Below are 72,089 nucleotides of genomic sequence, written 5' to 3'. Positions count from 1 at the left end.
GGATTCACCTACACCCATACCTTTGAGCTTATTCAGTCCATTGAGATACTGAAACAAATTCTGCCAGGCATTGCTGAAATAAATTGATGAAGTTTTTGAATTCTGCATTTTATCAGACACAGATGCAATATTTTATATACCGCTTGTCAAGAGAGAACGCTTAAAGCAGACCATTATTTAATTACAATGAAAACTGAAGTAAACAACATGAGTGATTTCTGAAGATCTAACCACTGAATACCACACCCTTGGCAACTCTCCTAAGACCCACAGGAAGACAATAGGGTAGATTGTGTTAAGAGTTCTGTGCCAAGACATAGCAAAAGATAGAATCTTGATGAAAACTAATGAATAAAACTGCCTAAACTTATGTAAGGGACACTTCTTTGTTTATTTTTTCACTTTTTGGTGTGTCTTAACCAACATTCTCCTGTGTTATATGATTACCATGTGAAAGGTACAGTTCTAAACAGAAAAGAGCTTTTGATTAAGTCCATGAAATATTTGTTAAAAGCATAAACTTGAAGTCAAATAAATGTGAATTTGAATCCCACCTGCTAGTTATTACTATCATTACTAGTTATTACTGTTATCTATGAGAATGAAGCAGACTACTTATACTTTTTAATAACAGGAGATAAAGGACTACTGTCAGGATTAAACAAGACGTCATATTCATCTATCCATTGCTTCATTCAGAAACTACTTAGCACCAGGCACTGTACAAAGCACTCAAGATACAGTGGTGAACAAAACACAAAGTCTAGTAGGCCTGAAATAAGAAAGTACGTACCATAATGCATGAAACATAATTGGTACATAAGAAACACTGACTTTCTTTTTCAGTTCCTTACATCACACTACCAAAATCCTTGGTTCTTTGTTAACAGTAATTGCATGGATTAAACCAGCAATACTTAAACAGTACTGGCAGTAGTAACTCTGAAAATAGAATATTTTAATAGAATATTAAAAATAATAGTGGACAAAGTGTGTTTAAGATAAGTCCTACTCAGCCAAGTAACTGCTTGTTCCTTATATTTGCTGAATGGAAAACAAGAAAGCAAAACAAAACAAATAAGAAAAAGCCCTGGATATATGTATATGTATAACTCGTTCACTTTGCTTTACACTTGAAGCTAACATAACATTGTAAATCAACTATATGCTGTGTGTGCTAAGTGACTTCCGTCGTGTCCGACTCTGTGCAACCCTATGGACCGTAGCCCTCCAGGCTCCTCTGTCCATGGGATTCTCCAGGCAAGAATACTGGAGTGTGTTGCCATGCCCTTCTCCAGGGAATCTTCCCAACCCAGGGATCGAACCCATGTCTCTTATGTCTCCTGCACTGGCAGGTCGGTTCTTTACCCCTACTGCCACCTGGGAAACCTAAATCAACTATACATCAAAAGAAATTTTTAAAACATTAAGAAATTTCCCATCGAATGACTAGATCAATCACCCAGGTGTGAGCAGCCTGGTCATCTACATGAACTAAGGGACCACACTTGAAGAGAATAAAGGTTAGTCCATAACTGTCATAATTTCATCCATTTACACTTTTATATGAATATGAATCAGGCTATTTCCAGGAGTCAGTTACCCAACGTACTTATCCACATGTTGCTGAGGGAAGGAAAGAAAAACAAAAGAGAAGTCACTATAGATGTTATAGAGAAGGAAGAGTCAGATCTGGCAGCTACCTGAAGACATAAAAAAAAAGACAAAGGAAAAATCACATAAAATTCGAGAATCTTGTCTTTTATCTATGGATGGGTTTATTTTTATGCTCTTACAGGGAAATTCAGAGGCAAGGAAAAGGACTCTGGTAACCTGAGTATTGAGTGAGTGGCCGCATCGAGTGTCACTGAAAAAGGACAAGGATATCTACAAGTCCCACTGCAAAAATGTGAAAACAAAAGGAAAATGTCTGCCATTAACAGAAAGCCAGCAATCAAAGCATGGGGAACAAAATCCGTGGTGAGTGGGTTACTACCATTGCCCAAATTAAAGTGCGATGGGCCCAGGAGTCCTCTTAAAGAATGATTTCAATCGTTGCAAATGAATTGATACACACTGAGTTATTAAACATTTGAAATATCTCCAAACTTACATCAATATTATTTTGGCTGATTTGATTGTATACTCCTGATGTAAACCCAGAAAGTAAGTAAAAGGAAGATGTGGGATTAAGGAAATAGTATAGGATAAGGAAAGAGGCTATTAGAATATGCAGGATGATGGGGAAACATCCCAGGATGGAAGTTTGGTAGCAAAGAATACCATTCATGTGTTTTGAGCTGGAAGATAGAGGCTCCAAGAGAGATGTATCTAAGAAGAATGCATTGTTAAAATACCTGATCTGTTTATTAGTTTGAATGAGCTGGGGAGGGCATGTAGCAAGAGATACAGGGAAAGTAAACAATCTGAAGTGAAATAATGATTAAATCCACAGAAAATAAAAGTTTAAACAATATGAAAATATATTTTTAAAATTTAAAATCAGAAATAAAAGACAAAAGCACTTTAAAGACTTTATCACTATCGCTGTAGAGCTTATCAGGATAAAGTTAAAAATGTGAATCTAACATAACCTGGTGAGTGCAGCATTTAAAAATGAGGTGATAAAAACATCGTTGTTCGAAGTGTTCTCACACTTTCCTGAGATGCTTCTCTACCGAATTTTAAGCAATGCTATTAGATCATGAAAGTCTACAATGTAAGTCGACTGTCTAGCCCTAAAATAGTGCACAGTGATAAGCACACATGTCATTTTGTGATGCACGTTCTTACTTTAGGATAAATACTGAGAAAGAAAAGAAACAGCATGAGGAAAAGTTTACTGTACTGGAACTAACAAAGAGATTGAGTATCTGCATTCTGCCTTTCACTTAAGTTGTCCACTATCCCCAGACTATAAATGAGTCTAATCCATAAGCCGTGTTGTTCTCTCACTCCCCCAAGCCTGGAAAAGCACCAGACCTACCCCACCAGATATTCCTACAAATTTGTACATTCACACACAAATTTGCCCAAAAGAAGAACTTCTGTTATGTACAAATGTAGATGATCTTCCTGAGATGAGACGGAGAGACATGAAAACGGGTAGATATTCATTGTACCAGTATCTGCTTATGAACTATGTGCTTATCTTTGACATCAACAGACACTAAAAACTGACTAGTAACAACAGGATTGAATGATTATTCTGCATAACTATATGTAAAAAGAAGTAACTTTAAAAACCAATAAAACCTTCTGTTACTATAGTCTGTGGTGATAATCAGTAATGTTAACAACTCAGATGATTTTTTTTATAATGAGAGAAAACCACACTCTAATTTGTATTCAGAGTGGTAATAATACCCCTAAAACATTTTATTCTGCAAGCATATATATTTATTTTCAATTATCTCTACCATTTCATTGCACAGATCTATAAATTTACATAAGCATGTAAAGTCTAAAAAAAAGTTATAAACTTGGAAAGTTTTAACTGGTTTTACAGCAATTTGGTACTTTTAAAAATCAATGAGGCCAAATGTCTTATTCTTTGAAATTCAATTTTTAGTTTCTCACTTTTTAGATAGCTGTGATAGTTTTTATTCTTAACTGAGATTGTGTTTTTCATGGAAAGATTACAATCACAGAAACTGAAGTGGCACAAAGATCATTTCTCAACTTCCATATTTATTAAGGTTACATATGAAGGAAAGTGTTTATATCTGAGGTAACATTTTTAAAATAATTTAATAATGTATCTATTCATCCATCTCCCCAACTAATAAAATGATGATGAGAATGCTCCTCTCAAATGGCATTCAAAGAAAAAGTCTGATAATACAATGAAATTCTCTAGATTTAGCCTTCATAAAAGTGAAAAATATTCATTCATTCTTGGTTTCTTTGTCAAAAGTACTTATTGTCTTTCTTCTCAGCTTACAAAACACAGTGAGTATTTTGAAATTAGTTTCTGACCTCCAGATCAATGGAACTGTCCCCTCTCCTATCTTTGGAGACCTGGTTGTTCAACCTTTCTTAATAAAAAAAGAAAAATTATTTGGCTGTGCCTAGTCTTAGTCATGGCACTAGGGATCTTTGACTGTGGCCCATGGAATCTTTAGCTGTGGCATGTGGGATCTTGTTCCCTGATTAAGAATTGAACCTGGGCCCCCTGTACTGGGGTGTGAAGTCTGAGTCACTGAACCACTAGGGAAGTCCCTCAGTCTTTCTTATCTTCTCTCCCTCCCCTCTCCCCTGACTTCCTCTCTCCCTCTCAGTCCCACATTTTCTCTTTCTCTTTCTCTGCCTAAATTCTACAAGTCAGTAGCATTTTTATAATCCAAGAACCCTGCTTTGTGCTCCAGGATTCTACTTACAACATTTCATGAATGTTTTCTTATTCAATGTGATAGTTTATTGAGCATAGTCTTAAAAATCATTTTAATGCGCATAGGAAATGTCCCTGTGTTGACAGAGTGCAAATATTCAAATATTTTCTAAATGTTGACTTTTTATTGTTTTGTTTACTGTTTCTGTTTTGCTCCTTTAGATTATATGACACTAAAGAGAAGACTTATTTTTATAACTTCTTCTCTTTGATGACCCCTATGCAGGGACTAATCTTTCATCCTTATAACTTCCATCTTTTTTTTTTTCCTTTTTTTAAATTTTATTTTATTTTTAAACTTTACATAATTGTATTAGTTTTGCCAAATATCAAAATGAATCCGCCACAGGTATACATGTGTTCCCCATCCTGAACCCTCCTCCCTCCTCCCTCCCCATACCATCCCTCTGGGTCATCCCAGTGCTCTAGCCCCAAGCATCCAGTATCGTGCATCGAACCTGGACTGGCATCTCGTTTCATACATGATATTTTACATGTTTCAATGCCATTCTCCCAAATCTTCCCACCCTCTCCCTCTCCCACAGAGTCCATAAGACTGTTCTATACATCAGTGTCTCTTTTGCTGTCTCATACACAGGGTTATTGTTACCATCTTTCTAAATTCCATATATATGCATTAGTATACTGTATTGGTGTTTTTCCTTCTGGCTTACTTCACTCTGTATAATAGGCTCCAGTTTCATCCACCTCATTAGAACTGATTCAAATGTATTCTTTTTAATGGCTGAGTAATACTCCATTGTGTATATGTACCACAGCTTTCTTATCCATTCATCTGCTGATGGACATCTAGCTTGCTTCCATGTCCTGGCTATTATAAACAGTGCTGCGATGAACACTTTCTAACACCATACACCAAAATAAACTCAAAATGGATTAAAGATCTCAACATAAGACCAGAAACTATAAAACTCCTAGAGGAGAACATAGGCAAAACACTCTCTGACATACATCACAGCAGGATCCTCTATGACCCACCTCCCAGAATATTGGAAATAAAAGCAAAAATAAACAAATGGGACCTAATTAACCTTAAAAGCTTCTGCACATCAAAGGAAACTATTAGCAAAGTGAAAAGACAGCCTTCAGAATGGGAGAAAATAATAGCAAATGAAGTAACTGACAAACAACTAATCTCAAAAATATACAAGCAACTCCTACAGCTCAACTCCAGAAAAATAAATGGCCCAATCAAAAAAATGGGCCAAAGAACTAAATAGACATTTCTCCAAAGAAGACATACAGATGGCTAACTAACTTCCATCTTTATAGTGTCCAGCTCAGCCTCTCTGATTACCACCTGACCTTGAACAATTTCCCCTTAAAGTTTTGAGATTTAAAGCTTTTGTCCTGCTTCCAGATGCCCTTGTATCAATGTGGCTACTTCCAGCACAGTTAGCTTCTTAAGGAATAATACAGTGGGACAGGAGTTAGGGCACAGTGGGTTGTATGTGGGGAGGCCTGGAAGCGGAACAGGAATAAGCCAGTAAGCAAAAGATAACCAGCACTAGCACATTTCTTTCTTCAGGGAAAGAAATGCAAAATAGTGAGAGAAAGTTGACCAAAAAACAGTTTGAGAAAAATAATGGTAAGGATAAGGAATCTACTGATGGCATCTCTCTGTATGAGAGACATTTTATTTCTTCCAAATCAAATTTGGATCATATCAACGTGCAAAAACACGAATAGGTTACAACATGGCCAGCATTTATTTTTAGTTAGTTAAGTATTAGTTCATTTCTCTGAATGTCTATTTGGCTGTGATGATTTGGATCAATCAGAGAGACGGTTAATCTTTAAGCAATATTACAGTTCAGTTCAGCCACCACATAAAGACATAATCCTCATCTTTCATGTTTTAGCTCCTTTCATTTAAACCACTATAAATTTTTCTGCAAATTTTCAAAGACAAGTTTCTAAAGGAAATATGCCTTTGGAGATCAATCAATGGCAAAATATAACTTGCTTCAGTAGATTCTCTTTACTGTAGCTACTGCTATATTATCTGTAGATATTTAAAAAGACAAACAGAGTGACTTTTAAATTAAGCTACTTTAATCATATATGGGAAAACAGGGAAGATTGGTTGAATGTGGCTTAAGGTTCATACTCTTTCACATAATTAAGATTTATTCAGATAGTATGGAAAGATACTTTATTATAAATTACTGATAAGAGTCTTCACTCTTAGGAGAAACGAGGTCTATAGGGAAAGCATCCATGGATAATGAAATGTACCTGAAGCTACCTTCCTGTCATAAGATCAGAGTTGGTCTTTCTGAAACTACTCATTAAACTGCTGACTCCCTTCCCACAGTCCCACAATTCTATTCATCTTTGCTTTTAGATTGCCTGAGGGTTGGACACGACTCGGCGACTTCACTTTCACTTTTCGCTTTCATGCATTGGAGAAGGAAATGGCAACCCACTCCAGTGTTCTTGCCTGGAGAATCCCAGGGATGGGGGAGCCTGGTGGGCTGCCGTCTATGGGGTCGCACAGAGTCGGACACGACTAAAGTGACTTAGCAGCAGCAGCAGCAGCAGCAACAAATCTACTTTCTTGGGCAAATCTACTTTTATGGGAAATAACATAATACAGTAAAGCATATATGTAAGACCTGGCTCTAAAATCTATAGGTACCTACACAATCTTGTAAATTGCTTCAACTCTCTGAACATCAGTTCATTCATCTATGAAATGCAGCACTAACGTCTATCAATTAGGGTTGTTATTAGGACTAGATGAAATAAATTAGCAAATAAGTATTTTATAAATAATAATTCTCTTCCTGTCTCCCTAAGAAAATAAAGTTTGTTTAAGCCAACAAGAAAGGTCAGACAAAATTCTAAAACATGGATGGCTAACTTTATACACAAAGACTCAGATAGTCAGTATTGGACCACAGAGTACTACAACTACTTACTTCTGCAGTTATAGTATGAAAGTGGACATTACCAATATGTAAACCAATGAGTGTTGCTGTGTTCCAATAAAACTATTTATGGAGGCTGAAATGTCAGGTTTATACAAATGTCACAAACATGAACCATTATTATTCTCCACTCTTGAGACCTACAAAAATATGTGGCATGCTTCATATGCCTGTACAGCATATATGGGCTTCCCAGTGGTAAAGAATGCACCTGCCAATGTCAGAGACACAGAAACGTGGGTTTGATCCCTGGGTCGGGAAGATCCCCTGGAGGAGGAAATGGCAACCCACTCCAGTATTCTTGTCTGGAAAAATCCCACAGAAAGAGGAGCCTGGTGGGCTACAGTCCACAGGATCGCAGAGAGGTGGACACGAGTGAGTGACTGACCAACCAACAACCGTGCTTCATATGGTCTGTGGATCACAGTTTGTCAATATCTGTTCTAGGGAATCAACAAGTGAATGAGAAAATTGTTCAGAGTCAAAAAAGATACAGTTAAAGTAGGACTGGTTAGGCCTGTGGCAAAACAGCATTGCTTAGCATCTCCTCTGTGCTTCCATGCTTGGTTTGGATACATCTGTTCCTTTTTTTTTTTAATATAAATTCATTTATTTTAATTCGAGGCTAATTACTTTACAATATTGTATTGGTTTTGCCATACATGGACATGAATCCGCCCCAGATGTACATGTGTTCCCCATCCTGAACCGCCCCCCCCACCCACCTCCCTCCCCATACCATCCCTCTGGGTCATCCCAGTGCACAAGCCCCGAGCCTCCTGTATCATGCATTAAACCTGGACTGGCAATTCGTTTCACATATGATAATATACATGTTTCAATGCCATTCTCCCAAATCATCCCACCCTTTCCCTCTCCCACAGAGTTCAAAAGACTGTTCTATACATCTGTGTCTCTTTTGCTGTCTCGCATACAGGGTTATTGTTACCATCTTTCTAAATTCCATATATATGCATTAGTATACTGTATTGGTGTTTTTCTTTCTGGCTTACTTCACTCTGTATAATAGGCTCCTGACTTCCCATAGAACTTATGTTCTCTGTTTTCACACTAAGGGGATATTTGTTTGCATGATAACAAAGCCCAATATTCCCATGTATGAGGAGAGATATCCCAGATAAAAAGAACTTAGTTAAGATGGGCCCATTTATTTTTATCCTAAACTCTTCTCTAGCTATACTCAGGAGGTTTTTATATTTAGTTTTAATATAGAAATGGGAAGCTGTTTTAATACTACCTATATCCCTACATTCTGTCTTTTTTTGTTTGTTTGTTCTATTGCTGCTTTACTTTCAAACCTCTTAGCTTCTCATGAAGATGACAAGGACATTAAAAAAAGGAGCCATGCCATGAAATTATTTTGGAAATTTTACCATGAAATTGTATCAAAGAATTTAGAAATACTTACGAAATTGTTGGACACATTTAAACAAGTTTGTGTTTTATCAAAATTTCCCAGTAAAATAATTTGTGCAATCAGAAGGTACTAACTTTTATGTGACCTTAGAAATACATGTTTCACATTGTTTTTCCTAAACTTGTAGGATTGCAACGATCATCCAAATTTATCTCTTTTTTTAATGACCAATAGCACATATTATGATTCAGCTGGCTGGAACACAGAACTATAAAACCGAGTATGTTGTAGCATTTTATTTTTGATTTTTTATCTAGTTTTTGTGTGAAACATGTTGGCTAACAGAGAAATCAAATGCAATGATGTAATGTGGACTTGATAACAACACAGCCTAAACCACTGGTCTCACAAGGTGTGGTGAATACTTACATCAGAGGCTGCCAAAATGACTGACGGAGAGGGAAAAGAATTACAAAGTCTATTTATACTTACTTTAAACTGAAACAATTAAGAAGAAGTCAAGGTTAACTAATATTTAATAAACGCTTGAACTAGTGTCATCACTTGCTATCTTTGTCATGTTGTATAACTGGATATCAAGACCACAGGCAAGGGATCCTGTGAAAGAATGGAAGGAAATTCTGATACAGGGCCCCTCATTCACTCGTTAGCTTCAAGTTTATGACTGTTAAGTAGGCTCATTGAATTAGTCACAAATTAAATTATTTAGACTGAATTATGCAATAGATTGGTTCCAAATAGGAAAAGGAGTACGTCAAGGCTGTATGTTGTCACCCTGCTTATTTAACTTCTATGCAGAGTACATCATGAGAAACGCTGGGCTGGATGAAGCACAAGCTGGAATCAAGATTGCTGGGAGAAATATCAGTAACCTCAGATATGCAGATGACACCACCCTTATGGCAGAAAGTGAAGAAGAACTAAAGAGCCTCTTGATGAAAGTGAAAGAGGAGAGTGAAAAAGTTGGCTTAAAGCTCAACATTCAGAAAACGAAGATCATGGCATCTGGTCCCATCACTTCATGGGAAATAGATGGGGAAACAGTGGAAACAGTGGCTGACTTTATTTTGGGGGGCTCCAAAATCACTGTAGATGGTGACTGCAGCCATGAAATTAAAAGACGCTTACTCCTTGGAAGGAAAGTTATGACCAATCTATATAGCATATTCAAAAGCAGAGACATTACTTTGTCAACAAAGGTCCATCTAATCAAGACTATGGTTTTTCCAGTGGTCATGTATGGATGTGAGTTGGACTGTGAAGAAAGCTGAATGCCAAAGAATTGATGCTTTTGAACTGTGGTGTTGGAGAAGACTCTTGAGAGTCCCTTGGACTGCAAGGAGATCCAACCAGTCCATTCTGAAGGACATCAGTCCTGGGTGTTCATCGGAAGGAATGATGCTAAAGCTGAAACTCCAATACTTTGGCCACCTCATGTGAAGAGTTGACTCATTGGCAAAGACCCTGATGCTGGGAGGGATTGGGGGCAGGAGGAGAAGGGGACAACAGAGGATGAGATGGCTGGATGGCATCACTGACTCGATGGACGTCAGTTTGGGTGGACTCCAGGAGTTGGTGATGGACAGGGAGGCCTGGCGTGCTGCGATTCATGGGGTCGCAAAGAGTCGGACACGACTGAGCGACTGAACTGAACTGATACCTAACTTTACAAAAGGACAAGTGGTGTAAAAAGACTCCAGTGAACAGATTACAAGTTGAGGATATGATACAAATACAAGCACAGCAAACCAAAGAAAATAAGAGTCGATGCATCTCATACTCCTAGAACAGGTTGTTCATCATTTATAATATAATATTAAAGACAAGGACACCCTAATCCCATCTGTTAGCCAAATAAGTTAGCCAAAGAAATTCAAATAACCAAGATAATTTAAACAGTGGATTTATATCCACTATCGTTAATGAAGAAACTTGTTCTACACGAATTTCATGCTTTAAAAAACTAGCTAATGATAACATAAAGCCATCACTTCTAATAATACATTTTAAAACGTGGTTCACTCTTTATTTTGACCTTTTCAAATGTCTGTGCTTTATTTGTATAATAAATTAGTGAGAAATTTTCTGTATATAATTTATAAATAAACTTTCCAAGATACATATATAAGGATGTGTGCAAAAGATTTTACTAATAGAAGGGGATACACAATCAAAAAGTTTATAAAAAGGTTTTTGACATAAGGGTGGTATGTTTATTAGATAACCATAAAGCAGTCAGGCTTATATATGATATTCAAATGTATCATGGTACTGGAAACTTGCAAACTATTTGGCTTTTGATAAATATAAGAATAACCCATTATCAACAGATATTTGGGGAGCATTTTTTAATGCCTGTGTGCTCAGTTGCTCAGTCATGTCTGACTCATTGTGATCCCATGGACTGTAGCCTGCCAGGCTCCTCTGGGAGTGGCAACATAATCAGTTACTAGGGAAATGCACATTAAAATTACAGAAAGATACCACCACATACCTGTAAGAATGGCTAATACTAAAAAAAAACCTGACCACACGAAGGGTTGGTGACAATGTAGGGAAACTGGAATTCTCACTGTTGGGAATATAAAATGGTACAACTACTTTACAGAACAATTTGTTGTCGCTGTTCCCTCACTGAGTCATGTCTGACTCTGCAACTGCAACCCTCCAGGCTTCCCTGTCTCTCCTTCCTCACTCTCTCCTTCACTGTCTTCACTTGCTCAAACTCATGTCCACTGAGTCAGCGATGCCATCCAGTCATCTCATCCTCTGTCGCCCCCTTCTCCTCTTGCCCTCAATCTTTCCTAGCATCAGGGTCCTTTCCAGTGAATCTCCTCTTCGCATCAGGTGGCCAAACTATTGGAGCTTCGGTTTCAGTTTTGGAAGATGGAAAAGTTCAGGAGATTGGTTGCACAACAATGTATGTTTAACATTACTGAATTATACACTTAAAATAGTTAAGGCAGTAAATTTTATGTTGTGTGTGTTTTACTACAATTATATACATTATAATTATACTAAAACATTATTTATTATACATATATTTGTATACATACATACATTATATATTACATGTACATCTATCATTAAAAAAAACAATGGAGTGGATTGCCATTTCCTACTCCAGGGAATCCTCCCGACCCAGGGGTTGAACCCACATCTCTTGCAACTCCTGCATTGGCAGGCAGATTCTTTACCACTGCACCACATGGCAAGCCATGTCACCATTAATCATTTTATTGCTTTTCTAGATATGAAGAGATGCAAGAATTGGGCTTATAAAATCTCCTGAAAATATCTAACTATCTGAAGACCTATTCTGTCAGTTTCTCCCAGAGCATAAAGTGCTCAATTCCTGCCCCCCATCCTTAACTCCTTTCACAGGGTGCTGAAGGTCAGCAGCTGCAGCAGCTCATGATTTAATCCTTGTAGAGGGAGAAGGCAAGTGCCAATTTTTAGTTGGCACAGACAGCATACGTACTTGCTGGTTGTGGGTTTGAAACCTCAGGAGCTCACTAAGTGAAATGTGAAATTGGCCCCTGTACAAGGAGGACGAGGAGAGACCAAAGAAACAGGCAGACCCCTCCAGATAGGTAGGTGGCAGGTTTAATAAACAAGGGAACTTACATGTGAGGCTTATCTTGGGCACCATAAGATGAAAAGCTCTCTGCACCCACCTGCCAGAATCCTAAAAGCTTACATAGAGGCTTTGATTTCAGTCACTAATACCATAAAGAAAGTTCAACAGCACATTGCTTTCTCAACACTGTGCCATTAAAAACAGCTCTCACTGTGGACAAAATGTACATTCCAAGGACAGGGGAAGGCGTGGGGAGCCTCCAATTACCTGGGCACAGCTTGTGAGTCAACCCTCCATCTTGTCTTCTTGATGACTTCCTGCAACATTAGTTTTCTCATTTGTTATCTGCTTCTCTCTATAGACTATAATTTCCACAAGGAGATGAACCATATCCTTTTTTATTAACTGTGTATCCAAGGCATATTGTACTTTTTCTGGCTCAAGGAAGGCATTCAGTAAACACAACTTGAATAGATAAATGCATGAATGAGTAAATGAGTAGTCATTTCCATTCCATTGCCTCTTGCACATCCAGTTTTCTTAACTAAATCCATAATCAATAAGGCTTTAATTTCCTTATTCTTGAACTCAATCCATTATAAAATAAATAAAATTCAAATGTCTTCTGGGAATCATTGGCCTCAGATTTAGACAGAATCTCTTGAAAACAATTCATTGGCCTCAGATTTAGACAGACTCTCTTGAAAACAATTCATAGGCAAAACAATACACAGTTCAGACCTGTTCTAAGGTCTGTTGGAGGTTTAGAAGTCTAAAAGGTAGATAGACATTTGCTTTCATAGGGCCTGAATTCCAGCCACAGAGTCCTAGCTGGTTTTACATTGAATGTGCACATTTCTGCCTTGTATGAGCGATACTTCTCAGTGGAAATCAAGCATAGCCTGCTCTAACCCATGTCACGAGTAAGAAGTGGTAGCACAGCTGGAATAGCAGAACAACCTATGAATTGACTTATAATTGAAGCATTAAACCTGTAATTTAAGGGGTAAAGAGGCAGAAATGTTTAGGATCCCATTGTGTCCCCAACACCACTGGAGAAATGGTGAGCATGGGTGTGGGGTTCCACAGCAAATAGTGTGTAATTCATACATTCCATATGAATTCCAAAGGCTTCCTCAACTGATTATTGTGTGTGTATGTGTGCTTAGTTGTGCCCAACTCTTTGCAACCCCATGGATGATAGCCTGCCAGACTCCTCTGTACATGATATTTTCCAGGCAAGAATATTGGAGCTGGTTGCCATTTCCTACTCCAGGGGATCTTCCTGACCCAGGAATCAAACCCACATCTCTGGTGTCTCCTGCACTGGCAGGCAGATTCTTTACCACTGCACCATCTGGGAAGCCCCTCAGCTATTTCTTGGATTACACTAAGAGCAAGAGTAGGTGGTAAAGCAGGAGCCTGTTCTGTGGACAAAACCAGTGGGGGGGCGGGGGTTGTAAAAAGAAATGAGAATTGTGACTCCGACCCATGTGGATAGGTAGAATCGGGGGAGGCCAGAAATTCTAACCTTGTCTTATTTAGATTTTGGAAGGGTGAATCTTTTTTTTTAATTCTTTTTCTTTTATTAAGACTTTATTTTTTAGAACAGTTTTGGTTTGCCACACATGCATAGCCTCTCCCATTATCAACATCCCCCACCAGAAAGGTGTATTTGTTACATTTAATGAATTTACATTGACACATCATCATTACCCAAAGTCCACAGTTTATGGTTCAGGCTTAGTGTTGTACATTCTATGGGTTTGGACAACTGTATACTGGTATGTGGGCTTCCCAGGTAGCACGAGTGCTAAAGAACCCACCTGCCAACGCAGGAGACATGGGTCCAATTCCTGAGTTGGGAAGACTCCTTGGAGGAGGGCAGGGCAACCCACTCCAGTAGTCTTGACTGGAGAGTCCACGGACACAGGAGGCTGGCAGGTTACAATCCATAGGGTCACAAAGAGTCTGACATGACTGTAGCAATAGGACACACACGTGTAATGGCATGTATCCATCATCATGTGTTGTACAGATTATTTTCACTGTCCTAAAAAAGCCTCTGTGCTCTGCCTATCCATTCCTCCCCTTCTGCACACCTCATAACCACTGATCTTTTTACTGTCTCCACAGTTTTGTCTTTTTCAAACTGTTTTATAGTTGGAATCATACAGTATGGAGACTTTTCAGATTGGCATCTTTGTAAGTTATTTTTCAAATCTCAAAGGCCAGCAAGAAAAGAGTAGTAAGTGGTAGAGTTATGTTTTCTGGAGAGTCAAAGTTGGCCCGGGAAAAGGGATGAAGAAAAGAATCATTGGACCCAGCTATGAGGAGTCAGGAAAAGCAGAGAACAATTACATAGGGGCTGGGCTGGTGTAGGGACACACGACAGTCACGTTTACCATGCTCAGGAAAAGATAGGCTTTGAGAGCAGGCGGTGGAACCAGTGGTGGGGAAGGGAGAGGGAAAAAAGAAAGGGAAGCTGTAATAGTTCTCAGCGTGCTGGATATTAAATAGAACCTTAGATTTCAACATAGACAAGCTTACTAATGATGAGCTATTTTCTCCTCTTCCAAGTTCCTTCCTGTCTCACATTTCAATTATAACTGAAAATGGCTCCAGAATAGATAGTTGGTTTCAGGTGTGATTATTACATTTTAAGGAAGTCAGCTTTTATGATCTTAAGGAGGGCAGCTTTCTTAGCTTTTTACTACAGTGGTCTATTAAAGTTGATTACCTTTGAGTAATAGGAAAAGCAGCCTAGGTCACTCTAATTTAAGCTCTTATTAGATTTTGTTGCTTTCAGAGAACTAACTGGTCGATTGAAATCTCCTACTTTAAGATGAACTGGCCTCAATCTACTAAGTACATAAACTGAAACTTCTATCAAAGCACTGGACATCTGGTTAAGGATTAGCTATTTTTAAAAGTGAAATATTCAGTGGAGCTACCAATAACAAAGCACAACTAGGGTAGCATGTTTAAAATATGTGACTCTAAAACGGGAACAGCATCTAGTCCCATCACTTCATGACAAATAGATGAGGAAACAATGGAAACAGTGAGAGACTTTATTTTCTTGGGCTCCAAAATCACTGCAGATGGTGACTGCAGCCATGAAATTTAAAGATGCTTGCTCCTTGGAAGAAAAGCTATGACAACCTAGACAGCATATTAAAAAGCAGGGACATTACTTTGCCAACAAAGGCCCATCTAGTCAAAGCTACGGTTTTTCCAGTAGTCATGTATGGATGTGAGAGCTGGACAACACAGAAGGCAGAGTGCTGAAGAAATGATGCTTTTGAACTGTGGTGCTGGAGAAGACTCTTGAGAGTCCCTTGGACTGCAAGGAGATCAAACCAGTCAATCCTAAAGGAAATCAGTCCTGAATATTCACTGGAAGGACTGATGCTGAAGCTGAGGGTCCATTACTTTAGCCATCTAATGCGAAGAGCCAACTCATTAGAAAAGACCCTGATGCTGGGAAGGATTGAATGTGGGAGGATTGAATGCGGGAGGAGAAGGGGATGATAGAGGATGAGATAGTTGGATGGCATCAACGACTCAATGGACATGAGTTTGAGCAAGTTCCAGGAGATGGTGAAGGACAGGGAAGCCCAGCATGCTACAGTCCACAGGATCACAAAGAGTCAGACATGACTGAGGGACTAAACAACAATGATACAGGATTTAGAAAAATTTGTGGGAGCCAAGGAATATTGGAAGACTGAGACAAGCCTTTTGGAGTAGAGCAGGAACAGACTGTGAAATAGATATAACTTGAGAAAAAGAGATCATTCTTGACTTTAAAACTGTAATCAAGGCAAAATGCAAACTACCAAATAAAATGAACATATATAAAACATTTACTCACAAGCACATATCCCAGGTATGATATTTTTCTTTTACATAAATATAACTAAGTAGGCAACTGTCTGGTCAGTGATTGTTTCATTACTTGGCCCAAAACTCTACAGTACCATGTTGCATAACAATGTCATCAGCTGTTTGTAAGAGCTGTTTTGTTTTGGTTACATTTATTCAGTTTGGCTTGGTTGGTCTGGATTGAATTTAAAACTGCTGAGCTCTGGAAAGATGTACTTTTGTCAACGTAAGTCAATCCATCTGGCACTAGATAGATGCTAAATGTCACAAGACTGGAAGCAACATCTGAGATTTTCTCTACAAATGTGATTAGCACTATCAATACTACCTTGAATGTAGGTCTGCTCTGGACCTGAACATATTCCAGTTATCTTGAATGTAGCTGGATGAATATGGTCTTTATAGTATCACTTACAGGTTAGTGGGTTAAGATAACTCAATTGCTTTCCAGAGTAAGTGAGATACAGCATTTCATCTTTTATCTGCTCTATGCCTCTGGGTGGAAGTATAGTAACACTTCAGTAGACTTAAACTACTGGGTCATTTCACTCTTGGGCCTATTAGAAATAATAGGAAGTATCTGAGCTTTGTAGATTTGTGTTCAAGTCCTAAGCCCACCACTAACTATGTGCCCCATGGGTAAGATATGTGACTTTTCTGGGATCCAGGTTTCATCTCTGTAAAAAATAATGTATTATCTACTTACAGGGTTTTGTGTGAGCTAAATTAACTAACACAGATAAAGCAATAATTTGGGCTTTATAAAACAGTAAGTTCACCAAAAAAATTAAAAAGAGAGAATTCTCTTACCATGTTAAAAGAGAATCCTATGTGATTTCATTCCAACTAGCTAGGGCCATCATCTACTTTATTTCTGTTTGTTTCTACTTCTCATCTATAAGAAGGAATAGAGACAAGTTTTAGTAACTGCATTCACATTTTGAAGGGATGGAATTCTGGCATGGCCTAGCATAGATTTGGGCATGCATATTCCCTCTGACACTCACTGGTTCCATGAATGCAGGGTCTTTTTGGTTCTCTTGCCTGGAAAATCCCATGGACAGAGGAGCCTGGTAGGCTGTAGTCCATGGGGTCACAAGGAGTCGGACACAACTGAGTGACTTCACTTTCATGCATTGGAGAGGGAAATGGCAAACCATTCCAGTGTTCTTGCCTGGAGAATCCCGGGGACAGAGGAGCCTGGTGGGCTGCCGTCTGTGGGATTGCACAGAGTCGGACACAACTGAAGTGACTTAGCAGCAGCAGCAGCAGGGTCTCCTTACATACAGATTGCATGACTTGTGCCGCATTTTGATTTGGGGACTGTGGCTGTTAGCTTTTCTCAAATTCTTGAATAATGTTAGCTTCCACCATCTCCCTCTCCACATAAGCATGTTCTTCCCTTTGATTTCAGTGGTCCTAACTTCACGTTGTCTACTGCAATCTAGCTTGGGACTGATAAAGGCCATGGTACACTGGAACACTTACCAAATGGTAATTTTCTGATAGCAATTTTTCCTGTTTTTAAATATATCAGCATATAAAAACAAGATTACATAGATACAGAGGCTTAATTATTCCTCAAAGTAACTTATTTCAAGGTAATATAAGCCCATAATAAAATTTCAGTTAAAAAAAAATGAATATATTTTAAAAGCACCCATAGTTCCCCATCTATTAATACAGTGACTATGAACATTTTGGCCTATCTAACTTTATTTTTTTCTTTAAACCATGACATTTTTCTCCTTTAACACAATTACAGTCACAAGACACGTGCTAATTCACACTCTTCCTTTTCACTTTATATTACATTATTTTTTAATTTTATTTTATTTTTAAACTTTACATAATTGTATTAGTTTTGCCAAATATCAAAATGAATCTGCCACTGGTATACATGTGTTCCCTATCCTGAACCGTCCTCCCTCCTCCCTCCCCGTACCATCCCTCTGGGTCGTCCCAGTGCAATGTATATTACATTATTTTTTAAATATAAATTTATTTATTTTAATTGGAGGCTAATTATTTTACAATATTGTATTGGTTTTGCCATACATCAACATGAATCTGCCACGGGTGCACACGTGCTCCCCATCCTGAGCCCCCCTCCTACCTCCCTCCCCGTACCATCCCTCTGGGTCATCCCAGTACACCAGCCCTGAGCATCCTGTATCCTGCATCGAACCTGGACTGGTGATTCATTTCATATATGATATTATACATGTTTCAATGCCATTCTCCCAAATCATCCCACCCTCTCCCTCTCCCACAGAGTCCATAAGACTGTTCTATACATCTGTGTCTCTTTTGCTGTCTCGTATACAGGGTTATTGTTACCATCTTTCTAAATTCCATATATATGCATTAGTATACTGTATTGGTGTTTTTCTTTCTGACTTACTTCACTCTGTATAATAGGCTCCAGTTTCATCCACCTCATTAGAACTGATTCAAATGTATTTTTTTAATGGCTGAGTAATACTCCATTGTGTATATGTACCACAGCTTTCTTATCCATTCATCTGCTGATGGACATCTAGGTTGCTTCTATGTCCTGGCTATTATAAACAGTGCTGTGATGAACACTGGGGTACACGTGTCATTTTCCTTTCTGGTTTCCTCAGTGTGTATGCCCAGCAGTGGGATTGCTGGATCATAAGGCAGTTCTATTTCCAGTTTTTTAAGGAATCTCCACACTGTTCTCCATAGTGGCTGTACTAGTTTGCATTCCCACCAACAGTGTAAGAGGGCTCCCTTTTCTCCACACCCTCTCCAGCACTTATTGCTTGTAGATGTTTGGATAGTAGCCATTCTGACTGGCATGAAATGGTACCTCATTGCGGTTTTGATTTGCATTTCTCTGATAATGAGTGATGTTGAGCATTAATTTTTGCAGTGATTAACAATCATATTTTAATATCTGAATTATAGTCCTAATAAGTAGATTTAATTTTATTCATCTAGCTTTTCCTTTTGGATGAAAAATTTCAGTTGTTGCCAAGTTTTGATTATATAAACAATATTGTGATAGACATTTAACTCATAAGATTTATTTTTGCATGTTTACATTATTTTTTAGGATTCTCAGAAGTGAAATAACTGAATCAGAATGGGCAGTTTTATGGCTCACGGTGTACTTTCCAAATGGATTTAAAATTAATGCTAGGAGACCAATTCTGCCTATATCTCAGCTATAAGTAGGATCAAGCTCCACACAGAAGTTGGCATTAAAGGACTTTTAAGTAGCTTTTGCTACCTCCTGTGTTTGCTTGGAAGTGTTAGGTAGTTAGAATAGGAAATAGGAGTCCAGAATGGCAGTGACTAAAAGACAAGGAAGGGAAAAGCCCGTGAAAATAAACAAGAAAGGTTCAAGAACCAGAGTAAGGAGCTTAGGTAGAACAAACAGCATTCCTGGCTAGCCCAATTTACACAGGGCAGGCCCAGGGGGAGGAAAAAAACATAAAAAGAGGAGCCAAAGGGCTGGGGCTCTATTCTCTTTGCATCTGTTGGATAGGCATGCCCTCATGCCTCGAGGATGTATTTTCCTTTTTTTTTCTAAATAAAACTGAGCTGTAAATAATACGGAGCTGTAACACCAATCGGTCCAAGAGCTATCACATGGTCTGTCCGAGAGCCAAGAGAACCAAGACACATGGTCTGTCTGAGAGCTGTGACATGCGGAGGGCTTTAATGTCCATCACCTCAAATTTTTGTTGAGATGAGACAGAACTGAGGAAATTACCCACTGCCCTGACAGAAGGAAATTTGATGTATATTCCACTCAGCTTTTTCAGGTCTGTTCTGAGTCACTGTTACAGATACACTTATTCACCCTGCAATACTTTCAGGAATAAGATAGGGTACAAATAAATACATAATACTTTCACCAACCATGCACAGGCAGGTGTCTGAAACATTTTTAAGGTTTTGGGGAACACAGTCTTCTAGTTCTGTGCTGCTGCTGCTAAGTCACTTCAGTCATGTCCGACTCTGTGCGACCCCATGGACCGCAGCCCACCAGGCTCCCCCATCCCTGGGATTCTCCAGGCAAGAACACTGGAGTGGGTTGCCATTTCCTTCTCCAGTGCATGAAAGTGAAAAGTGAAAGTGAAGTTGCTCAATCATGTCTGACTCTTAGCGACCCCATGGACTGCAGCCTACCAGGGTCCTCCGTCCATGGGATTTTCCAGGCAAAAGTACTGGAGTGGGGTGCCATTGCCTTCTCCACTAGTTCTGTGCATTATACTCTAAATTCCAGTTGGTGCCTAACCTCTGATAAGATGAATTTTTTCTATAACTCTTTCTTAAGAATTACTATTTTACTGTTAAAGCATCAACTTTACATATACTGCTGCTTGCTCAGTCGCTCAGTCATGTCCAAGTCTTTGTGAGGCCATGGACTGCAGCCCACCAGGCACCTCTGTCCATGGGATTTTTCAGGCAAGAGTACTGCAGTGGGTTGCTATTTCCTTCTCCAGGGGATATTCCCAACCCAGGATCAAACCCAAGTTTCTTGAATCTCCTGCATTGGCAGATAGATTCTTTACCACTGTAGCACCTGTGAAGCCCATTATATACAGCTGATGCCCAGTTAACACAACATCCTACAATCATTTTGAAAACATACAGAAATATATCATCAAGGGAAAAAAATAACTAGTATTTTGGGCCATATAACTCTGCTCTTAAAAACTAATTTTAGAGAAAATGCTTATTGAAGCTAAAGTAGTCTTAACTTTCACCTGTAGAGAATGGCTGTGTAAAGCACAGAGCATTAGCAGAACAATAGTGCCTACGTGCCAAGTCGCTCAATCATGTTCGACTCTTTGCAGTCCTATAGACTATAGCCTGCCAGGATCCTCTGTCCAAAGGATTCTCTAGGTAAGAATACTTGAGTGGGTTGCCATGTCCTCTTCCAGGGGATCTTCCTGACCCAGGGATCAAACCTGCATCTCTCATGTTTCCTACATTGACAAGTGGGTTCTTTACTACTAATGCCATCTAGAAAGCCCTGTGATAAAATTGTTATATATTGTTAAATATACAGTTAGGAAGAAAGATTTCTGATGAATATATTTTGACAAAGGAAAAATGTAGGAATTAAACCTGCAAACCAAAGTAGCCTATCATCCTTTTTGTGTCCTGATTCAACAGAAGTTCAGGCCAATATCAAAGAACATTAGAGCTGTATAAAAACTGAGTTAGAACAGAAACTTAAAAATTACTTAGCTAGAGACTAATACCATATGCAATGTTGAAAAATACAGTCTTATTTTCTTTTATATTATGTAGGTAAATTCAATATTCTTTTAACACTCAGAACATAACATATAACATACATGGATAACATAAAATAAGTTAAAATGAATATATATTTCATTATCACAGTGGGAAAATAAATAGTCATATGCCATGGTGATAAAAATTTTTTAAAAAATGACATATTTTCAATTACATACATTAAATATATTATGTTCTCAATTATTTATATTTAGTAACATCTTATTTTTTACTCTGATTTTCTGAAGGGCTTCATGCAGCAACATCTCTTCACTTTCTCATTCACAACATGTTTACCATCTACTATGTGTAGGTATGGAGAAGGCAATGGCACCCCACTCCAGTACTCTTGCCTGGAAAATCCCATGGACCGAGGAGCCTAGTAGGCTGCAGTCCATGGGGTCGCTAAGAGTCGGACACGACTGAGCGACTTCACTTTCACGCATTGGAGAAGGAAATGGCAACCCACTCCAGTGTTCTTGCCTGGAGAATCCCAGGGATGGGGGAGCCTGGTGGGCTGCCGTCCATGGGGTCGCACAGAGTCGGACACAACTGAAGCGACTTAGCAGCAGCAGCAGCAGCAGCATGTGTAGGTATTATTCTAGAATAATATTCATGTCTATTTCCCAACTATGTATTCTTTAGAAAGGAAATTGTGGTGGCTCAGATGGTAAATAATTTAACATTAGCCTAATAAAAAATACAATTGGAAAGGTAAGACTACAACAAGAAAATCATATAGATCACTATCAAATGTAAAGTTTAGAATTTAGATATTCATTTAAATTTGACATGTTAGCATGACTGTATACTACCAATGTCTGTACCAGCTTCTGAAATTTAATTTCTATAAGGAGGGTTCAAAGACAAAGGAAAAATATAAAGAAAATGAAAGAAAACTAAAAATTCAAGAAACACTATAACCTAGGACTACATACCTTAGGAAAAGAAACTGCTCCAAAGAAATAAAATACAACTATGATAGAAAATAAAAATGAGATCTTATTTGACATCATAAACAACAGATTATTGGCCTAAAAGTTATTCTTTGGAAAATATTTGCAAAAAATCCAATGGTATGACTATGTTGAATCCATCTAAACATTCATTTTTAATAGACAACTTCTAATTTCTCATAGATAAGATATTTGTTTTTCCAGTAGTCCACGGGGTCACAAAGAGTCAGATGTGATTTAGCAGCTGAACAACAACAACAAAAGACATTTGTGGAAATCATTTTCTTTGATTTTCCTAGGTCCTATGTTTACCCCAAAGGCAAAACACTTTTAATGAAATATTACCCTCTTGAAAGAAAAGGTTTTTGAATCCCACAGGGAAGGTAAACAACTCATTAGGAAAGAATAAAACCCTGACTTGTAATACAATGTTATAGGGAAGGGGAGCCACTCCCAGCCCTCCAAAAGCCTTAGCCATGCTTGCCAACATAATCTCCCAGTTTAGCCTCCAAAGCTGCTCTTATTTTGGCAGTGTTTCTCCAAGCAGCTGTGGGCTTTGCTCTTAGTGCTTGTAGCCTCCATCATCTTCATTATTGACGGTGAATCTTTGACAAAGTGCCTCAAAACTATAGCAAAATGCTCTGCAGACATACTTAAGAGAAGGGGTCAACACATTTCTAGAAGCATAAAAGCTGATTACCTTTGTATCTGAGCACAGGGCAGATAATCAGTGGGAGAGATGGGCCAGAGTGCACAGGAACAGTAGCCTGTGGTTTAGTTCTGTTCACTCCAGCATAAAGGAGAAGAGAGATAAGAAGCTCCTTTATGTGATTAGGGGAAAGAAAAATCTATACTTTCCATATGGGAATTTCTCATGTGTTTTCTTAATGAACACAGAGAAGTTGAGAGAGACTTTTAAGCTGTTAAAACTTTTAACATATTCTCTTTGGGACTGGGAGAGTATGAATTTCCTAATTTCATCAGAACCATTAATGACTTCAGTTCCTTCCTATTTCAACAAAGGAAGTAGAGGGATTTTTTTTTTTTTTACTGCATTATGATTTTGAAAAGCATTTGACAGCAGGAGAAATGATTTGTAATCATGCTGTGGAAAGAAAAATATATTTTTTTTCTTCTTTAGAAATGATTCTCATTGAAAATCTTAAAGCTTTTTAAAGGCTAGATAATTTATTATAATGGAACATACTTATGAGTTAGCATTTCGTAATAACTGGGAGGTTATCTTGGAGAAGGCAATGGCAACCCACTCCAGTACTCTTGCCTGGAAAATCCCACAGATGGAGGAGCCTGGTAGGCTGCAGTCCATGGGGTCGCTAAGGGTCGGACACGACTGAGTGACTTCACTTTCACTTTTCACTTTCATGCATTGGAGAAGGAAATGGCAACCCACTCCAGTGTTCTTGCCTGGAGAATCCCAGGGACGGGGGAGCCTGGTGGGCTGCCGTGTATGGGGTCGCACAGAGTTGGACACGACTGAAGTGACTTAGCAGGGAGGTTATCTTTTCTCCCAGGTTTATATCTTTAAATGATGTTTTAGCCTCCAGTGAAGATTGTATGTTTCTGTTCCAACTATAAACTCAAGAAAAAACTAAGGAAACATCAAGAGGGACACATCACCTCTTATGTTCATTGTTTTCCACGATTTTTTAAAGAGGGTCTTTTCCTCACCCAAATGACTGAGGTGAAGAGAAAAAAGAGGGCAAATGCCAGATATACAGACCAGAACCAGAAAATTATTCTTGAAAGTAGTAGAAAAAAGAACATTGTCCAATGACCAGGTAACTTGATGTGCTGTAAAAGGGAGGAATGTACAAGCAGGAAGAGAAGCACAAGGTCCTGAATCCAGAAAAGGGACAGAACTACACCCTTGGACTCAAAATGTAGGCCTGCAAATACGTTATAGAGTAGGAGGGGCTGAGCAGAAGGAAGCTGCAGCTATAGTGGTAGTGATACTGAGCTCGCTATTGTGCCTGGCTAAAGTCAGACAGAGATTCACTTAAACAGCTAAATTAAGTGATATATGTACTAGGAATTTTTTTTAAGAGTTTAGTATATTTTATTTGATAGAATTAAGTTAAAAGAAAGCATTTGTTTAATTCAGACCAGTTTCTGCAATACATAGGTCCACACTCACCAATTTAATAACTTTGTTGAAATGTTACAAATTTATTGAAAGACACAAAATCTCAACACACAAAAACAAAAACACACAAAAGAAGTAAATGGTACAAATAAACTTACATCTATTAAAAGTATTAAATTAATAATTAATAACATTCCAAAAAAGAAAGCAAGGCCCGGATGGCTTTCCTGGTAAATTCTACCCAACATTTAAGAAAGAAGTTATACCAATTCTCTATAATCTTTCCCACAAAATATGAGCAGATGGAATATTTCCAAACTTATTCTATATACCAGAATTATCCTAATACCAAAGCCAGTTAAAGATATTACAATAAAAGAAAATTATAGGCCAAAAGCTCTCATAAACTTCGATGTAAATATCCTCAACAAGACATTAGCAAATAGAAACCAACAATATATTAAGAGAAAATCCAACATGACAAAATGGGGTTTATTCCACATATACAAGGCAGGTTTGACATTCAAAAATCAATTAATGAACATTTCAAAAATACATGTAAGTCAAACCATTATGCTATATAAAACTTATATGGTTTTCTATCGCTTTCATGCTATATAAAACCTTTATGCTATATGAAAATTATATCTCAGTAAATATGGAGAAAGAATCAACTAATATGATCTATCACTTCAATGAGCTACTGAGGAAAAGACAAAAGATTAGGTCATTAGATGTAGAAAAACTTTTGGCAAAATCCAACAACCATTCATTTTCTCAACTTAATAAAGAATTTCTATAAGAAATCAACAGCTAACGCCATTCTCAGTTTTAAGAAACTTGCAGTTTTTCCACTAATATCAGGTAGATGCAAGGATGTCCCCTCTCACTACTCCTTTTCAACACCATACTTGAAGCTCTAACAATAAAAAGGATTGCTGGTTGGGAAAGAAAAAACAAAACTGTCTTCATTTGCAGATGATATGATTGACTAGGTAGAAAATCCAAAAGAATCAACAAGGAAACTCCTGGTATTGCTACCCAACTGTAACAAGACTGTAGGATACAAGCTGAATGATAGAGTCAATTCTATTCCTATTCATCAGCAAGGAAAGTAGAATTGAAATTTAAAATATATCACAAATCACATTAGCACACCCAAAATTGAAAACTCAGGTATAAATCTAACAAAATACATATAAAATCTATATGAGAAAAACTATAGAACACTGATGAAAGAAATCAAAGATCTAAATAAATGGGGAGATATTTCACATTCATGGATGCTGCTGCTAAGTCACTTCAGTCGTGTCCGACTCTGTGAGACCCCATAGACGGCAGCACCAGGCTCCCTTGTCCCTGGGATTCTCCAGGCAAGAACACTGGAGTGGGTTGCCATTTTCTTCTCCAATGCATGAAAGTTAAAAGTGAAAGTGAAGTCACGTAGTCATATCCGACTCTTAGCGACCACATGAAATGCTGCCTACCAGGCTCCTCTGTCCGTGGGATTTTCCAGGCAAGAGTACTGGAATGGGGTGCCATTGCCTTCTCCGCACATTCATGGATAGGAAGACTCATATTAAGATGCCTGTTCTTCCCAACTTGACCTATAGACCAAGGCAATCTCAATCAAAATCTCAGGAAGTTATTTCATGTATACCAAAACCTTATATGAAAGTTTATATAGAGAGACAAAATAACCAACACAATATTGAAAAAAAAGACCAAAATCAAGAATCTGACATTCTTTGACTTCAAGACTTATACACTTAAAGTAATCAAGACAATGTGATATTAACCAAAGAATAGACAAATGAATCAATGGACAGGAATATAGACCAGAAAGACATCCACATAAATTCATCTCACATGCTAGTAAAGTAATGCTCAAAATTCTCCAAGCCAGGCTTCAGCAGTACATGAACTGTGAACTTCCTGATGTTCAAGCTGGTTTTAGAAAAGGCAGAGGAACCAGAGATCAAATTGCCAACATCTGCTGGATCATCGAAAAAGCAATAGAGTTCCAGAAAAACATCTATTTCTGCTTTATTGACTATGCCAAAGCCTTTGACTGTGTGGATTACAACAAACTGTGGAAAATTCTGAAAGAGATGGGAATACCAGACCACCTGACCTGCCTCTTGAGAAACCTGTATGCAGGTCAGGAAGCAACAGTTAGAACTGGACATGGAACAACAGATGGGTTCCATATTGGAAAAGGAGTACATCAAGGCTGTATATTGTCACCCTGCTTTTTTAACTTATATGCAGAGTACATCATGAGAAACGCTGGACTGGAAGAAACACAAGCTGGAATCAAGATTGCCGGGAGAAATATCAATAACCTCAGATATGCAGATGACACCACCCTTATGGCAGAAAGTGAAGAGGAACTAAACAGCCTCCTGGTGAAAGTGAAAGTGGAGAGTGAAAAAGTTGGCTTAAAGCTCAACATTCAGAAAATGAAAATCATGGCATCCAGTCCCATCACTTCATGGGAAATAGATGGGGAAACAGTGGAAACGGTGGCTGACTTTATTTTTTTAGGCTCCAAAATCACTGCAAATGGTGACTGCAGGCATCAAATTAAAAGACGCTTACTCCTTGGAAGGAAAGTTATGACCAACCTAGACAGCATATTCAAAAGCAGAGACATTACTTTGCCAACAAAGGTCCATCTAGTCAAGGCTATGGTTTTTCCTGTGGTCATGTATGGATGTGAGAGTTGGACTGTGAAGAAGACTGAGTGCCGAAGAATCGATGCTTTTGAGAAAGCATCAAAGTGGTGTTGGAGAAGACTCTTGAGAGTCCCTTGGACTGCAAGGAGATCCAACCAGTCCATTCTGAAGGAGATCAGCCCTGGGATTTCTTTGGAAGGAATGATGTTAAAGCTGAAACTCCAGTACTTTGGCCACCTCATGTGAAGAGTTGACTCATTGGAAAAGACCCTGATGCTGGGAGGGATTGGGGGCAGGAGGAGAAGGGGAGGACAGAGGATGAGATGGCTGGATGGCATCACTGACTCGATGGACGTGAGTGTGAGTGAACTCCAGGAGATGGTGATGGACAGGGAGGCCTGGCGTGCTGCGATTCATGGGGTCGCAAAGAGTCGGACACAACTGAGCGACTGAACTGAACTGAACTTTAATAAGGAACAAAGGCAATACAATGAAGCAAAAATAGTCTTTTCAACAAACAATGCTGGAGCAACTAGATATCCACATGCAAAAGAAAAATGAATCTAGACACAGATTTTATACTCTTCATAAAAATTAACTCAAAATGGATCACCTGTCTAAAATATAAAACACAAAACTATAAAACTACTAAGAGATAAAATAAGAGAAATCTAGATGACCTTGGGGATGCTAATAACTTTTTAGATACAACACCAAAGGCATGATCCATGAAAGAAATACTTGATAAGCTGAACTTTATTAAAATAAAGACCTTTAACTCTGCAAAAGATAATTTCAAAAGAATAAGACAAATCACAGACTGAGAGAAATATTTGCAAACCACATTTGATAAGGAACTATTATCCAAAACATACAAAGACCTCTAAAAAATCAATGATAGGGAAACCAAAAAAACCAATTTAAAAAATGGGTCAAAAATGTTTATAGACACCTTACCAAAGAAAATATACAGATGGAAAATAAGCATATGTAAAGATGCTCCACAGCATACATCATCAAGGAAATGCAATTAAAACAATGAGATATCACTACATGCCAATTAGAATGGTCAAAATTCAGAATACTGGAAATACTAAATGCTGGTAAGGATGAGGAACAGTAAGGAGTTATCATTCATTGCTGATGGGAATGTAAAATAGTACAGCCACTTTGCAAGAGAGTTTGGCAGTTCCTCACAAAGCTAAACATAGTCCTACTTTTAAAGTCATATTCAATTAAAAGATATGGAGGAACCTTAAATTCATATTGTTAAGTGAAAGAAGTCAGCCTGAAAATTCTACATACTCTATGATTCTGACTAGATGACATTCTGGAAAAGGCAAAGCTATAGAGACAGCTAAAGTTTCAAAGACTGCCAAGGTTTTGGTTGGGGCAAGGATGGGAGGTTGGAAGAATAAATAAGTGAAGTGTAATGGAAACTTAGAGCAGTGAAATCTGAATGACATGATAATGGTGAATACACGATATTATATATGTATCAAAACCCACAGAACTCTACAAGGATTGACCTTAATTGTAAATTATAGACTTAAGTTCATAATAATACATCAATATTGGTTCATTAAAAGTAATAAATGGACACAGTAAAATGTTAATGGAGAAAACAGTGTGAGTGTATGTCATGGGGATGGTCTATGGAGACTCTCCGAACTAGCTGATCAGTGTTTCTATAAATCTAAAACGGTCCTAAAAAATGAAGTCTATTTTTAAAAGATTTAAAAAAAAATAAAAGTATTTACTCTGTCTTTAAAAAAGCAAATAAACAAATGCTTGCCCTGGAACTCTGGTTTTATATGTCTTTATTTATCACTCAAAATACTAACTTCAAGATTCTAAAATTCTACATTACCCCCAAACAGAAACCTTATTTTGTTATGTTCACTTTTTATCCTAATTCAGGGTTAATATATTCCTTCCCATGTGCTCTGTTGTGTCACACATCACTCTCTACCTGATTCCATTGTTATTTATGTACAGGTCTCTTCTCACCTACTTTACCATAAAATATTATTTATTTCCCACAGCACTCTTGGCTATAAGGCAACATTAATACAGAAGTTAGGAGCTAAAAGGAGAAATGGTGATGCATGATAAACTCTCTCAGAGCTTCACAACCTAGGAAAGTACTGAAAATTAGGACTTCAACATGTGAAATTGGGAAGAACACAGTTAAATCCGTAACAGCTTGTGTCTCTAATTATCACTGAAAAAAACCCTGCACCTTAAGCATATTTTCTTCAAGAAAATTAGGGATGCCAAGGGAAAATTTCATGCAAAGATGGGAACAAAAAAGGACAGAAATGGTATGGACCTAACAGAAAATATTAAGAAGAGGTGGCAAAAATACACAGAAGAACTATACAAAAAAGATCTTCACAACCCAGATAACCACAATGGTGTGATCACTCACCTAGAGCCAGACAGCCTGGAATGTGAAGTCAAGTGGGCCTTAGGAAACATCACTATGAACAAAGCTATTGGAGGTGATGGAATTCCAATTGAGCTATTTCAAATCCTAAAACATGATGCTGTGAAAGTCCTGCACTCAATATTGCCAGCAAATTTGGGAAACTCAGCAGTGGCCACAGGACTGAAAAAGGTCAGTTTTCATTCCAATCCCAAAAAAAGGCAATGCCAAAGAATGCTCAAACTACCACACAATTGTACTCATCTCACACACTAGCAAAGTAATGCCCACAATTCTCCAAACGAGGCTTTAGCAGTACATGAACTGTGAACTTCCAGATGTTCAAGCTGGATTTAGAAAAGGCAGAGGAACCAGAGATCAAATAGCCAACATCCGTTGAATCATCAAAGCAAGAGAGTTCTAGAAAAACATCTACTTCTGCTTTATTGACTATCAGATCAGATCAGATCAGTCACTCAGTCAAATTTCTCAAGAGGCGTGTGGATCACAACAAACTGTGGAAAATTCTTCAAGAGATGGGAATACTAGACCACCTGACCTGCCTCCTGAGAAATCTGTATGCAGGTCAAGAAGCAACAGTTAGAACTTGACATGGAACAACAGACGGGTTCCATATTGGAAAAGGAGTATGTCAAGGCTGTATATTGTCATCCTGCTTATTTAACTTATATGCAGGATACATCATGAGAAATGCTGGACTGGATGAAGCACAAGCTGGAATCAAGATTGCTGGGAGAAATATCAATAACCTCAGATATGTAGATGACACCATCCTTACGACAGAAAAGAAAGAAGAACAAAAGAGCCTCTTTGTGAAAGTGAAAGAAGAGAGTGAAAAAGCTGGCTTAAAACTCAACATTCATAAACTTAAGATCATGGCCTCTGGTCCCATCACTTAACAGCAAATAGATGGGGAAGCGATGGAAACAGTGAGAGACTTTATTTTCTTGGACTCTAAAATCATTGTAGTTGGTAACTGCAGCCATGAAATTAAAAGATACTCGCCCCTTGGAAGAAAAGTTATGAGCAACCTAGACAGCATATTGAAAAGCAGAAACATTACTTTGCCCACAAAGGTCCATCTAGTCAAACCTATGGATGTGAGAGCGGACTATAAAGAAAGCTGAGCGCCAAAGAATTGATGCTTTTGAACTGTGGTGTTGGAGAAGACTCTTGAGAGTCTCTTGGACTGCAAGGAGATCCAACCAGTCCATCCTAAAGGAAATCAGTCCTGAATATTCATTGGAAGGACTGATGGTGAAGCTGAAACTCCAATACTTTGGCCACCTGATGTGAAGAACTGACTCATTTGAAAAGACCCTGATGCTGGGAAAGACTGAAGGTGGGAGGAGAAGGTGGCAACAGAGGATGAGATGGTTGGATGGCATCACCAACTCAATAGACATGAATTTGAGTAAGCTCTGGGAGTTGGTGATGAACAAGGAAGCCTGGCATGCTGCAGTCCATGGGGTCGCAAAGAGTTGGACATGACTGAGCGACTGAATTGAACAAGCATATTTTAGAAAAAGTTATCAAGAAAACCCCTCTATCTTGAATGATTATTTTCTGATTTCACTTTTAATAATTTTAGTTGTTTTTAAAAACATGTTATGGTTCTCCCCCTTCCCCTTTGGTTAAACCCCTCAACCAAACAAAGAAGCATTTATTGTATATGATGGGTAAATCTAATTAGTGGTTTTTGTGTGTTTGTTTTTTGGTAACGAATCAGCTTCTCTAAGGGAAACATACAGAGTGGTCATAATGTCTGGCAACATAAACACACACTCTAGCTGGTTTATTGCTGCTCCTTATCACCAGTGAATAGGGCACAGTAGGGAGCAATTTTTAAAATCTCTATTCGTGCATTTGTGATGTGTTGTCTCTGATGGCTTGTGTGTCAGTTTGCTAGCGGTGCTGTAAAAAAAAGTACCACACCTTGGTGGCTTAAATAAAAGAAATACATTGTCTCATGGTTTTGGAAGTTAGAAGTTCAAGATCAAGGTTTTGGCAGTTATAGTTTCTTTTGAGGGTTGTAAGGAAGACTGTTTCATGCCTGTCTTGTAGCGTCTGGGGTTTTGCTGGCAATTTCTGGCTTTTCTTTGCTTGTAGACACATAACCCACATCTCTGCCTTCACATTCACGTGGCATTCTCCCTGTGTGTATCTGTGTGTGTGTCCAAATTTCCCCTTTTCATAAGGACATCAGTCATATTATGTTAGGGACTCAACCTACTCCAGTATGATCTCATCTTTACTAATTATATCTGCAACACCTCTATTTCAAAATAAGGTCACATTTTGAAGTACTGGAAATTAGGACTTCAATATGTGAAACTGGGAAGGACACAAATCTACAACAGTTCTTGTCTCTAATTTTCACTGAATAAACCTGTACCTTAAGCATATTTTAGAAGAAGTATCAAGAAAGTCCCTCTGTTTAAACAAAAAAATCTATATCCCTAGTCTTTATGGCTATCTTGAGTACAATCACAGCATTAAACACAGGATTTGAATACCTGGATTTTAATGTCTCAACCACTTACAATCATTTTAAACTTTGACAAATTACTTAAGTATTCTTCACTTCAGCTTTCTTGTCTATAGAATGGGACTAAGAATTATATCTGCACACATGGTTATTATAAATGTTGAATAAAAATTTACATACAGAATTTATGACAGTGCCCATCATCATTTTAATCCTCATCTTACTCAAGAAAAAAATCTTCATAGAATGTAAAATCTTATGATCTGTCTCTCTGGTTCAGAGCTGTACCTCAAATCCCAATGACAGTCATACTGCTTAAAACATGGTGTGCCATACAACCCTTATGAGATGAGTATCTGATATTCTACTTAATCGTTCCCCAAACTAAATTTACTGATACTTCCACATGTAGAAATACACACACACACACACACACAAATTTTCTCAACCTAAGATATTTTTACACACAAAAATTCCAGTTCTAAGATCTCATTTTTTATACCAGGAATAGTGAAGCATCCATTTAGGAGCCTTTTAAATGGTTGGTGGTGGTAGTTTAGTCACTAAGTCATGTCCGACTCTTGCGACCCCATGAACTGTAGCCCACCAGGCTCCTCTGTCCATGGGATTTCCAGGCAAGAATACTGGAGTGGGTTGCTATTTCCTTCTCCGGGGATCTTTCCAGGAATTGAACTCCAGTCTCCTGCATTGCGGGCAGACTCCTATAGGCTAAGCTACAGGGGAAGTCTTATAAATGGTTATAAATGGTTACTAGACCAATTCAGTTCAGTTCAGTCACTTGGTCATATCCGACTCTTTGCGACCCCATGAACTGCAGCACACCAGGCCTCCCCGTCCATCACCAACTCCCAGAGTCCACCCAAACCCATGTCCATTGAGTCGGTGATGCCACCCAAGCATCTTATCCTCTGCCGTCCCCTTCCCCTCCTTCCCTCAATCTTTCCCAGCATCAGGGTCTTTTCAAATGAGTTAGTTCTTCGCATCAGGTGGCCAAAATATTGGAGTTTCAGCTTCAACATCAGTCCTTCCAATGAACACCCAGGACTGATCTCCTTTAAGATGGACTGACTGGATCTCCTTGCAGTCCAAGGAACTCCCAACAGTCTTCTCCAACACCACAGTTTAAAAGCAATTCTTCAGCACTCACCTTTCTCGATGGAGATGGGTTTGGGCGGACTCCAGGAGTTGATGATGGACAGGGAGGCCTGGCGTGCTGTGGTTCATGGGGTCACAAAGAGTCAGACACGACTGAGCGACTGAAATGAATTGAACTGAACAGTTTTCTTTATAGTCCAGCTTTCACATCCATACATGACCACAGGAAAAACCATAGCCTTGACTAGATAGACCTTTGTTGACAAAGTAATGTCTCTGCTTTTTAATATGCTATCTAGGTTGATCATAACGTTCCTGCCAAGGAGTAAGCGTCTTTTAATTTCATGGCTGCAGTCACCATCTGCAGTGATTTTGGAGCCCAGAAAAATAAAGTCAGCCACTGTTTCCACTGTTTCCCCATCTATTTCCCATGAAGTGATGGGACCAGATGCCATGATCTTCGTTTTCTGAATGTTGAGCTTTAAGCCAACTTTTTCACTCTCCTCTTTCACTTTCATCAAGAGGCTCTTTAGTTCTTCTTCACTTTCTGTCATAAGGGTGGTGTCATCTGCGTATCTGAGGTTATTGATATTTCTCTCAGCAATCTTGATTCCAGCTTGTGCTTCCTCCAGCCCAGCATTTCTCATGATGTACTCTGCATATAAGTTAAAAAAGCAGGGTGACAATATACAGCCTTGACGTACTCCTTTTCCAATATGGAACCTGTCTGTTGTTCCATGTCCAGTTCTACCTGTTGCTTCCTGACCTGCATACAGGTTTCTCAAGAGGCAGGTCAGGTGGTCTGATATTCCCATCTCTTGAATAATTTTCCACAGTTTGTTGTGATCCACACAGTCAAAGGCTTTGGCATAGTCAATAAAGCAGAAATAGATGTTTTTCTGGAATATCTATTAAAACAAGAAACATCTATATAAAAAGAACATCTATATAAAACAAGAAAAAGTTTTTCTTACTTTTTCAATGATCCAGCAGATGCTGGCAATTTGATCTCTGGTTCCTCTGCCTTTTCTAAAACCAGCTTGAACATCTGAATATTCACAGTTCAAGTATTGCTGAAGCCTGGCTTGGAGAATTTTAAGCATCACTTTACTAGCGTGTGAGATGAGTGCAATTGTGCGGTAGTTTGAGCATTCTTTGGCATTGCCTTTTTTTGGGATTGGAATGAAAACTGACTTTTTCCAGTCCTGTGTCCACTGCTGAGTTTCCCAAATTTGCTGGCATAATGAGTGCAGCACTTTCACAGCATCATGTTTTCGGATTTGAAATAGCTCAACTGGAATTTCATCACCTCCACTAGCTTTGTTCGTAGTGATGCTTTTTAAGGCCCACTTGACTTCACATTCCAGGCTGTCTGGCTCTAGGTGAGTGATCACACCATAGTGATTATCTGGGCCATGAAGATCTTTTTTGTATACTTCTGTGTATTCTTGCTACCTCTTCTGAATATCTTCTGCTTCTGTTAGGTCCATACCATTTCTGTCCTTTATTGAGCCTATCTTTGCATGAAATGTTCCCTCAGTACCTCTAATTTTCTTGAATAGATCTCTAGTCTTTCCTATTCTATTGTTTTCCTCTATTTCTTTGCATTGATCACTGAGGACTAATATGATAGGGCAATCAGATGAAGTAAACCATACTTTTTCTGTATACACATGAGAAAAATAAGAATCATTTTTTCTTTCTCTCTCTAAAGGCAAGCAACATCTTATGTTCTAGAGACTTTTGCTCTCAAATGAAATTTAAAAAGGAGCAGGATCAGAATCCAACAACACATTAAAAAGATCATACACCATGACCAAGTGGGCTTTATCCCAGGGATGCAAGGATTCTTCAATATCCACAAATCAATCAATGTAATACACCACATTAACAAATTGAAAAATAAAAACCATATGATTATCTCAATAGATGCAGAGAAAGCCTTTGACAAAATTCAACATCCATTTATGATAAAAAACTCTCCAGAAAGCAGGAATAGAAGGAATATACCTCAACGTAATAAAAGCTATATATGACAAACCCACAGCAAACATTATCCTCAATGGTGAAAAATTGAAAGCATTTCCTCTAAAGTCAGGAACAAGACAAGGGTGTCCACTTTCACCATTACTATTCAACATAGTTTTGGAAGTTTTGGCCACAGCAATCAGAGCAGAAAAAGAAATAAAAGGAATCCAAATTGGAAAAGAAGAAGTAAAACTCTCACTATTTGCAGATGACATGATCCTCTACATAGAAAACCCTAAAGACTCCACCAGAAAATTACTAGAACTAATCAATGACTATAGTAAAGTTGCAGGATATAAAATCAACACACAGAAATCCCTTGCATTCCTATACACTGATAATGAGAAAACAGAAAGAGAAATTAAGGAAACAATTCCATTCACCATTGCAACAGAAAGAATAAAATACTTAGGAATATATCTACCTAAAGAAACTAAAGACCTATATATAGAAAACTATAAGACACTGGTGAAAGAAATCAAAGAGGACACTAATAGATGGAGCAATATACCATGTTCATGGATTGGAAGAATCAATATAGTGAAAATGAGTATACTACCCAAAGCAATTTATAGATTCAATGCAATCCCTATCAAGCTACCAACGGTATTCTTTACAGAGCTAGAACAAATAATTTCACAATTTGTATGGAAATACAAAAAACCTCAAATAGCCAGAGCGATCTTGAGAAAGAAGAATGGAACTGGAGGAATCAACCTGCCTGACTTCAGGCTCTACTACAAAGCCACAGTTATCAAGACAGTATGGTACTGGCACAAAGACAGAAATATAGATCAACGGAACAAAATAGAAAGCCCAGAGATAAATCCAAGCACATATGGACACCTTATCTTTGACAAAGGAGGCAAGAATATACAATGGATTAAAGACAATCTCTTTAACAAGTGGTGCTGGGAAATCTGGTCAACCACTTGTAAAAGAATGAAACTAGAACATTTTCTAACACCATACACAAAAATAAACTCAAAATGGATTAAAGATCTAAACGTAAGACCAGAAACTATAAAACTCCTAGAGGAGAACATAGGCAAAACACTCTCTGACATACATCACAGCAGGATCCTCTATGACCCACCTCCCAGAATATTGGAAATAAAAGCAAAAATAAACAAATGGGACCTAATTAACCTTAAAAGCTTCTGCACATCAAAGGAAACTATTAGCAAGGTGAAAAGGCAGCCTTCAGAATGGGAGAAAATAATAGCAAATGAAGCAACTGACAAACAACTGATCTCAAAAACATACAAGCAACTCCTACAGCTCAACTCCAGAAAAATAAATGACCCAATCAAAAAATGGGCCGAAGAACTAAATAGACATTTCTCCAAAGAAGACATACAGATGGCTAACAAACACATGAAAAGAGCTCAACATCACTCATTATCAGAGAAATGCAAATCAAAACCACAATGAGGTACCATTTCACACCAGTCAGAATGGCTGTGATCCAAAAGTCTACAAGCAATAAATGCTGGAGAGGGCGTGAAGAAAAGGGAACCCTCTTACACTGTTGGTGGGAATGCAAACTAGTACAGCCACTATGGAGAACAGTGTGGAGATTCCTTAAAAAACTGGAAATAGAACTGCCTTATGATTCAGCAATCCCATTGCTGGGCATACACACTGAGGAAACCAGAAGGGAAAGAGACACGTGTACCCCAATGTTCATCGCGGCACTGTTTATAATAGCTAGGACATGGAAGCAACCTAGATGTCCATCAGCAGATGAATGGATAAGAAAGCTTTGGTACATATACACAATGGAGTATTACTCAGCCATTAAAAAGAATACATTTGAATCAGTTCTAATGAGGTGGATGAAACTGGAGCCTATTATACAGAGTGAAGTAAGCCAGAAAGAAAAACACCAATACAGTATACTAATGCATATATATGGAATTTAGAATGATGGTAACAATAACCCTGTGTACGAGACAGCAAAAGAGACACTGATGTATAGATCAGTCTTATGGACTCTGTGGGAGAGGGAGAGGGTGGGAGGATTTTGGAGAATGGCATTGAAACATGTATAATATCATGTACGAAACGAGTTGCCAGTCCAGGTTCGATGCACGATACTGGATTCTTGGGGCTGGTGCACTGGGACGACCCAGAGGGATGGTATGGGGAGGAAGGAGGGAGGAGGGTTCAGGATGGGGAACACATGTATACCTGTGGCAGATTCATTTCGATATTTGGCAAAACTAATACAATTTTGTAAAGTTTAAAAATAAAAGAAAACTTAAAAAAATAAAAAGGAGGAGGATTATTTTAGAAAGAGAAGGTCTCACAAGGATAAAAGAGAGAGACATGTCCTGACTCCAGAGAGTGGAGATTTCTGGGGACTGAAAAATATTCTGGGAGGGACTAGTAACTCTAATGTAAATGGGCATGGAATGTTTGGGGAACGAAACCCTAAAAGTCAAATCTTTAGAAGCTTCATGGAAGGTCTAAGAAGCCAAAAGTCTATGTGCTCAGTTACAAAGCTTTACCAGCCTTCCAATGGGCCATGCCAGCCTAGATAACAGACATTTTTTGAGGTGATGTAGTTAACTCTAAGTTAAGGAATAACAGTTAATTTTGTTTAGAAAAATAAAATTAGTTTGTTTTGACTAAACCGTTATCTGATATGACAACATAACAAAATCCTAACTCTCCTGCCTTACCAAAGCCATCCTGAAACCTATCCTGTTTCTTCTGGAGTCAGATATATAGGACAAGTGGAGATCTCCTAGGATTTTAGTGTCTCTTCTCTAGAAATAAAAACAATAAGGAAACATAAAGATAGTCACTCAGTCCTGTCCAAATCTTTGCGACCCTATGGACTGCAGCACGCCAGGCTTCCCTGTCCTTCACTATGTCCCAAAGTTTGCTCGAACTCATGTCCATTGAGTCAGTGATGCCATCCAAACATCTCATCCTCTGTCACCCCTTTTTCCTTCTGCCTTCAATCTTTACCAGCATCAGGGTCTTTTCCAATGAGTCAGCTCTTCCCACCAGGTGGCCAAAATATTGGAACTTCAGCTTCAGCATCAGTTCTTCCAATGAATATTCAGGGTTTACTTCCTTTAGGATTGATTGTTTTGATCTCCTTGCTGTTCAAGGCACTCTCAAGAGTCTTCTGCACCGCAGTTCAAAAGCATCAATTCTTCAGCCTTCAGCTTTCTATATGGTTCAACTCTCACATCCCTGCATGACTACTGGAAAAACCATAACTTTGACTATACAAATCTTTGTCAGCCAAGTGATGTTTTTGCTTTTTAATATGCTGTCTAGGTTTGTCACAGCTTTTCTTCCAAGGGGAAAATGTCTTTTAGGTGAGCTTATTAAATTCTAATGTCAGAGAGAATATAACCATATTGACCAAACTGCAGAACTATAGAGAGATGGAGCACCTTGATGTCTGAGTACCTGTTACTAAAGTATTTGATAGAACAGGTGGTAAAGCTATATTCTTTGTTAGGTGTAGTGAGATGACTCACATTTAAAAAACAAACTCTAGATGGTACCAAATAAATTTATGATACTAAATGGGAACATCTAGAAATAGACCTTTGTTCATACCAAAGGCAGCCATGAAGTGGTAAGGAACTTCTCTTTAACTCTGAGATCTCAGAACAGGTAGACAACTGGACAGATGGGAAATGGCCCACATTCCCCATATTTTTCTATTAATTTTTAAGAGAAGATAAAATATATTCCCTCTCGCGATAGGGAATAAAAGGGAAAAAAAGGTAGAAGCTTTTTAGAATCTTAATCTATTCAGAAGGCTGAATCTGACATGGAGATATTTGTAGAATATTCAGACAATCCTGAAAGGTGGTACTTTTTATACTTGTAACAAAAAATGCTAAATGGATGATGACTTAGAAGAACAGAATGGTCTAACATATACTCATTTCAAAATGCTCAATGAAACATGAATCTATCTCAGCCAACAAATTATTATTGATTATCAATTGCATGCCAGTCACCATGCTATCACCTCTTCCTCCCCACTCTGCCATTGCTAGGCACAATTAAAAACAAAATAATATTACAACTACATATCATCTTGTATGTTCTCCTCTCAGAACACATTTACTTCCTAGAATCCATTTCCTACTCTGGCTAATGTTAGTTTCTCTCATTTTCCCAATACTCCTTAGCTGAATGTTGTCTTAACTGGGCAGATAAACCAAAAGAAACAAGTTGTTTGGCATATAATGTATTTATAAAGTAGCTAGAGATCAGGATTAAATATGTAAGTTTCCCCACTATCCTAGTTTTAAAAATCTCTGGAACCTTTCAATGAATTCTTTCCTTTGGCTGGATTTTTCCATTACTTGCCTCACTGACTAATTATCTTAGATCTTTTCTGCTCTTCAGATTCCAAAGAAGAATGTGGAAGTGAAAACAGTACTCCCTGAATGTTTCTGATATTTCAGGAAAGTGCTGGTCACTTGACATGTTGTTGTTGTTCAGCTGCCAAGTCGTGTCAGACTCTTTGCAACCCTATTGCCTGCATGCAACAGGTCAGGCTTCCCTGTCCCTCATTATCTCCCAGAGTTTGCATAAGTTTATGTCCATTAAATTGGTGATTCCATTCAACCATCTTGAGAGTCCCTTCAACAGCCAGGAGATCAAACCAGTCAATCTTAAAGGAAATCAACCTTGAATACCCATTGGAAGGACTGATGCTGAAGCCGAAGCTCCAATACTTTGGCCACCTGATTCGAACAGCCAACTCATTGGAAAAGTCCCTGATGCTGGGAAAGATTGAAGGCAGAAGGAGAAGAGGGCAACAGAGGATGAGATGGTCACTTGACATACATTTCGTTGTTTATTCTGTTCAACAACTCCAGAAAGTACGTACAATTTTCTCTACTTTAAAAAGCAGGCTCTGAGAGGTTAAAGAGCTTGCCCAAGTTTCACAGAGCTAGAGAACAGTAGAGCAGACAGCTAAGACTGAATCCTGTGTCCATGTTCCTTTCACTAAATTGCATTTCTTCCCCTAACTAAGAACTTATGCTTCTTTTGAAATTCTTTGTCCTGTCTTTGCTAGATTAATTAATAATACTACTATTCAGTCTATTCCACAAACTGAAAAATTAATCCTTTATCTTTCTTCCTCTTCCATCATGTCTAGTCCTTCTCCTCTCTCCCATTGATTGGTAACCAGTTCTTGTCAAGTCCACCATCCCCCAAGAGTTCTTGAACCCCACCTGTCTTGTCTGTTTCCATGGTGAGTACTGCATTTGAGACTCTCACATTGCACATTAACTACTAACTGGTATTCCTGTCATGGCCCTTTTTTCTGGAAGGGGTCCATTCTCCTTTCTGTTACCAAGGTGATCTCTAGTACATGCCTTTTTCTCTCCAGCTTGAGTGGTACACCAGACCCTTACGAAGGTGCCCCCAGCCTCATGCCCCTCCTCACCTCCTGCCCCATGGGATTTTTCCACGACGTTCATGCTCACTATGCTCATGATTCTGTCTTCAACTAAAATACTCTTCTCCTTATTTCTCTAGAATCTTTCACAAACATCCTCTCCCCTTTGTAACCCTTCTAGGCCAGTTCACCTCTCCCTAAACAGAACACAGTGCTTCATAATGTGTGGGTCTTAATGTGTACTTCTTTCAGAGCACTTAACCAATCACTGTATAATTCTTTGTCTACAAGCTTATTTTTCCTCAAGACTCTATGTTACAGATACTGAGCACATTGTATAGTGTTTTGCAGGGGCTCTTGTAGTTGCACAAAGCAACTGTAGTTTTAGAGTGATGTTTTGGTAGCTATTGAAACAGCAAAAATATCTACACAACAAATTGGCAAAGGTTCTATTAAAGAGAACATTTAACTACAGGAAAGAGCATTGAAACAACAAAAATGTATGGTCATTAAAATTTTATTTAAATAAAAGGGGCTAGATGATTGTGCATAAATGTTTTCAAGTATATTTCCTCAAATGACTGTCCAAGAAAAGCAATAATCTATGAAGGCATAAAGAATATAGGATTTTGATACTTTACCTGAATAAGGCACTAGAGGTTTCAGGACGTTCTAACCAGTAATTATAACAACAACTTTAAAATTTAAATGAAAAATTTTTCCAGAATGACCTTTTGTACAGAGTGTGTTAATGAATCTAATTTACAAACTCTTGTAATAAATCAAACGGTATAGTAGCAATTCTGTTTTATAGAAAACATTAAATCTCTTCTTAAAAGAGTAAGTACATATTAGATGAAGTCTATAAAACAGCTTAAAAATGTTAGACAGATAAGGAAATTAGAATGCCTCTGTATAAAAAACAATGGGTTTAATTCAAAGGCAAAAGAAAAATTACTCCTTAAAATGTTATTTAAATTGTTGTTTAAAATTAAAAGTAATAAGTCATTGAATGCATACAGCTGTTTATTTAAAAAAAAATGGACACAAAATTCCTTGGTCTTAAATAAGCATTTCAAAGACACTGCTTAATAAGAACACTTAAAGACTCTTATTCAAACAGTAATTGTTTTCCAAACATTAGTTTGGGAAAGAATGCCTCTCTAGATTCTTTTTTAAGTGGTTGGTTATCAGCTCTCCCTCTTTTCCCTTCCTGCAGGTCCCCTGGCCAAATTACATCCCTGTCAGGGCTCAGGAGAAAATTCTCCCCTCCGGCTACCTTCCCCTAGCCTGCCCCGACTTGTATACACAGTAGAGTTCACTGCTCTCCAGGCTGTGGTTCACCATTATTATAGTCATTGTTACTTTTGATTATCGCAGTTCATACCTGTAAGTCTTTCTCCTGCTAGACTGACAGGTTCAGGCAATCAAAAACCAGTCCTACTGTTAGGCAACAGAAACCCAACAAAGAATAAACCGTCCAAGTTCTCATGGTACAACAGCAGAAAATTGGCAGAACGCAAATGGCTTTCAGTACACCCGTGCCTGCTGCAGTCCAGGGGGTCACGAAGAGCCAGACACAAGTTAGCGAAACAACATCTACCCCTTTTCTCAGGGAAATGTGGCAGCAACTCTATCTTATAGCTTACAAACTGTAAACACTTAGGCATTAAAAAAGAGAGACAGTAAGTTAAGTATTTGTTGGAAATCACTGAAACCCTAACACTAAGCTTTAGTGCCCCCAAAAAGAGGTCTGAGGGGAAGGAGACATGTTAGAAGAAGTCATGTGGGAGGGGAGTATCTTTACTAATATGTATGCTTTAAAAAAACAAGATAGTATAAAATTTGAATAAACAGTGAACTCGTGTATGCCCCACTCTGAAAGCTTAGACACTAGAGTATTTCCTTGAAAAGTCTACAGGTGTTCTTAACCTTTGAGCTACTTAATGTGAGAATGGCTGAGAAGGCATGCATGTCCTTCTGAGGAAGAAGTATATGTAACCTCCTCCTCAGTTAAAGAGGGCAAGACTGGTTAAAGTGCTAAGAAACTGCTGAACTGCTTTTTTTTTTTTTAAAAAAAAAGCCTTTTTTTGGAGTAGAGTTGATTTAAAATGTTTAAAATGATTTAAAAATTTAAATGGAATTCCATGGTGGTCCAGTGGTTAGGACTCTGCCAAAGGCTTAGTTTCAATCCCTGGTCAGGGAACTAAGATCTCACAAAACATGTGCTGTGGCCATAAATAAATAAATAAATAGATTAATTAATGAATTAATTAAATGTTGTGTTAGTTTCTGCTGTAGGCTAAAGTGGATCAGGGATACATATATCCACTTTTTAAAAATATTCTTTTCCCACAGAGGTCATTACACAATATTGAAACAATTCCCTGTACTATACAGTGGGTCCTTATCAGTTATCTATTTTATATATAGCAGTATATGTATGTCAATCCCAATCTCCCAGTTTAACCCTCCCCCTTTAACCTCACCCTGTCCCCCTGGTAAGTATAAGTTTGTTTTCTACATCTATGGCTCTAGTCCCTGTTTTGTAAATTGCTTTGGGCTCAACAAAACAAATTGTGATTTTGACTGAGTTAATGTCTCCTCCTGATGCTGGGAGGGATTGGGGGCAGGAGGAGAAGGGGACGACAGAGGATGAGATGGCTGGATGGCGTCACCGATTCAATGCACATGAGTCTGGGTGAACTCCAGGAGTTGGTGATGGACAGGGAGGCCTGGCGTGCTGCGATTCATGGGGTCGCAAAGAGTTGGACACGACTGAGCGACTGAACTGAACTGAGGGCAAAACAGAACCGGAATGCCTAAAAGAACCAGCCAGCCTACCAACTCCCCAGGACAATGGACTTTTTTGGGGTACTGGGATCTTTTGAAAATCTGATGGGAAAAAATACAAAGAATATATGTGATCCATTTCCCAGAAAAAGACATGTATGTACTTTTTTTTATGTCATGAATTTCCAGAAGCCCATTCCCTCCTATGAGGATAAAGACCCCTGAGGAAGTCAGAAGCAGCTTGCAAAGCAACCATATTGAGGGGCTTTAGTATTAACAACAGCAAAGATGACTTTCAGAGGCTGAGGGAGTCTTCCAGCAGCCTAGCAAAGCAGCTGGGAACTGAGCGAGTGACTGCCAGATGTTAAAAGCTTCTGGGACTCTAAGCCAGAGGCAAATAAAGCTACATGAAATAAGTCCAAGGTGGGAGGTTCAGAGCGCCACTTCCCTGCTCTGATGATCTGTTTAAACAGGTTACCTAGGACTGTTTCTAGGCCCATGAAAGAGAATGGCTCTTCTTCACTTCCCCTCTTACGGCTCTGTCTTTGAACAGACTTTGAAGGAAGGGAGGTACAGTTGTTTGAAACTTGTGTTTGTTTAGGCCAGCATGGCTCTTATTGATGATCTCATGAGAAAACTAAACAGGTGACTGTAGTAGTCAGAGTTCTCCAGAAAAAGAGAAACAAAAAGGTATATATACAGAAGTTTATTATGAAGAACTAGCTATTGCAATTATTAGGCTGAGAAGTTTACCGTCAGCAAACTGGGGACTCAGGAGAGACAAAGGAATAGTTTCGGTCTGAATCTGAAAGCCTGTGAACCAGATCATGTAAGTTTTGGTCTGAATTTGACTCAAAGGGCAAGAAATGACTGATGTCCCGCCCAAAGACAGTCAGGCAGAGAGAAAATTCTTCCTTACTCAGCAATTTTATCCTATTGAGGCCTTCAAGCAACTGGGTAAGGCCTACCCACATTGAGGAAAGCAATCTGTTTTACTTGGTCTGCCAATTTAAATGCTGATCTCATCGAGGAACACCCTCACAGACATATCCAGAATAATGTTGAACCAAATATCTGGGTATCCCATAGCGCAGTCAAGCGGCCTAGTCAAGTTGACATATAAAGTTAACCAACACAATAACTTCTAGTGGAAGAAAGACCAAGGAAACTATGGTTAACCCAACCATAGCCCAGAGAACATTAAAAAAAACTTTAAACACTATTGCTAATTTTTATAGATACAGTTAACAAAAGCAGTCAAATGGCCATAATGACATTACACCATTCCTCTCTACCACGAGCAAACTAAACAACCCAAAGTATTAGCTGTTCTTAGATCTTATTCTAAAATATAAGCAAAAGTATTTTCTTTTCATATTTAAGATAATGTACGCATTGAAGCTCTATCAAGAATATACATTGCAGTGTCTGCCTTGCTGATCATGCTTTTTGCAAAGAGTTGTTTTCCTTTTATTTGTTGTAAGTTTACTTCTGAGGCCATTATGACAGTTTGGAAGTTACACAATATTTATCTTGGCATAAGTGATCTAATTTTTACAAAAATGTGTATGTAATAATCTGACCCACTGTATCATAAGTATGGAAAACTAGAAAGTGTTGAAAGAACAAATTTTTTTAAACTATTGCTTGGATTTTAAAATGAGATCAAGGGTGATTCTAAAAAACTACAAATGTTTGGTCATCTAAGAATGCACCTATCAGTGTTTTTTGGTATTTGATAGTTTTCTTGTTTATCTATGAATTCCAAGCACTGGAATTTGGTCAACTGTCAGTTATCCATTTCAACAGCAATTTCAAATCATGAACAACCTATTTGATTTTATATGTTCTGTGAGTTTTTCTCTTTCTTTTTTACATTAAAATTCCAAGTGTTTTGCTGACACACACCATAGCCTTCTTCATGGTTACGTATCAACAGCACAATGGGAGGAAATTCTGACTCTAAACCTCTAATTGATTTTGGGTAACCCCTAAGGGCTTCGATGGTGGCTCAGTTCAGTCAGTTCAGTCGCTCAGTCATTTCTGACTCTGCGACCGCATGGACTGCAGCACACCAGGCCTCCCTATATGCCAACAACTCCCGGAATTTACTCAAACTCATGTCCATTGAGTCAGTGATGCCATCTAACCATCTCATCCTCTGTTGTCCCTTTCTCCTCCTGCCCTCAATCTTTCCCAGCATCAGGGTCTTTTCCAAGGAGTCAGTTCCTCACACCAGGTGGACAAAGTATTGGAGTTTCAGCTTCAGCATCAGACCTTCCAAGGAATATTCAGGACTGATTTCCTTTAGGATGGACTGGTTGGATCTCCTTGCAGTCCAAGGGACTCTCAAGAGTCTTTCAACACCACAGTTCAAAAGCATCAATTCTTCGGTGCTCAGCTTTCTTTATAGTCCAACTCTCACATCCATACACGACTACTGGAAAAACTATAGCTTAGATTAGATGGACCTTTGCTGGCAAAGTAATGTTTCTGCTTTTTAATATGCTGTCTAGCTTGGTCATAACTTTTCTTCCAAGGAGTAAGCATCTTTTAATTTCATGGCTGCAGTCACCATCTGCAGTGATTTTGGAGCCCCAAAAAATAAAGTCTCACACTATTTCAACTGTTTCCCCATCTATTTCCCATGAAGTGATGGGACCAGATGCCATGATCTTAGTTTTCTGAATGTTGAGTTTTAAGCCAACTCTTTCACTCTCCTCTTTCATTTTCATCAAGCGGCTCTTTAGTTCTTTGCTTTCTGTCATAGGGTAATGTCATCTGCATATCTGAGGTTATTGATATTTCTCCCAGTAATCTTGATTCCAACTTGTGCTTCATCCGGCCCAGCGTTTCTCATGATGTACTCTGCATATAAGTTAAATAAGCAGGATGACAATATACAGCCTTGACGTACTCCTTTCCCAATTTGGAACCAGTCTGTTCCATGGCTCAGTGGTAAACAATGCATCTGCCAAAGCAGAAGACACGGCTTTGATCCCTCGTCTGGAAAGATCCTACATGCTGTGGAGTGACTAAGCCCCTGCGCCACAACATTGAGCCTGTGCTCTAGAACCCAGGAGCAGCAGCTACTGAACCCACCAGCTCAACTACTGAAGCCTGAGCACGTTAAAGCCCATGCCACAAGAGAAACCACCATAATGAGAAGCCCGGGCTCTGCAACTGTAGAGCATCCCCCACTCACCTCAACCAGAGGAAAGCCTGCACAACAATGAAAACCCAGCACAACCAAAAATGAATGAATACATCAATAAAATTATTTTTTAAATATTCGGATATTAAGTTTAAAAGGATTCTGAGACAGTCCATGCAGTAAATAAATCCTGTGCAGTTAATTTTAAATTGAATATGCACAGAAAATCCAGCTTTAAAAAAAAATGTTGCTGATAAGTTTACTAAACTAAAACCCACCAGAACAGAGGAGTAGAAACATTCTTCTCCCCTTTACTATAAGTTTCCTCACTAACATCTCCCCTGTAATAACTCTAATGTACTTTGGGCTCCTGCCATGCAAGGCTTTCATGACAGAAAAGAAGACAGAATTTTTTTAATAACAACTTAAGAGAAATCCTCTGAGGCCCTTCTCCATTAGATTCTGAAGACTAGATAAGGAAGAAAAGGAAATTGAATTTTCACATCTAATAATTACATTTATTTTTATGAACTTTCATAATATATATCTTTATAGACATTTAATTATTTGATGGGAACACTGCTGTTTTGAAGGCTGTTAGATTGTAGAAAAGTTCCGAGGTAAGGAAAGCACGTGTCCACCTTCAGCTAGAGGAGACTCTTAGTGTCTTCAGCACATGATTCTTTCTCAAGTGTACTCCTGCTTTCTGTCCGAACCTCTTGATTTTTTTCTTAACTCTTTCTACTCAGTTCTTCCCCACTTCTTTTCCTTCTCAGCTTGACTCCCTCCCTTTGACTTTTCCCTTTGCCAGGTGACACCCACGTTATCCCTTTTTGTCCTGACATCCTGTGAGGAAAGCCCTCCTCTCTCAAGCTTTCTTCCTGGATACCTTCCTCCTCCTAAGATGCTAAGGTCCATATTTTCTGAGGTTGAGCTGCTTCATGATCTCAATCAAAGCCCCTCAGGCCTGCTTCTCAAGAGTTACTTTCCAGATGACAGTCCCTCAACCACTGATGAAGTAAAATGAACTAAGGGAAGCCAGAAAATTAAGGGAGCACAAAAGCAGAAAGACAAATTAGTAGCAAGTTTATTCAATACTGTCTGTGCATCTCAGGGCAGGGGAGCTGGTAATAGGTCACAACATCCAGAAATCACTTTGACAGCCCAACATCGTCATGACTAAGAGCCAGGCCCTGTCTGTGCCTGGCGCCAGGTCTGTGGCACCAATTTATATCTCCCTTTATGGCCCCTGACTCCTGATATAATCACTGATGTAGGGCGTGCAGTGTCAACCACAATTAATACCCACACTCACCTTCTAATCCCAGTCATTGGACTATTGACTAGCAGTAGAGATTCTTTTTTCCCTCAAAGATTAACATTAACTAATGTTAATGAACATTATCTATAAAACCCTCACTGTTTGGGATAGAATGAACCAATATGAATTGAATGATTTTTAACTTGATGACAACAGTTTTAACACAAACTAAATTGTCCCAGAAGCATCTCTATTTTTAAAGTGAAAAGCTCAAGAGGAAAAAAAAAATGAGAGCTGTAGAAGGACTATGGATCAAGAATTTTTTATTTGTGAATCACTGTTACTGAGTGTGGCTTTGTACTTCTTAATGACGAGAATTTTGGAGAATAAAGCAGTGACTAAGAAAAAACAGATTGCAAAACAGGCATTGTATCAGTGGCAGAATTCCAGGATGATAGTGAAAAACCACACTGTGACTGATTACAGAGTCAGATTGTTTTTCCATCAAAATTCTCTTTTATGAGATTTGTCAATCAAGTGGACTCCATTTATCTTTTCAAAGTTAGATGACCTCTAAAGAGGCCAATCTCACCAATATATCCATCTTTTTCATTGCCATCCTATTGTGGTCTTATATGTCTGGATAAGATTTAACCCCCATAGCCTCACACAGGGTAGTTAATGAAATCACTTTCAATGGGATATTGCTAAACTTAAGGACATTTAAAAAATGTTAGCTTAACAACCTCTCAGAATTGCCTGCTTACTCATTGAACAGTGTCCTTTTCACTGTCTCACACAGCATTTTCTTTGTTCTTTCTGCAAACCTCTCTCATCAGAGTCCATGCTTTGGACTTGCTTTTTGCATAAGCAATAATCCTGTTAAGGTGGTTTTTTTTTTTTTTTTTTTTTACAAACAAAAGGAGTCACCACTCAAAACTGAATCCTGCTCCCCCACCATGATAGAATTCATAAATAGTTGCTTTTTTATAATATTGGCCCTCTGAATGTATCAAATCATTGTAGTCTATGAAAAAGTGTTTTGGGGGCTCACATGAGTAAGTCATGTCACTTTTCAAAGGAAGAAGAAAGAGAGAGAAGGATGGAGAGAGGGAAAGAAAAGGGAGGGTGATAGTTCTAGGGCTGGAAAAGAAAAGGAAACACAGCAAAGGGCCACAATGTCTTACAAAATACAACTGGGACTTTGATATCCTAATACTATCATGAAGTTCCAGGGTACAGTGCGTCCGCGTGTGCACAAGAATGTGGTTATTTTCCTTGTGGTTATGATATACCATCCTAGACTGAATTCAGTAGAGTATTACACACAACAGCGAAACCACATTTGTATGTCCTTAACAATTGTAATTTTAAACAAATGTCCTTAACAATTTTTTAACAATTGTCTTTAACAATTGTAATTTTAAACAAATGTAATTAATGTAATTTTAAACAACTACTTGCTCCTACTTTCTTATATTACAGTACAACTCCAAGGCCATTTCACCAAGTTAACCCTCTAGCACTGCACGGCCAGCAAATGGGGAAACTGGTCCAAAGTGCCAGAACAGGAGGAAAGCAAGCTGGCAGGAGACCTCATTATCCAGTCACTAAACATAGTAAGGTCAGAGTACCACACCCACACTAAAGGCAACTTAGTGTTTTCTTGTCCTCCATGTTAAAAAGGAATTAAACTTCTTTACGTTTACAATATTCCCTCTAGTCCCCACGCCTCTTCCACCAACCTCATCTCCTGCCCCAGCCAGTTCCAGACACTTTACATCCAAATACTTACCAGTGAGGAAGAAACAGGATAAATTTTAATGACCGCTGTAGTACCACATTGTCAAGGACCTGCCCCATAATGGTTCCCCATGACCATTAGCAGCAGGAATTCCTGCCAGAGATAAGCAACTGTGGGCTTGATAACCTCAGATTTCAAAAGTTTGAAACAATAAACATGATTTCATTAAAGCCTTCTTCCTACTTGGGAGGACCAGGCACCAACACATACATGATGATGATAAGATTTTTCTGGAGGAAAGTTTCCTCTTCACAGTGCCGTGTTGTGCTTACAGTCAGAGTATGCTGGAACTGGAAGGGGCTGCTCCATGTTCAGGTTAGAAAGTGAGATTCCCAGTTCGAATGAGGTGGATGAACCTGAAGCCTACTGTAGAGAGTGAAGTAAGTCAGAAAGGGACAAATACTGTATATTTAGGCAGACATATGGAATCTAGAAAGACGGCACTGATGATCCTACATACAGGGCAGCAAAAGAGACACAGATGTAAAGAACAGACTTCTGGACTCAGCAGGAAAAAGAGAGGGTGGGATGTTTTGAGAGAATACCATTGAAACAAATACATTATCATATGTCAGTGTGAGCTTGATGCATGAAGCAGAACACCCAATGCCAGTGCTCTATGACAACTGGAAGGACAGGGCTGGAGGAGGGAGGGGGTCAGGATGGGAGACACATGGATACCCATGGCTGACTCATACTGATGAACCGCAAAACCCATCACAATATTGTAATCATCCTCCAATTAAAATAAATAAAAAGGAAAAGAAAAGAAAGTGAGACTCAGAGCATAAGCCTTGTGTGGAAAGGCCACAGCTGATGGTAAGCATTAGGACTAAAAATAAGGTCCTCAGATTCCTAGTTAGTACTCTTTTATACGTACCAGTGATCCTCAAATGTTTGTATGTCTTGGGATCACCAGCAGTGCTCTTGAAAAATGCCAAGCTCCTAGGTCTCATCCTCAGAGCATCCTGGTTGGTAGATGGCATGGAACCTGAGAATATATTTCTACTGAGCTCCTCTTTGTGATTCAAATGCAAGTGGACCCCACTCGGGGACAGGGTACAACAGCTGCTGAGAAGACCACCAAAGTTTGCTCATGATATTTATACACATTTTATTTATTTCTTGGTTCACCTCTCACAATTCTTCCTTTGCCAATGAGCTCATGACTAACTTGTCAACAAGCAGAACTCATGTTTAAACCCTCAGTGCTTTAAAACTCCATGTAGTATTGTGTTGGGGTAGGTGTAGAAAGGACAATCTCCCACATAAAGAATTGCTCAAGTAACGCATGCATATATGCTCATTGAAAAATTTAAACAGTGCGGAAGACTGTAAATTAAAGGTTCTTCCTTTATCCCTCCCCTAATCTCACTCCTCTCCCCAAAGTTATTTACTGCAGTTGGATGTGTACCCTTCATATTTTTCTATACATTTACACACATAAATACATAAGTGTGCGTGTGTGTGCTTTTTGCCCTTATTTGGAAAGTTCTGCTTGGAGAATGATCTCAGCAATTGTTTCTTTTATTATATAGATGACAGTGGATACAAAGCTTAAATCAAGGACATCTCAAGATACATGACTGCCAGTGGTAATAACAGCATCATTCCTTGATCGTTCTAAAAATGAAGGCTTCCTGGACCTCACTCACCTCCTCAAATACATTTTGGTCAGTAAGTAGTGTTCCTCAGTTATAAAAAAATCTGTGAGGATGCTAAAGGAAGAGGAAAGGGCGGGCAATCACACTGTGTAAACGTGTGAATACTATTATAGAGTTCTCATGCGAACAAGAGGTGCTAAATTAATTCAACTGGTTGCAAGTCCTGCATGACTGAGGATCTGCTTCTGTGAGAAGGGTGGCTTGGGGTAGGGTCAAGGACGTAAAGTGAGTGCTGCTGTGCATTCATACAAAATGTAAGCATTGTCTGCTTTCCTACCTTCTAAATCCCACAATGCAATTGTCACTCTCAGCATCCAACTGAAATGGCTCTTGTTAAGGTCGCTCAGGACACCTAACTGCTGAACCTTATTCTCTTGACTTCTGCAGCATTTTTTATTTAACCATTTCTACCTTATCTCTCCTCTGGTTCCAGTGAAACAAGAGTATTCACTGTCCATCTTTAGCAATTTTTACAAAAATCTTAACATACCTCAGGATTCTATCCTAGGAGTGCTTTTCAGTTCAGTTCAGTCGCTCAGTCGTGTTCAACTCTTTGCAACCCCATGAATCACAGCACACCAGGCCTCCCTGTCCATCACCAACTCCCAGAGTTCACTCAAACTCACGTCCATCGAGTCAGTGATGCCATCCAGCCATCTCGTCCTCTGTCGTCCCCTTTTCCTCCTGCCCCCAATCCCTCCCAGCATCAGAGTATTTTCCAATGAGTCAACTCTTCGCATGAGGTGGCCAAAGTACTGGAGTTTCAGCTTTAGCATCATTCCTTCCAAAGAAATCCCAGGGCTGATCTCCTTTAGAATGGACTGGGTGCATCTCCTTGCAGTCCAAGGGACTCTCAAGAGTCTTCTCCAACACCACAGTTCAAAAGCATCAATTCTTCGGCACTCAGCTTTCTTCACAGTCCAACTCTCACATCCATACATGACCACAGGAAAAACCATAGCCTTGACTAGACGGAACTTTGTTGGCAAAGTAATGTCTCTGCTTTTGAATATGCTATCTAGGTTGGTCATAACTTTTATGCTGATTCTATATCTTCTGATGGTGCTCACAGCCTCAGCAATGACCCCCAGATTTTCATCTACAGTCCCATTTTATACTGAGCCCAGGGATCACCTTCTGAAGAGCATCTGCAATTCAAATATGGCATGTCTAACTGCAAACTGGTGTCTCCATCCCCATCTTTCCACCAGCCTCATCTCTACCCTATATATTACTCCTATCAGTTAATGATAAAACAATATATCAGTTCCTGAATCAGAAATGCCATTCACTGTTTGTCATTCCTCCCTTTATCTTATTCTTTTCATCAAATCCTATGGATTCCACCTCCAGAATATCTATATATTCTATCGTCTGCACTCTGCTCCCATTACTGTTACCCTTGTCCTCATCATCTCCACTTGGACCAAAGTCATGGCTTCCTAGCAGGCATCTCTGTATGAAATCCCTTTCTTCCTCCAATTCCAGACATTTTGCACCAAAAAAGTTCATGTTTCTGAAATATATAACATATATGGCACTCTCCACTTAATAACCTTAAATAGTTTCCCATAACCTACTGGATATAAATTTAAAATCCTTAACGTATTTTCAAATCCTGTCCCAATCTATATTCCCAGCCTTGTCCCTGGTCACAAATAACTCAGCAATTCCCTCAAAATGCCATAAGCTTCCTCATCTGTTTTGGTCATTCAGTTCTCTCAACCCAGAGTAAAGTCTGCCAACAACTCCTTTAGTCCATAAAATAAATGTTTTCTCCTCTGTAAATCCATGCCCAGTAACACCAGTCCACCATCTCCTTCAAGGCACTCAGATCTTTCTCTGGGTCCCACTATGCACCTACCTCTAACAGGACACTTACTCTAGCATTTGCTCACATAGTGTTTCAGCCAGCATGTAAGTAAACACTCATAACTGTGTATAGTAATATCATTTCTAAACCCTCTTGACCCTAATAAACCTGCTATCCTGGAATTCTGTACCAACTTCCAGTATATAGAACCGTGCTTTGTATATAAAAGGCTTTCAACGAACTGAATGGATAAATAAATAAAACATAAATAATAGCCATCCATGGAAATAACCTTCAGCTTCTTTCTCATGATGCCAGACACTAGAAAACCACAGGTTTGAACCCTATTACCAGCTCTGAGCCCTGCCGTCCAGAATGTGTTCACTCATTCTTTTACGTGTTCACATATTCAATGACTGTTTAGTACCTGTGGTGTGCCATGAGTCAAGGTGTCAGGAGACAGCAATGAACAAGACTGACAGAAGCACTGATTTCTTGTGATTTACATTCTAGTGGGAAAAAAAAACCTATAGACGAATATAGAAGTAGAATGTATGGCATTCCAGTCAGTGATGAATATTAGGGATGAAAATAAAGCTGAAAAGGGAAAAAATGTTGAGAGTATGGCTAAAGTTTTAAGTGGGGACAATCTATATAGAGAGGTCAAGAAATGGTTTACTGCTGCTACTGCTAAGTCGCTTCAGTCGTGTCCGACTCTGTGTGACCCCATAGACGGCAGCCCACCAGGCTCCCCCGTCCCTGGGATTCTCCAGGCAAGAACACTGGAGTGGGTTGCCATTGCCTTCTCCAATGCATGAAAGTGAAAAAGTGAAAGTGAAGTCGCTCAGTCGTGTCCGACTCTTAGCGACCCCATTGACTGCAGCCTACCAGGCTCCTCCATCCATGGGATGGCTTAGGGAGGCATAATTCTAATTTGTACTCCAGGGATGACTTCCTACAAAAGTCAAGAAAAGAGGATACCAAACTACTTTCCTAGCTCTTTCTCAGAAAAAAAAAAAAAAAAACAAGCGGGGAGAGAGGGACAAAGAGGCCTCTACCACACATCCACGTGGTGTGGCTAAGGAGCAGGACAGAAGTGTTGTCAATCTGGGCCTAGAGTCATAAGTTCATACTTGGGAGAGCCTCTGGACTTTATAAGAGAGGAAAGGCTTGAAGCCCTTGGGCTTCACAGGGAGTTTTGCAGAAGAGGATCAGGTACTTTATCAGAGAGGCTTGGACCTGAGGCGCTAGTCCATCTTCTCAGTCTTGGGCATTCTCTGTCTAATAAAGTCACTCTTCTTTGCCCCCAACAATTCATCTCTTGATTTACCAGCCTATTGGGCCCATGAGCAGTACAAGCTTGGATTCTGGACTCAGCAACACTAATAACCCAGCCTATCTACCTGGGAGAAAGAAGGCAGGGACTGCCATACGGTCTCTACTCTGGTAGATACTCTAACCTGCTTCCACCTGCCTCCAACCTACCCCCACAGGAATTTTTTTTTTTTTTTTTTTAAGAAGAAGAAGAATATAAGGAGGCCATGGCTCAGGTGATTTTTCAATGACATTGCTAGGTTTTTCTTGATGATGATACTGGTACATATCACCCAGATGATTTGCCTGGATTCAGACAACTTCTCACGCAATCTCTTTGCCTAGTCACTGATTCCTGGTCCATTATCCAGAGTTATAAACCTCTGTGGCAGTACTGCTAGTGTGCTGGAGCTGACTCATACTAGCTCATACCAAAGAGCTGTTAAAAGTTCAAAAACTTTGCAAATCCATTTATCTCATTTTGGTAGCTTAAAAATAGTTTTGGAAGGAGTATTTATACCAGGGAAATTGGAACAAGCTACAAATTCTCTTCTCCTTCCCTACTCCTGCATTCCCCACTGTTGTTGCCAATCCACTGCTTGGTTTAACCTGGAAAACTTGCATGCAGATCCCTGCTGTATCTAAAGTCCATGGATGTATCACCATGCCCACATGATCCTTTCTGACTGTGAGTTCTTAGTCTCAACCCCTTTTAACTTACCCTATCCTGCTGGTGCCCATGTCTTAGCATAGGACTATACTCTGCCAAAAGTTACCATGGCGATAAATACCAGGGAGATAAATAGCCCTCTCATCTACAGTATGATCTGGCTTCAGAGTATGTAAAAGTGAGTGTACAGGTGGATTGCAGAGTCATTAGCTCATCAACCACCCATCCTATTTCTAATAACTTCCATGGCATCACTAATAAAGAAAAATGCGACGTGAAATGTTCACGGAGATTACAATGTACATAGCACAATTTTAGAGTGCTGAATTGTGGCCCCAAGAAAGTCGTAGAAGTGAAGACACACGCTAATTAAATATAAAATCTTCAAGTGGTATTTTTTAAAGCATCTTTTGACAACATAGGTGGACCATTTCTGGAGCTGAATATATATATATATATTTTTTTTCTTTCCTTCAATTTCTCCTACATTTTGCTGCCATATTATTTTCTAAAATACAGATTTTATTGTATCATCAGATTTTTTTTTAAGAGAAAAAAACTGGCTTTGTTACTTTGCTAGGCAAAGGGGGAACACAGTAGGCTAGTGCCTCAAGAACTCTGCCCTGTAATTTAAATGTTTTGATGGAACTGTATATGATTGCATATGGTTGTAATTAATACTAATTGTTATATCTTGATGAGAAAGAATAATTAGGACAGTATAACAGTAGGAAAAATAATGCAGAACTTATTTGGAATTCAAAAGTGCAAACCCTGGGAATTATACACTCCTTTGAATTATTAACATCCTGCTCCCATTATTTATGATGATCATGAATTAAATGTAGTTCTACTTAGTTTGATATCTTCCTACAAACTTGCTTAAACATAAGAGTCATATCAGGGTGTTGTTAAAAAAAAAAAAAAAAAGGTCTTAAGCAGACCTACTGAATCTTCACAAGGAAAGACCTGGAACATTATAATAAACGTCTTAGGTAATTTCATAGTCATACAATCTGGAAAATACTGGTTTAGTACAACCTTCTATTTTGTAATAAATGAGGAAAATTCTCTGGGGAAGTAAAATACTGATGGTTAAAAACAGCCAACCTAAGACTACTAATTAACTTTTCATAATTTCAGGCAGTAGACAGAATAATTCTAGATTTATGAGATATTATTTCCACAATAAAAACAGAGAACTATCTTTATGGAAAGGCAAACTAATGTATTATATAACAGTAACAATATTTACTATATGAGTCATTTTCAAGAAATTAAGTAAATTTTCAACTATATGCATCATTTAAAAGATTAAACATATATTTGAAAACCATCTATAAATAGTTAACTAAGCAAATTAAAAAAAACCCGCCACGTTGCCTTTTATGACCTGTTCTCAGAAGTCCCATAGTAATTTTTCTACTGCTTTCTATTTATGGAGGCAGTCAGAAGGGCCCACCAAGTTTTAAAGAGGAGGACTGCAGTGGAGAGAGACACAGACTCCACCTCTGGACTGGGAAATTGCCAAAGTCTGTAGGATTGGAAATGTTCTTGCAGCCATTTTTGGAAAATACAATCTACAACAGCAGGGCTCTTATTGAACATACTTGGGATGACTTTTAACTCAGAGTACAACCCCACATAATTTATTTTAGTCTATACAAATTCATCCAAAAACCAGGTTGAATGTAGCATGAAATTGTAGGTTAATCTAAAAAAGAAACTTATTCAAATTCATTTTTAAACAAAATGCTTTTAACATGGTGAAAATGTGTGATTCTGGTTATTCATTTTATCATGTGTAATTGGTCAATAAATAGGTACACACTTTGGGGTATAAATGTATGAGTTAAAAGGTAGATGTAATCACAGCTGTATCTCTATTTCTCTATTACCTTAACACACTCCTATATACATGGGGATATTATCATACATATGTATCTGTGTGTATAGCTAATTCAGAAATGTCTTATTATTTTTTTCTTTTTAGGAAACTTTATTTTCTGCCTGTCTTATTTCCATTTCCTGTTTAAGGGTCTGTGGAAGAGCAACTTAAGACCACTCAGTGGTTATTCCTACCTGTTCAGTGACCTAAGCAGTGGGAGCTGCAATCCTGTCCTTGGTGGTGGGCTGAGCGCGGCAGTCCTCAGTAGGAACTGCTGGATAGACCCAGAGCGCACCTGCAGACCCATCTGCAACTTCAGGTCAAGTAGCAGTAAATTTGGGAGCTGGAGCAGTCCATTCACCCTGAACTTCCTCCTGAGTCAAACCCTTTCCTGCAGCAGCCAACTCATCACCTCTGCAGAGTAGAGATCAGGCTGACCTTCTGGAGGGTGCTCATGGGAGTCGGCGCAACGCACGCGCAGAACTTCTCACCAGGCATCCGCCGAAGACCCATTGTTGTTGCTCGGGGATGGTGCTGTCCACACAGCACAGAGGAGAGTCACTGGGTCAGGGTGGGAAGTCCGGTTAACAGAAGACGCCTCTGAGATCAGCCTGGGGCCAGTACCGCTAGAAGTCTTGCCTCCGGATGGAGGCCTGGATGGAGTTAGGAAAAGTTCCAAAAGAGAAGGAGCCAGCAAAAGAAATGGCTCCAGGGGCAGTAGCAAACTTCAGCCCAGATGGCTGGCCAGTATCCCTGGAGGATATGACACCGACATCAACCCAGTTTCCAATGGCAACTATGGCAGGAGCTGCCAGCGGAGGCGTCTCTCGGTAGGTGCAAGAAGTAACACCACCACTTTTCCTTTCATAGACCACTTAGTAGTCAAGGTTGGTGCCACCTAAGTGGGTTCCTTCTGCAAACAATGTAAGGATATCTTCCTTTCTCATTGGCAGGACAGCAAGGGCTCCAAACATTGTGATCGTTTTCCTTTAACGTCCAAGGGGAACCCAGAACAATACTGTATGACCCTTTTTGGGGTAATGCAGAAAAGTAAGAATGTCATTTTAATAAATAAATAAAAACATACAGGTAGTTCAGTTCAGTTGCTCAGTCCTGTCTGACTCTTTGCGACCCCATGGACTGCAGAATGCCAGGCTTCCCTGTCCATCAACAACCCCCGGAGCATGCTCAAACTCATGTCCATCTAGTCAGTGGTGCCATCCAATCATCTTTTCTCTGTCATCCCCTTCTTCTCCTTCCTTCAATCTTTCCCAGCATCAGGGTCTTTCAGGGTCTTTTCCAAGGAGTCAGTTCTTCGCATCAGGTGGCCAAAGTATTGGAGTTTCAGCTTCAGTATCAGTCCTTCCAATGAATATTCAGGACTGATTTCCTTAAGGATTGAATGGTTTGATCTCCTTGCAGTCCAAGGGACTCTCAAGAGTCTTCTCCAACACCACTTTGATGCTTTCTCAAAAGCATCAATTCTTCAGCGCTCAGCTTTCTTTATAGTCCAACGCTCACATCCATACATGACTACTAGAAAAACCATAGCTTTGACTAGATGGACCTTTGTGGGTAAAGTAATGTCTCTGCTTTTTAATATGCTGTCTAGGTTGGTCATAGCTTTTCTTCCAAGGAGCAAGCGTCTTTTAATTTCATGGCTGCAATCACCATCTGCAGTGATTTTGGAGCCCCCCAAAAATAAAGCCTGTTACTGTTTCCCCATCTATTTGCCATGAAGTGATGGGACCAGATGCCATGATCTTAGTTTTCTGAATGTTGAGCTTTAAGCCAACTCTTTCACTCTCCTGTTTCACTTTCATCAAGTGGCTCTTTAGTTCTTCTTCACTTTCTGTCATAGGGTGGTGTCATCTGCATATCTGAGGTTATTGATATTTCTCCCAGCAATCTTGATTCCAGCTTGTGTTTCATCTAGCTTGGCATTTCACATGATGTACTCTGCATATAAGTTAAATAATCAGCGTGAAAGTATACAGCCTTGACATACTCCTTTCCCAATTTGGAACCAGTCTGTTGTTCCATGTCCAGTTCTAATTGTTGCTTCTTCACCTGCATACAGATTTCTCAGGAGGCACAATAAAGGACAGAAATGGTATGGACCTCACAGAAGCAAAAGATATTAAGAAGTGGCAAGAATACACAGAAAAACTATACAAAAAAGATCTTCATGACCTGGATAACCACGATGGTGTGATCACTCACCTAGAGCCAGACAGCCTGGAATGCGAAGTCAAGTGGGCCTTAGGATGCATCACTAAGAACAAAGCAAGTGGAGGTGATCGAATTCCAGTTGAGCTATTTCAAATCCTAAAACATGATGCTGTGAAAGTGCTACACTCAATTTGCCAGCAAATTTTCAAAACTCAGCAGTGGCCACAGGACTGGAAAAGGTCAGTTTTCATTCCAATTCCAAAGAAAAGCAATGCCAAAGAATGTTCAAACTACTGGACAATTGCACTCATCTCACATGCTAGCAAAGTGATGCTCAAAATTCTCCAAGCTAGGCTTCAGCAGTACATGAACTGTGAACTTCCAGATGTTCAAGCTATATTTAGAAAAGGCAGAGGAGCCAAAGATCAAATTGCCAACATCCACTGGATCATTGAAAAAGCAAGAGAGTTTCAGAAAACCATCTACTTCTGCTGTATTGACTATGCCAAAGCCTTTGACTGTGTGGATCACAACAAACTGTGGAAAATTCTTCAAGAGATGGGAATACCAGACCACCTCACCTGCCTCCTGAGAAAAAACATTATACTAGCAAATTAAATGGTGGTCAATTTACATGCACTGAAAATTTTGAAGAAAACGCATTCTTAGATCTGAGAGAACTCTGAGCTCTTTGCAGCTACAGTTCACTCTTAGGAGGTGAACTGAGTTCCATCAAAATATTATATATGTTGAAGGCTTAATCCCCAATACCTAGAATGTGACCGTATTTGGAAAGAGGGCCTATAGAGAGGTGACTTGTTAAAACGAGGGCAATAGGGTGAACCCCTGACTGCTGTCCTTATAACATGCTCAGTTGCTCAGTCATGTCAAACTCTTTGTGACCCTATGGACTGTAGCCCACCAGTCTCCTCTGTTCATGGGATTCTCCAGGCAAGAATACTGGAGCAGACTGCCATACCCTCCTCCAGGGGATTTTCCCAACCCAGGGATCGTACCCTCATCTCCTGTGTTCCCTGCATTGCTTGTGAGTGGATTCTTTACCCACTGAGCCACCTGGGAAGCCAGTCCTTATAATGAGAGTTTTGGACACACAAAGAGAAAACCAGGGCAGAAATGCACAGAAGAACAACCATGTGAGGACACAGCAAGAGGTAATCACCTGCAAGGGAGGAGAGCAGTTTCAGAAGAACCAACCCCACTGACACTGTGATCATGGACTTTCAGCCCCCTTAACTGTAAGAAAATTACATTTCTCTTGTGTAAGCTACCCAGTCAGTGGTAGTTCTATGGCAGCCTAGTAAACTAACATAGCCACTCAATCTACTATTTAAATGCATGAACAGAATTAGATATCTCTCAATATTTTTCTAAATATTCTATCAAGTGTTTTCTATCCAAAAACTTTAAATAAAATTTTGAGAAGTCTATCTTTTGTAAAGTCTCATTTGTTGCTGTTCAGTTGCTCAGTCACATTCAACTCTTTTTGACCCCATGGACTGCAGCACGCCAGGCTTCCCTGTCCTTCACTGTCTCCTAGAGTTTGCTCAGACTTATGTCCATTGAGTTCATGATGCCATCCAACTATCTCATCCTCTGTTGTCCCCTTCTCCTCCTGCCTAAATCTTTCCCAGCATTAGGGTCTTTTCCAATGAGTCCACTTGTTTCCCTAAATATTCCTCCTACACTTGTGCTACTTGGGCACCTATGTTTAAGGTCCTTTGTGATCCTTTTTAAAAAGACAGTTCTAAGTGTATTCAAAACATGTTATTACCACAGTTCCCCAGGAAAAGCACAAATATGGTTTAAGATAAGAAGTTTAATTATGAAATGAACCTATGTTTAAATAGCCTTTTGGTTTTAATTGATCTTTTTAAAAAAAAATGAACAAAGTGCAGCGTTGGGATCAGAGCATTTGATACTTGAGTTAATAGCCACAAGAGACTTAAGCACTTCTCTGTGTGACTATAAATGCATTGACCTTTCTATACAAGGATGGAACTGCTCCTGTACAGTCATTATTTAAGCATAAGCTGACAGGAGAAACAACAACAACAAACACCTTTGTTTCATTTTAAAAAGGAAAAATATATTCATAGTCTTTTAAAAAATAGAATGTACAAGTATTTGTGTTTACTTGTGTGAGTTTATTTGTCTGTGTTGTATATTTGTATTAACATATTAATTAATAGAATAAAGCATGTATGAACTCTGTGTCCTAGGATAAATTCCTAAATCTGAAACACTGTTCCCTCATCTAAAAAATCGATGGATAAAGTGCAGTCTCTAAAGGATTGACGTGGGAGGATTAAATAAGAAAATATGGCCACATTCTCCCTCTGCGATGGCCCACACTTTCTCTGTGGAATGTGCTTCTCTCTGTATCTGAATAAATCTGCTTCTTACCTATTAGTTTGTCTCTCATTGAATTCTTTCTGCCATGATATCAAGAACCTGAACTTCATTAGGTCCTGAAACCAGGTACTGTGGGTTTTGGCTGGGTTTGAGTCCCAGCCACATGGGTTCAAGTCCCAAACTGGGTATTGGCTGGGTTCAAGCCCCAGTACATGGGTTGGAGTCCCAATCTGTGTTAAACGGTTTCAGCTGGTGACCACGAAGGGATGGTGATAAGGTAAGAAAAGGTTTAAAGTCAGGTCTTGGTCCTAAAGAGGTCCCTGGAATACCTGAGCCAGGTATACTGAGGAAAATGCTCTGCTGTTGTCTGCTCATTTGTGACTGGCAGGTCAATTCTGAATGCTTATGCACATCCAACAGCAGGTCCAGGACAGAATTATACTGCTTTCTTTGACTCTGAGGTTTTTTCTCCTACATTTTTTTTTTGTTTGTTTTTGTTCATTTCTGCTCTGTTTCTTCTGTTAACCTCAAAAGATTGCTTTTATTCCCCTCCCTCTGACCCTTACAAGTGTTGACCCTTTATTCCCAACTTATAGCTAAACCACCTCCAGCTCATCATCAACACCACTGGGGATGTCTTTGTGCCATTTCCTTGTGACAGCTTTTGGGTAATAACAACTGGCTGGGAGACCCCCTTGGAAGGGATAACATCTAAAATCGTAAGTGCAAATCTTGACCAATTTGAGTGGTGGATTCTGACTTAAAGGGTAAATTTTGAATAGAATGGGAATTAGAGACATCATCTCTGGTTTGGATCTGAAATGGGTCAGGCAGCATCAATCCCAACCAATACCCACTGGGTCTTATCCTCCAGGATTGGGAAAGATTCAGGCTACTGGGATTAAAACCAATGAAATTTGTTAGTCTATGTAATCATGTTTGGCCACAGTATGAGCTAGGATGCCAAGAAAAGTGGCCACTAAATGGGTCCCTGAGTTATGATACTATATTGTAGCTAGATTTATATTGTAGAAGGAAATTTAAATGGAGTGAGCTTCCATATGTTTGAATTTTCATGGCCTTGTATTTAGACTTTGTATTAGATCCACAAGGGATTTAAGATGCGTGTAGCTCCGAGGGATAATTCTAGTAAGGACACAAAAGATGTTTTAGCCGATTTACTCTATAGAGCCATCCAAAGATTAAATCCTTTGCAAGGAGGAGCCACAGCTGCTCCTCACCTACTGGGAGGAACCATTGCCTCGGGGGAAGACACAGCTAAGGATGGAAAAGTGACCCCACCCATATTCAGGAACCTCTTCTTTGTACCCTGAGTTACCCAAGGGGCCCATCCTTAGCTCAGCTAGCACTGTCAAAGATCTAAGTCACCAACCAAGTGCCCTTACAGTTTTGCCTCTGAGAGAAGTTCCTGATGGAAATCGAGAAACAATTAAAGTCTATGTACCTTCCTCAATATCTGATCTAAGTATGGAGAGGACAAGTTGGGAAGTTTTTCTGAGGATCCTGAACGTTTTACAAAAGAATTTACCCTACTAGTGAGTGAGATCTTTTGATCTCACCTGGGAGGACTTACAGGCTTTACTATCCTATTGCTGCACCCCTGAGGAAGACCGGGGTATAATACTGGCAGCCTGAGCCAGACAGGACCATGCAGTGTACCAGGTAAGGAATGACGCTGTCCCTTAGGCAAACCCACAGTGGAATGACCAGCTGAATTCTATTGATAGACAGGATTGTATGATTAATTGTTTAATAGACGGTATGAAGAAACTTACAGTAAAGCCTGTGGATGAAAATCCTGAAGTTTTCCAAAGGAGATTAGTGGAGGCTTTTAGAAAGTATACAAATGTGGATCCCTCCTCCTCTGAGGGACGGGTGCTTTTGGCTATGCATTTCATAGCCCTGTCTGACCCAGACATCAGGCACAAAATTCAGAAAGCAACTGCTGGTCCTCAGACTCCAATGAATGATTTAATCCAGTTGGCTCATTTGGTTTTCAATAATCAGGATATGGCTGAAAAGGCTGAACACACCCAGAGAAATATACAAGAGACCCAAATGATTGCAATGGCTTTGTCTGCTCAAAGACCACCAATCTGGTCCTGACAGACCACAAGGCTCATGGGTACTCATACAAGGCCTGTGTACCCTGTGTAGACAAAAGGGGCACTGGGGGAAGGACGGTGGTCAATGTGTCCTTTGCAGGCAGCCAGGGTGTTGGCAGAGGGAATACCCCAAGTGCCAGAGACTGACAGAGGCCCCTCAGCCATTGATGGTTTTGCAGTCAGAAGATTGACGGGACCCAAGGCCAAAAGTGGCTCTGCCTGGAGATACCATCTACCTAACTAATGTCCAGCCTCAGGTGATCATTGATGTGGCTGGCTGCTTGGTAAAATTTCTTATAGACACTGGGGCAACCTTCTCAGTCTTAACCCAAAGGATTAGAAACCTTCGCGATCATAAGAAATATGTAATGGGGTTGTCAGGGAAGAAACAGGGACACAATTTTCTGGAGCCTGTTTTGTGCAATGCTAATGGTTGTTTTTACATTCATTTCTGGTTATGCCTTGTTGTCCCATCCCTTTAATGGGAAGAGATTTATTAAGGAAGTTAGGGGCCATTCTGTTTCTGGAAGGGCAAAGGAACCATCCTCACTGTCAAATGATTTTAACAGAAAACAGAAAGGGACAGGTTGAATCTGAAGTTGAGGTAGAAGGCTTACTAGACCCTGGAATGTGGAATTCCGAGGTCCCAGGTCTGGCCAAAGATATTCAGCTAATGGTTACTATACAAGATTCCCAAGAAATAGCTGTAGTTCACTGTAGGGGACATCAGTCTCAGATTCTCAGATCTGAAATTGGAAAGGGAAATCACCGAGTTGACCAAGAAGCAAAGAAAGCAGCTTATATACCAACAGATAAAACACAGGCAGTTTTAAAAGTCCTAGGCTTTGATAGAGGAAATGCAACAACCTTGCTATATGAAGGAAAAAAGTTGCACTAAAAATAGGGGGTTAAATATTATGATTCCACAAGCTCAACAGTGGAAAGTAATCAAGGCTTTATATGAAGCTGATCGGGATTTTCTAAGATTGGATGAAATTTAGTTGGGTAAATGGATTTTGTTAGGAATGGGCTAAGACAAGACTGGATTTGGTTTCTCTCTCAAAGGATTCTTGACAAACAAATCGAGCTGAGTTTCTTCATCTGCAAGTGATTTATATTTGCTTTTGAGATCTTTATAACTTTGGGTAGGGAATAAGTATTGTCTCCCTGTGACTTATGATTTATCTGACTAAAAACTAACTTTGAGATGTTTTAGAGGACTCCTGAGGAATGAGAAACCTGTATGCAGGTCAGGAAGCAACAGTTAGAACTGAACATGGAACAACAGACTGGTTGCAAATAGGAAAAGGAATATGTCAAGGCTGTATATTGTCACCCTGCTTATTTAACTTACATGCAGAGTACATCATGAGAAACGCTGGGCTGAAAGAAGCACAAGCTGGAATCAAGATTGCCGGGAGAAATATCAATAACCTCAGATATGCAGATGACACCACCCTTAGGGCAGAAAGTGAAGAAGAACTAAAAACCCTCTTGATGAAAGAAAGTGGAGAGTGAAAAAGTTGGCTTAAAGCTCAACATTCAGAAAACGAAGATCATGGCATCTGGTCCCATCACTTCATGGGAAATAGATGGGGAAACAGTGGAAACAGTATCAGACTTTATTTTTCTGGGCTCCAAAATCACTGCAGATGATGACTGCAGCCGTGAAATTAAAAGATGTTTGCTCCTTGGAAGGAAAGTTATGACCAACCTAGATAGCATATTGAAAAGCAGAGACATTGCTTTGCCAACAAAGGCCCGTCTAGTCAAGGCTATGGTTTTTTCAGTAGTCATGTAAGGATGTGAGAGTTGGACTGTGAAGAAAACTGAACGCCGAAGAATTGATGCTTTTGAACTGTGGTGTTGGAGAAGACTCTTGAGAGTCCCTTGGACTGCAAGGAGACCCAACCAGTCCATTCTGAAGGAGATCAGCCCTGGGATTTCTTTGGGAGGAATGATGCTAAAGCTGAAACTCCAGTACTTTGGCCACCTCATGCGAAGAGTTGACTCATTGGAAAAGACTCTGATGCTGGGAGGGATTGGGGGCAGGAGGAGAAGGGGGACGACAGAGGATGAGATGGCTGGATGGCATCACCGACTCGATGGACGTGAGTCTGAGTGAACTCTGGGAGTTGGTGATGGACAGGGAGGCCTGGCGTGCTGCAATTCATGGGGTCGCAAAGAATCGGACATGACTGAGCGACTGAACTGAACTGAGGAATCACAGAGAGAAATATTTAACTAGGATTATTTGGTATGTTATGTTAAATGTGATCATTTGTAATTCTGGTTATTGTAACCAAACTTTTATCTTACACTGTAATCAGACATTGACCATGACTTTTGACTCTTTTGTCATTTATAGATATTTCTGTACCCTAGTGCTGGTACAAAATGCTTCATCATCAAAAAGATACATAAGAAGACTAAGAAACCAGTTACAACAGTTCTACATCAAGAAGATGGCTATGTAGGGATTTCAGCCCGTGTGGACTAAAACAAGGAGCTTCCCTGCCCCTGGGGCCCCTAGATCAGGTATACAGAGATTTTTACTCCCTGATAGGCAGGGACGATGCGTCTACTCAGCCTGGAAGCAATTACAGAAGATAGCCCTTCTGCTTTCCTTAAGAATATAGGAGTAAAATCTCTGTGGGGGGAATGTAACAGGAGAGAAAGGGGCAGGGCACAACTTTTGAAAGAATGACATAGCCCAAGCACATAATATAAACTGATTAGAATCAGATGGGACCAAGATGGCAGACAAGACTAGATCCTGATCCTTAATCAGCAAGTGAAATGACACACCCAGAGGTGCCATGACAGTTCCAGTTCAGCTTAGTTCAGTCACTCAGTTGATCCAACTCTGCAACCCCATGGACTGCAATACGCCAGGCATCCCTGTACATCACCAAATCCCAAAGCTTATTCAAACTCATATCCATCGAGTCAGTGATGGCATTCAAACATTTTATCCTCTGAGGTCCCCTTCTGTCATCTGCATTCAATCATTCCCAGCATCAGGGTCTTTTCAAATGAGTCAGTTCTTCAAATCAGGTGGCCAAGTATTGGAGTTTCAGCTTCAACATCAGTCCTTCCAGTGAACACTCAGGACTGATCTCCTTTAGGATGGACTGATTGGATCTCCTTGCAGTCCAAGGGACTCTCAAGAGTGTTCTCAAACACCACGGTTCAAAAGCATCAATTCTTTGGTGCTCAGCTTTCTTTATAGTCCAATCTCTCATCCATAAATGACTACTGGAAAAACCAAAGCTTTGACTAGATGGACCTTTGTTGGCAAAGTAATGTCTCTACTTTTTAATATGCTGCATAGGTTGGTCATAACTTTTCTTCCAAGGAGCATACATCTTTTAATTTCAAGCATCCTTTAAATTCATCTTTTAATTTCACCATCTACATTGATTTTGGAGCCCAAGAAAATAAAGTCTTGCACTGTTTCCATTGTTTCTCCATCTATTTGCCATGAAGTGATAGGACTGGATGCCATGATCTTAGTTTTCTGAATGTTGAATTTTAAGCCAACTTTTTCACTCTCCTTTTTCACTTTCATCAAGAGGCTCTTTAGTTCTTCTTCACTTTCTGCCATAGTGGTGTCATCTGCATATCTGAGGTTATTGATATTTCTCCTGGCAATCTTGATTCCAGCTTGTGCTTCATCCAGCGTGGCATTTTGCATGACGTACTCTGCATAGAAGTTAAATAAACAGGGTGACAGTATACAGCCTTGATGTACTCCTTTCCCAGTTTGGAAACAGTCTGTTGTTCCATGTCCAGTTCTAACTGTTGCTTCTTTACCTGCATACATATTTCTCAGGAGGCAGGTCAGGTGGTCTGGTATTCCCATCTCTTTCAGAATTTTCCACAGTTTATTGTGATCCACACAGTCAAAGGCTTTGGCATAGTTAATAAAGCAGAAATAGATGTTTTTCTAGAACTCTCTCACTTTTTTGATGATCCAATGGATGTTGGCAATTTGATCTCTGGCTCCTCTGCCTTTGTTAAATCCAGCTTGAACATCTGGAAGTTCACAGTTCATATACTGTTGAAGCTTGGCTTGGAGAATTTTGAGCATTACTTTGCTAGCATGTGAGATGAGTGCAATTGTCCAGTAGTTTGAGCATTCTTTGGCATTGCCTTTCTTTGGGATTGGAATGAAAACTGACCTTTTCCAGTCCTGTGGCCACTGCTGAGTTTCCCAAATTTGCTGGCAAATTGAGTGTAGCACTTTCAGAGCATCATGTTTTAGAATTTGAAATAGCTCAACTGGAATTCCATCACCTCCACTTGTTTTATTCTTAGTGATGCATCCTAAGGCCCACTTGACTTCGCATTCCAGGCTATCTGGCTCTAGGTGAATGATCACACCATCATGGTTATCTGGGTCATTAAGGTCTTTTTTGTATAGTTTGTGTGTGTGTGTGTATTCTTGTCACCTCTTAATACCTTTTGCTTCTATTAGGTCCTTACCATTTCTGTCCTTTATCGTGCCCATCTTTGCATGAAATGTTCCCTTGGTATTTTTAATTTTCTTGAAGAGATCTCTACTCTTTTCCTATCTATTGTTTTCCTCTATTTCTTTGCATTGATCGCTGAGGAAGGCTTTCTTATCTCTTCTTGCTATTCTTTGGAACTCTGCATTCAGATGCTTATATCTTTCCTTTTCTCCTTTGCTTTTCACTTCTCTTCTTTTCAAAGCTATATGTAAGGCCTCCTCAGACAACCATTTTGCCTTTCTTTTCCATGGGGATGGTCTTGATCCCTGTCTCCTGTATAATGTCACAAACCTCTGTCCATAGTTCTTCAGGCACTCTATCAGATCTAATCCCTTGAATCTATTTGTCACTTCCACTGTATAATCGTAAAGGATTTGATTTAGGTCATACCTGAAAGGTCTAGTGGCTTTCCCTACTTTCTTCAATTTCAGTCTGATTTTGGCAATAAGGAGTTCATGATCTGAGCCACAGTCAGGTCCCAGTCTTATTTTTGATGACTGTATAGAGCTTCTCCATTTTTGGCTACAAAGAATATAATCAATCTGATTTCAGTATTGATCATCTGGTGATATCCATGTGTAGAGTCTTCTCTTGTGTTGTTGGAAGAGGGTGTTTGCTATGACCAGTGCATTCTCTTGGCAAAACTCTATTAGCTTTTGACCTGCTTCATTCTGTATTCCAAGGCCAAATTTGCCTGTTCCCCCAGGTATTTCTTGGCTTCCTACTTTTGCATTCCAGTCCCCTGTAATGAAAAGGACATCTTTTTTGGGTGTTAATTCTAGAAGGTCTTGTAGGTCTTCATAGAACTGTTCAACTTCAACTTCTTTAGCCTTACTGGTCAGGACATAGACTTGGATTACCGTGATATTGAATGGTTTGCCTTGGAAAAAACAGAGATCATTCTGTCATTTTTGAGATTACATCCAAGTACTGCATTTTGGAGTTTTTTGTTGACTGTGATGGCTACTTCATTTCTTCCAATGGGTTCTTGCCCACAGTAGTAGATATAATGGTCATCTGAGTTAAATTCACCCATTCCAGTCCATTTTAGTTTGCTAATTCCTACAATGTCAATGTTCACTCTTGCTATCTCCTGTTTGACCGCTTCCAATTTGCCTTGATTCATGGACGTAACATTCCAGTTTCTTATGCAATATTGCTGTTTATAGCATCAGACTTTACTTCCAACAAAGGTCTGTCTAGTCAAGGCTATGGTTTTTCCTGTGGTCATGCATGGATATGAGAGTTGGACTGTGAAGAAAGCTGAGCGCCGAAGAATTGATGCTTTTGAACTGTGGTGTTGGAGAAGACTCTTGAGAGTCCCTTGGACTGCAAGGAGACCCAACCAGTCCATTCTGAAGGAGATCAGCCCTGGGATTTCTTTGGAAGGAATGACGCTAAAGCTGAAACTCCAGTACTTTGGCCACTTCATGTGAAGAGTTGACTCATTGGAAAAGACTCTGATGCTGGGAGGGATTGGGGGCAGGAGGAGAAGGGGACGACAGAGGATGAGGTGGCTGGATGGCATCACTGACACGATGGATGTGAGTCTGAGTGAACTCTGGGAGTTGGTGATGGACAGGGAGGCCTGGCATGCTGCGATTCATGGGGTCGCAAAGAGTCAGACACGACTGAGTGACTGAACTGAACTGAACTGAATTTACTTCCATCACCAGTCATATCCACAACTGGGTGTTGTTTTTGCTTTGGCTCTGTCTCTTCATTCTTTCTCCACTGATCTCCAGTAGCATATTGGGTACCTACTGACCTGGGGAGTTTGTCTTTCAGTGTCCTATCTTTTTGCCTTTTAATACTGTTCATGAGATTCTCAAGGCAAGAATACTAAAGAGGTTTGCCATTGACTTCTCCAGTGGACAACATTTTGTCAGACCTCTCCACCATGACCCATCCGTCTTGGGTGGCCCTACACAGCATGGCTCATAGTTTCATTGAGTTAGACAAGGCTGTAGTCCATGTGATCAGATTGGTTAGTTTTCTGTGATTGTCCTTTTCATTCTGTCTGTCCTCTGATGGAGAAGGATAAGAGGTTTATGGAAGCTTACTGATGGGAGAGACTGAAGGAGGGGGAAACTGGGTCCTGTTCTGATAGGCGTGGTGATGCTCAGTAAATCTTTAATCCAATTTTCTGTTGCTAGGCGGAGCTGTGTTCCCTCCCTGTTAATTGTCCTGAGGCAAAACTATGGTGGAGGTAATGAAGATAATGGCAACCTCCTTCAAAAGGTCCCATGCACACACTGCTACACAAAGTGCTCCCAACCCTGCAGCAGGCCACCACTAACCCACACCTCCCCCGGAGACCCCTGGACAGTCATGGGCAAGTCTGGGTCAGTCTCTTGTGAGGTCACTTCTCCTTTCTCCTGGGTCCTGGTGTGCACAAGATTTTGTTTATGCCTTCCAAGAGGTGGCTCTATGGTGGGGTAATGGTGACCTCCTCCAAGAGGGCTTATGCCATACCCAGGTCTACTGCTCCCAGAGCCTCTGCCTCTGCAGCAGTCCACTGCTGACCTCTACCTCCGCAGGAGACACTCAAACACAGTTATGTCTCATTTTCTGTGGGGTCTCTGGGTTCCCCGTTCAGTTCAGTTCAGTCACTCAGTCACATCCAACTTTTTGCTACCCCATAGATGGTAGCACGCCAGGCCTCCCTGTCCATCACCAACTCCTGGAGTTTACCCAAACTCATGTCCATTGAGTCGGTGATGCCATACAAACATCTCATCCTCTGTCGTCCCCTTCTCCTCCTACCCCCAATCCCTCCCAGCATCAGAGTCCTTTCCAATGAGTCAACTCTTCGCATGAGGTGGCCAAAGTACTGGAGTTTCAGCTTTAGCGTCAGTCCTTCCAAAGAAATCCCAGGGCTGATCTCCTTCAGAATGGACTGGTTGGATCTCCTTGCAGTCCAAGGGACTCTCAAGAGTCTTCTCCAACATCATAGTTCAAAACCATCAATTCTTCGGTGCTCGGCTTTCTTCACAGTCCAACTCTCATATCCATACATGACTACTGGAAAAACCATAGCCTTGACTAGACGGACCTTTGTTGGCAAAGTAATATCTCTGCTTTTTAATATGCTATCTAGATTGGTCATAACTTGTCTTCAAAGGAGTAAGCATCTTTTAATTTCATGGCTGCAGTCACCATCTGCAGTCATTTTGGAGCCCCCCAAAATAATGTCAGCCACTGTTTCCCCATCTATTTGCCATGAAGTGATGGGACCAGATGCCATGATCTTAGTTTTCTGAATTTTCAGTTTTAAGCCAACTTTTTCACTCTCTTTTTTCACTTTCATCAAGAGGCTCTTTAGTTCTTCTTCTCTTTCTGCCATAAGGGTGGTGTCATCTGCTTATCTGAGGTTACTCTAGGTTCCCAGGCACTGTTAAAAGACCAAGGAATGGGCAGTGGCCCAAATCCTGGAAATCTCTGCCCTTTCCCAAAAATAGTTGGACTAATCCTCCCACTCATTAGCATATGAAATTACCCAGCGTAAAAACTAACCACACCATATTTTGCCCCTGCATTCTCCCTCTGCAATGGCCCACACTATGTCTGTGAAGTGTGCTTCTCTCTGTATCTGAATAAATCCACTTCTTACCAATCAAAAAAAGAAAAGAAAACATATGCAATACCCTTGGCAAAGTGGCTGATACATAATAAGAGATCAATAAAAGTTAGCAACTAAAATTGTATTACTGTAAAGCTGAATTCCTCAAGGATAGGGACCTGTGTTATCTCAGGGCCAGTATCATGCCCTAGAGAATAGGTTCTCTTTGAGTATTGTAGGTTGAATTAAATTGCCAGTTGAACTGAACCAAAATAT

This window comes from Bos taurus, chromosome 5, assembly GCF_002263795.3.
Source record: "Bos taurus isolate L1 Dominette 01449 registration number 42190680 breed Hereford chromosome 5, ARS-UCD2.0, whole genome shotgun sequence".
Classification (NCBI taxonomy): Eukaryota; Metazoa; Chordata; class Mammalia; order Artiodactyla; family Bovidae; genus Bos; species Bos taurus.
This window is presented reverse-complemented; position numbering follows the sequence as displayed.